At 33.9% G+C, this 72,089-nt stretch overlaps 5 protein-coding genes and 1 pseudogene across 15 annotated transcripts in view; 4 read left to right on the plus strand and 2 right to left on the minus strand.

Moving 5' to 3' along the window:
• LOC142624470 (putative serine/threonine-protein phosphatase 2A regulatory subunit B'' subunit TON2) overlaps nucleotides 1-1,450 on the minus strand; it is a 9,382-nt gene extending 7,932 nt beyond the window's left edge. Inside the window, exon 1 of one of the 2 annotated variants that reach the window (XM_075798041.1) lies at nucleotides 993-1,450. In XM_075798041.1, coding sequence (XP_075654156.1) covers nucleotides 993-1,131 — 139 coding nt within the window. In that variant the 5' untranslated portion in view covers nucleotides 1,132-1,450. The remainder of the gene's footprint in view (nucleotides 1-992) is intronic. The other variant, XM_075798040.1, reaches the window with a different exon arrangement.
• Nucleotides 1,451-4,567: 3,117 nt separating this feature from the next.
• Nucleotides 4,568-10,440, plus strand: LOC142623872 (proline-rich receptor-like protein kinase PERK3). Of its 4 annotated transcripts, none has more exons than XM_075797354.1 (8): nucleotides 4,568-4,741; nucleotides 7,645-7,857; nucleotides 7,960-8,186; nucleotides 9,067-9,193; nucleotides 9,273-9,344; nucleotides 9,435-9,618; nucleotides 9,735-9,867; nucleotides 9,996-10,440. In XM_075797354.1, the coding sequence occupies exons 2-8, from the start codon at nucleotides 7,704-7,706 to the stop codon at nucleotides 10,242-10,244; spliced, it is 1,146 nt and encodes a 381-aa protein (XP_075653469.1). In that variant the 5' UTR covers nucleotides 4,568-4,741; nucleotides 7,645-7,703; the 3' UTR covers nucleotides 10,245-10,440. The 4 variants fall into 4 exon arrangements, with proteins under 4 accessions (XP_075653469.1, XP_075653468.1, XP_075653467.1 ...); XM_075797353.1 differs by lacking the exon at nucleotides 4,568-4,741 and adding an exon at nucleotides 6,904-7,495; XM_075797352.1 differs by lacking the exon at nucleotides 4,568-4,741 and adding an exon at nucleotides 6,904-7,473 and having other exon boundaries at nucleotides 7,623-7,857.
• Nucleotides 10,441-24,088: 13,648 nt separating this feature from the next.
• LOC142625785 (GTP-binding protein OBGC, chloroplastic) lies at nucleotides 24,089-32,555 on the plus strand. Of its 6 annotated transcripts, none has more exons than XM_075799499.1 (7): nucleotides 24,090-25,259; nucleotides 26,955-27,228; nucleotides 27,746-28,037; nucleotides 28,187-28,346; nucleotides 30,944-31,052; nucleotides 31,688-31,840; nucleotides 32,075-32,555. In XM_075799499.1, exons 1-6 carry the CDS (start codon nucleotides 24,130-24,132, stop codon nucleotides 31,781-31,783), a joined length of 2,061 nt encoding a protein of 686 aa, XP_075655614.1. In that variant the 5' UTR covers nucleotides 24,090-24,129; the 3' UTR covers nucleotides 31,784-31,840; nucleotides 32,075-32,555. The 6 variants fall into 6 exon arrangements, with proteins under 6 accessions (XP_075655617.1, XP_075655619.1, XP_075655618.1 ...); XM_075799500.1 differs by having other exon boundaries at nucleotides 32,100-32,555; XM_075799501.1 differs by having other exon boundaries at nucleotides 32,111-32,247.
• A 16,562-nt stretch (nucleotides 32,556-49,117) lies between these two features.
• LOC142623175 (ethylene-responsive transcription factor ERF086) lies at nucleotides 49,118-50,405 on the plus strand. The gene has a single exon (XM_075796574.1). It carries the CDS (start codon nucleotides 49,233-49,235, stop codon nucleotides 50,310-50,312), a length of 1,080 nt encoding a protein of 359 aa, XP_075652689.1. The 5' UTR covers nucleotides 49,118-49,232; the 3' UTR covers nucleotides 50,313-50,405.
• A 2,273-nt stretch (nucleotides 50,406-52,678) lies between these two features.
• Nucleotides 52,679-59,888, minus strand: LOC142625594 (zinc finger CCCH domain-containing protein 34). Of its 2 annotated transcripts, XM_075799239.1 has the most exons (7): nucleotides 59,540-59,888; nucleotides 59,231-59,385; nucleotides 58,872-58,937; nucleotides 58,566-58,685; nucleotides 58,146-58,448; nucleotides 57,759-58,073; nucleotides 52,679-53,796 (listed from the first exon to the last, which is right to left on the minus strand). In XM_075799239.1, the coding sequence occupies exons 1-7, from the start codon at nucleotides 59,625-59,627 to the stop codon at nucleotides 53,401-53,403; spliced, it is 1,443 nt and encodes a 480-aa protein (XP_075655354.1). In that variant the 5' UTR covers nucleotides 59,628-59,888; the 3' UTR covers nucleotides 52,679-53,400. The 2 variants fall into 2 exon arrangements, with proteins under 2 accessions (XP_075655354.1, XP_075655355.1); XM_075799240.1 differs by lacking the exon at nucleotides 57,759-58,073 and having other exon boundaries at nucleotides 59,540-59,770.
• A 10,489-nt stretch (nucleotides 59,889-70,377) lies between these two features.
• On the plus strand, nucleotides 70,378-71,758 carry LOC142624205 (uncharacterized; annotated as a pseudogene).
• The last annotated feature ends 331 nt before the right edge of the window (nucleotides 71,759-72,089 follow it).

Genomic DNA, 72,089 nt, shown 5'->3' on the forward strand with positions numbered 1-72,089 from the left:
CGTGGACGCTGCATCCAAACGTCCTCACAGTATTATGTATATTGACATTAGGAAGGAAGAAGTGATAAGGAATGTAGAAGATATTGATAAAAAAGCACTTTGTGTTCACAATGATGAACACACTGTACTTGAAGCAATTACAAGAAAATCAATAAGAAACTCTTAACAGATATTGTTCAAATTTAAAAGAAAAGTGTAATAGACTCATTAAAACTAGTATTTTCTCCCTTCAAATTCCCCCAATTTGAAGGAACTAAAAGGCGGGGCTCTGAAACTGTATGCTAACCCTCTAAATCCCAATCCTCTCACCCCCCAAAAAAAAAAAAAATCCAATGTACAAGTGAATTCTAGGAAGGGATTCACTGAGCCGAGTAAATGAAAATTCATCCCTGCAACACTTCATTACACTAGTTAATTTTCTGACTTCGTCCACCACTATCAATCCAAAAGCGTTAAGTAAAAACTAAATTTCCGACCTTAAAACCCCTTTCTCTTCTCTTATCATTCTGCATTTTAATTTTTTAAGTCAAAAAAAATTCCCAACTTATCCAAGCGAAAAGGTTGTCTTAGAGTTTAGACTCACTCGAGTGTCGGTATCCATTTCCTAAAAATCTTAACAATTCCTCTCCTCCTCCTCCTCCATTTTCTCACCAACCAAACAGTGCCCCAACTTAACTTAAGATCCCCTAAACAATTGATAATCACCCCAAACCTAATCAAACTGCTAATTAATCACATTCTTTTAACTTCAAAACTAAAACAATCAAACAAACTGCGTGTATGTGTGTATACAAATGCAGATCAAAGTACTAAACACAATTTATAGCAATTCAAACACGCTCACATAAATAAACACTTTAACACTCGTAAAAGCTAAACCTAATAACAGAAAATATAAAAATAAAAAATAAAAAAAAAGGAATTTTCAACAAAAATTTTAACTAAGAAATGAAAATGTGTGTGAGAGAGAGAGAGAGAGAGAGAGTGCGGACCCATTAGGGCTTCGGATCCGAGTCCGGCACCGGATCCGATGAACCGGCGGAGATTTCGGACCCAAAGCATGGACGAAGCCGGCGGGATCTTGCGCTGCGAAGCCTCGTGGCTTTCGCCATCACTGGACCCACTGTACATTCTCTGAGTCACAACCCGAGTCGACTCGGTCGAGCTCAGCGTTCGCTCTGAGAAAAATGAACTACCAGTAATAAAACCCTAGAACCAGGGGCATTACTGGGAAGAAGAGTCCAAAAAACGAAAACGGTAAGATCCCCTCCGATCTGTGATCTCATTTACAGATTAACAAATAGAGTAGTATTACAAATCAGAGGTTTGCGTAAATTACATGGAGCTCCTTTTATTTTTGTTTAATATCAAAACTACCCCCTTGAGAGATTTGGAATTACAATTTTGGCCCCGGTATTGCGAAGATTGGCTTTGAGAATCTGTCTCTTTCATTGGAGTTCTTTTTTCTTTTTCTTTTTTTTTATATAAGATTGGAGTTCCTTCTTTCATAAGGAACAAAAATAATTAGACAGTTCACCAAAAAAAAAAATTATTAGACAAGCCACATGTACATTTTCTCTTTTTCCTTTCGGAGAAAAATATATACAGAATATATTTTATACCCGACTAGGTGTTTGGATGGACCGAAAAGCACAGTCAAATTGAAATCAAATTTCAGTTAACAATAAAATAGAGTTGGTTTTTGGTGTAAAATGAATTACACTTTGATTTTCCTACATTTCATTTTTAGCCCAAGTTCACACCCACATTTTTTGCTCACCTGAGAGAGAGAGAGAGAGAGAGAGAGAGAGAGAGAGAGAGAGAGAGAGAGAGAGAGAGAGAGAGAGAGAGAGAGAGAGAGAGAGAGAGAGAGAGAGCTAAAATCTAGGTCAAATCATTGTCGTTGTCCTCTAGATCATCTCCTTTACTTCTCAATCTAGTCTCTGTCGCCTCTAGATTGAACCACCTATGAACAATCTTGTCGTCTTTGCTTAAAGATCATCATTAGCGCCTTTAGATCTCATCTCCACCACCTCAAGATCGAACCACCAACCCACCCATGACCGATCTCTCTCTTTTTCTCAATCAACCTCTCTCTTTCCCTCAATCGCTCACTCTCTCTTCCTCCCTCTCTTAGTTTGACCAAGTTTGAGAGTTTAATAAACGGTTTTGTTTTGATGTTTGTTTCTTTATGTTTATATATTGATATTTTCTCTTATACAATTTGTTTGGAAGCTAAAAAAATGCTAGAAACTAGTAGAAAAAGAGCATGTTTTAGGAACGCAATCAAATACTTGAAAAATATTATCTAAAGAGATTTTCAGAATGCAACAAAACACCCTAGAATACTTTTCCTTTCACAAAAATATTTTCACCTTAAAATATTTTATGTCGAGTCAAACCCAACCTTAGGTTATGTTTGGTTTGACGAATAATGATTTTCGAAAACATTTTTCCCATTTATGAATATTTAACAAAAAATTAGTTTCCAATTGACCATAAAATAAAGGCACTTATGGTGAAAATTGGTTTACGCTTTCATTTTCTATAATCATTTTTCACCTTATCCAAAATTTATCAATCAAACTTCCACCCCACCTCCACTATTCGCCACCCAACCACCACACTCACTAATGTTCTCGGTCTCTGATGGCTGCCGACTATCGCACCACCAATTCTAGATCATGAATTTTTTTATCTAAAATTTTCATTCTTTTTAATTATATACATGCTTAGGAGATAAGAAATGTGAAAATGTAGTAGAAAATATGTTTTCATAGCATTTTTAGGAACACAATCAAGTACTAGAAAGATATTTTCCAAAGTATCTTCAAGAATGCAATCAAATACTTGAAAATAATTTCTTTTTCTAGATAAAAATATTTTACGCTCAGAAAATATTTTTTGTCGAACCAAACATATTCACATGAAATTTCTTTTTTGAGAAACCACATGAAATTATTAATATTCTGAAGTATGGTGATGTGGGGCCCTTTTTTCTTGCTTTCATGGTTTATTCCACTATTAAATTCAATCTGAGGAGATGAAGCTCCACATCATGTACCTAATAAGTTTCCCTTATCCACTTTCAACCCAAATAACTAATCCAACTCATGATATTAATAATTTAAAAATATATCTATTATTAAATTTGTTATTTCGATTTATTTTAGATTTTACCATTCGGTTTAAATATGTTAGTTTAAAATATTTTAGATTTTGAGATTTAATTTTGATGATATTGAAATATCAAAGCCAATTGTATAAATTGTAATCATTTGTCAAATGATGAACCTAAATATTTGAACACAAATCATTTATTTCAAGTAAGACCGACAAATAGCTCCAACACAATGACCCAATCCAATCTTCAAATGGATCCCTACCATCTCAAACCAATAAAAGATCGGGTTAAGTTTTTATATATATAATTCAATAGTTGGGGGTGCGGGGATTTGTAAGATCAAATTATGTTGGAAAATAGATTTATATAAACACAGCACAACTATAATCCAGCTACTCTCCTAGTTTGAGATCAAAATAAAGTATCTTTATTTTTTTTTAGGGTAAACTACGTATTTGGTCTCTATCCTATACACCATATTTCAATTTGATCCCTAACATTTTAATTGTGTCAATTTGGTCCCTAACCTTTCTTTACCGTGTCAATTTAATCCTTACAGTTATCTTTTGGATGAAAATTAATGACATGTCTAATGGCCAAAATAAAAAATTAGCTTCTGTTGATATGATAATAAACTAAAATTTTATTTTGGCTATTTGCTATATAAACAATTTTCATCTAATATATAATGGCAAAGACTAAATTGACACAACATTAAAAGGTTAAGGACCAATTTAACACAATTGAAAGGTTAAGGACCAAATTGAAATATAGTGTAAAGGCTAAGGACTAAATATGTAGTTTACCCTTTTTTGTATAAGAAAAATAAAGTATCTTTAATCTTACATAAGCCCTTTAGCATTTTCCTTTTACTCTTTAAACTTGATAAAAAGAAAATGAGATGGGCAAATTAAATGCTACTCTTTCTTCTTCTTCTTCTTTTTTTTGAGTAATTAAATGCTGCTAAATGTTAGAGTAAGGTCTAATCGTACATTATTATCAAAAGGTCATTAAAGAGACTTTTTCAAGATGGCCATGTTGTTGTTCACACTTGACAACCTTTATTTCTTTGTTACACAATGTGTGCATCTGGCCCCTCCAAATGGAATGTCTGCTCAAATAACTAGAAAACCTCTCCCAAGACCCACATACTAGGTAATCAAAAAGTCTTTTCTAATACATGGTTATCTTTCTTTCTTTCCTTTTTTGATTTTTTTCCCCTTCTTATTGATACTGTATGAATAGCAGTTAAAGCCTAGTAATGATGTGATAGAAATATAGGAAGTAGCAATCAAATATATGTACTAGATAAAGATAAAGATGCACATCAAACCAAGAGCCAATCTGGATTATACTAATGTGCAATTAAGTACAGGCCAGCATATGGTATTTAAGATGTTATTGCAGGTTTAATTGTCATTATATACTCACAAGTGTGCTACATAAGCTGGAATGCTGTACAGACCAAAAGAAAGAATATATACAAAGAGGAAGGAAAAAATGAAGAATGTTGCAGATCAGTCTGAGAGTTCTGGGGAGAAGGGAAAGCAGTAAAAACTTTTCTGATTCTGTCACTAAGCAGTGGGACTCTTCAGTAATAACACAGTATATATAAAGGTAAGTGCTACTCTTTTTTTTTTCTTTTTCTTTTTTTTTTTCTTTTTTTTGTGGAAGACAAACAAAAATTTATTGAAGGAAAGGGAAAGATTTAAGGTTTCAAACTGGAAAGTTAATAGCCTACTTGTATATATATTTGTAGCGGATTATGATTGGATTGGATCATTGGATTGATAATTTACAAGACCAGTGAATAGTGCCTGTAGTGTAGTGGAATGCTAAAAGATATTCCATATTGTCATATTCTAGCATTCTAATAGAAAAAGAAGGGTTCCTCAAAAAAAAATAGAAAAAGAAGGAGAAATAACAACAATAATATCTGTCAAAAAAAAACAACAATAATAGAGTTGTGTAGCCTAGAGATTTGCGGCAGGATTGCAGAAAAACAAAATTCTTCTTCCTGTCTTGATGCAATATTCTATCTCATGTATCATCCCTCTCACAACATGTAAACCCCCAAGAGTGCGGAGTGAAACCCACAAGCTGTGAGCGGAAATATGCATATATCATTACTTTGGATACCTTCATAGTGTATTGGCGTGTACAAACCCTTTTTGACATTTTCTTTTGTTAAACCCCATGAAACGGCACATTTTTCTTGTTCTTCTTTTTCTATGGTCCGAAAAGGACTTATAATTCATGTGAAGGAAAGTTATTTACAATGACTTGTTGACAAATTTTGGAAGCAAATAATTTCAATAGCTGGTTTTATATATGCCATAAGAAGCGGGATTCATCATGCAGATTTTCAACACAATTTCGTTATCAAGACTTTTACATAGCAATTATCGTAAGCTAATGTAGCCTCACGCTAGGCTGATGTAACAGGAAACTATTTAGGAGTAAGAAGACTAAGAATGAAGTCCAAAAATCTTATGCTGAAGAACATGGTTTTGGTCTGAATACAAAGGTCAAAAGTAAGTTGGAAATCTACCCCAACTTAACTCTGTCCCAAAAAAAAAAAAAAAAAAACACTTTAATGGTCCCCCCATACACAGAATCTAATTATTATGCCATGCATACATACATACATATATACTAGATGGATGCCACTGTTCTGATTGAGACGTTTTAACTTTTTAACTCTTCATATAAACCAATGTACCTAGCAAGTAGCAATACTTGAGGTGTGGGAAACCATAAATTTGTTAGTTTTTGTAGCTGTTGCACAGTAAGTTCCTCCAGTGAAGAAAACCAAAAAGCTCATACCATGAAAGAGAACAATGGAGTTCAGAAAGCAATCTCTCTGTTTAGTCATGCCAAGCACAAGCAATCCCACTTGTTGCCACAGTCTCAGACAACAGATCCAAACAACAATCCTGTTTGAGAAATCTACCTTTCCCTACAGAATCTCTCTCTCTATCTCTATCTCCTTCCCACTTGAGAAATGAGAATCTCATTTTCCACCAATCCTCTTCTTCTTTAAAGTCCAAACCAAAACATGTACAACAAACTCAAGTAAACAAACAAAATAAAATAAATGAGAAAGACAGAGAAAGAGTGCCTTTTACAGCTCAAAAACCATCCCCACCTCTTTTTTCACAGCTCAACTAGTTTCATAAAATGCAAATATATACAAAACCAGGAAAAAAAGAGAGAAAATATCAGATTCCCATTCTACCAAAAGAGATTACATTCGTTTATAAGCAATAAAAACCAAGAACATGTAGCCATGGAAACTAAGCACCAGTTGAACTTGTGTTAATGTGTTGTTGGCTCAGCTCAGCTGTCAATGACCCCATCTGACGCAGAGTCCCATCTCTCTATACTATATAATATGAGCCTCTTCCCTTCTTTCCAGATCAGATGACAAAAAAGAGGCAAAAAGGAAGATAGAGTGAATACAGGGAAGAGACTTGAAATTGATAGGCTGATAACAACCTTTTCTTTTGATCCCCATCAATAATTATGTCTTCCAGTGCCTGTCCAATCAAAGTCGCCTTTATCCCTGTCCACACTCACATAGTAAAAACAAAATAAAAATTACAGTTGGTGACAACAGCTCACATGGGCATTGGTTTTTTTTTTTTTTTTCAGTGTAGAGATACCACATGGGCATTGATTCGAGTCTAGGAATCAACTTAAAATAATAATAATAAAAAAATAAACATTAGTAGGTAAGTCTAGCTACCAATTAACTTTTCAAGTAGAAAGTGAGTTTTGTGTACTGGTACGGTCTTTTTTTAGCGTAGAAATGCTGGACAGCTTAAGAATCTCTTTGAATGTCTTAGAGAGAGATACATTAATGTAAGCAGAGGGACAGAAGTTCTTGCTGTGCATCAAATGCTCTCTGTATGTACGAAATTTTGAAAGTGAATCATTAAGAAGTTTTTCTATCAGGAAGCAATGCCATAAATAAACCAGCATGAAGTGTATCAGAAGCGAAGGATAGGATAATAACTTCTATTTTGATGTTTTCTACTAGTTCCAAAAACCACTCAAATCCATCCCCCCAAAAGCAAATAGAAGGAAGGGCCTGTTTTGCAAGGACAGCATGGGTTTCTCAAGTGTCATTTTTTATGAGATGCTGAATAATGGACAGCGAAGTGGGGTACTATGAGCAGCAAATGAGTTGTCTTCTGATCCCTACCTTATATTTTAGCAGCATTGATCCTTACCAATTAACTATTTCCCAGGTCGACACTTAAGATCGGCCAGTTAGCATATATGAGCATTTGTCGGTACTAAAAGACACCTGAAAGTGCTCAAATGCCATTGTAAACAAGAGGAAGGTATCTGGAATTTCCATTACTGGTATCAAAGCTCTAATCTTAGATTCTTTCTATAGAGTTGCCACATATATGGGTTTCAAATCAAGCTTTGGTCTTTCTTTCCTTCTTTCTTTTTTTGTTGGACGAGTATAATAATTAATAAATTTCAGCTTGTTCACATATTGATTACAGCCCTGCATCACAGTTTCAATGTTCAAGTTTTTTTGTGAGAGACACAAAGGCCTTTCGACATGTCAAAGTCAAATGCAGCTATAGTTGGAGGTGCTGTAGGGATGCTTGCATTTTCGGCAATAGTCATTGTGCTTGTATGGTTCTGCAAGACACACTGTAAAAACCTTTCAAACAAGAATTCAGAAACAGGTTCTTCGGATCCATCTGCACTAGGTAAGATTTCATAGGCACTAACAATGGTGAGTTTCAAATAGCTATTTTCATGGCACATTGTATTGTGTTGGTTGCATCCACTGATGCCCTCTCAAATCACAGTGGAGTGGAATAGGGAAGGGGGATCAAGTTCAGCAGCAGCTCCATCTGGACCACACGGAGGCAAGTTCACAATGATGGAATTAGAGCTAGCCACCAAGCAATTCAGTGAGAGCAATCTCATCGGTTTTGGAAGTTTTGGTCCTGTTTATAAAGGTTTGCTCCGTGATGGGACTCTTGTAGCTATCAAAAGGCGTCCAGGTTCTCCTCAACAAGATTTTGTTGCAGAGGTATTACTAAGTTCCAATCTTTCATTGATGTCCGTGTTGCATTCTGCAGTATAATGTATAAGTTCTTCTGTCTCCCCAGCCCCCTTTGTTCCAAAATCCACTTTAGAACTATTAAAGTACCGATTGTTCCAAAAGTTTAAACTATTAAGAAATAGTGAATTTAATAGCTTAACCATAATTCTAACACTCCCCTCACATATGGACCTAAACTTCCTCTTAATAAGTGTGGGCCCAACATGAGAATTTTTAACATTTTAAATAGGAGGAAGAGCAAAGACAGTGAAACAATCGATAATTTAATCAAAGCAGGGGATTCTAAGTTTGATCCATATCTCCTCCACTTTATCTTCCATTTAAAATCTCACACACTGGGTCTCACCTATTATAAGGGAGTTTGAGCCCACATATGACGAGTGTTAGAATAATTGTGGTTAAATGATTAAGGGGTCGTTTGGTAATGTTGTTCTAGTAATGTTATTTGTATTTTTTTAAAATACGTGTGAGTGAAAAAGTGTATGAAAATATGTGTAATGTTGTTTAAAAACTGAAAAACATGTTGTTAAACTATTATACCAAACAAGACCTAAATTCACCATCTCCTAATAATTTAAGCTTTTCGGAAAATCAGTAATTTAACAAGAACCCGTTAAACCAACAATATTAACTGAATGTACAATCTGTTACATACTTACATGTAGATATTTTGTCAAGCGGATGAACTTTCAAGACTTTTCTTTGCTCACTTTAACAAAAAGGAATATTGTATGACTATAATGAAGATGATTAGGACAATTATAGCTTGTCTTGTATATGTCAAAATGGCATTGAATAACATCTCTATCAAATTTGAATATAAAGTAACAGTTTATGTGGCAAGCAGGTCAGTTATTTGTCAGAGATTCGGCATCGCAATTTAGTTACTCTTCTTGGTTACTGCCTGGAAAGTGGATCTCAAATGCTAGTTTTTGAATATGTAACAAATGGAAGCATGTGCAATCACTTATATGGTATGACTTATTTAGTGTAACTGATTTGGAATGATCATGCATGGGATACATATCTTATATTATATTGATCATCTGGCAGATACTGGAATAGATTCATCAACTAAAATAGAGTTCAAGCAAAGGATATCCATAGCTTTAGGGGCTGCTAAAGGTAGTTCTAATGGTATTTAATGAAGGTGTTCCAGACCTAATCAGAATTGACAGATAGTTGAATTAAGAACTGGTTTTTTAACTAATGCAGGTTTGTGCCACTTACATGGCCTAAGACCTCCCTTGGTGCACAATAACTTCAAAACAGCAAATGTCTTGGTTGATTCGAACTACATTGCTAAGGTTTCAGATGCAGGGGTGTCAAAACTACTTGAAATGATTGAAGAAGCAGGTCCATCTCACATGTCCAGTGCCAATGTTTTCCGAGATCCAGAGTAAATCAATTTCTTTTGATTGCATTTCATTTTGGTGTTGATTTATTTATTTTTTGATGAAATGGAGTTGAATTAATGTATATAGTATAGTATTCATCACGTGTGCCAATATTTAGGGTAGGAGTATCAAGGACCATCTCTGAAATGAGTGACGTGTACAGCTTTGGGGTATTTCTTTTGGAGCTTGTGACTGGACAAGAGGCTTTGCATGTTGACTCCTTGGGATCTAATGAAAGTTTTTTCCAATGGGTATGTAACATTACTCTCTTGAAAGTTCATCCTGTTAGAACTATCCAAAAAGTTACGATTTGAGTTAGATTTGAACCATTAGTACATGGATTTTATTGCATTTTTTATTTTCATTTTAACTTGTGAAGGTGGAATCACGATTGAGTTTAAATGATTTTGTGGACCGTCGACTAGCTGGAGGCTTCACCACTGAGGGAATGAGAGATTTGATCAGGCTGACACTAAATTGCATGAGTTTTCCAGGAAAAAGGAGACCAAAAATGGAAATGATTGTGCACGAGCTGGAAAGGATACAAGAGAAAGAAATGGCAATGACCACAGTCATGGGTGAGGGTACTTCAACAATTACTTTAGGGAGTGATCTATTTACATCATAATGATGAGAGGAAAAAAGTTTGTTGGTGTTTCTTATGTTTGAGCTAAGCTTAAGCTAATAATACCACAAACAAACAACAAGCTGTTTATAAATTATTCTGGGAGGCACAAAGTTAGTTTAAACTGCTGCAATTAAAATGATAAGTGTAAGTATGATTTATGAAGTTAATTGAATGCAAAATATTAGTCTTTCATTTAGAAGGTTATCTTTGATTATGTTATAATTCTCAGACCTGCTTTACCAATGATATAATACGCATTGCATTTCTGTGCAATTTCTCTATAAAAAAATGAAGCATATATTAAAGAGGCAAAAATGTCACCAATTCACAAGAGCACCTTTTCTATTGAAAGATCATCATTGATTATCAATACAAAAAGAATTATATAAGAAGATTGTTTCACCATTTTAGGACCCAAAAGAGATCAAGCAGACAATCCAAGACACCCAAAATGCCTAAATATCACATATAGCAATGAGAAAAGCTTGCATAATCTACAGAAAACTGTCATATCCAGAAACTCAGGAAAGGAAGGAAAAACCATATTTACTCCATATGTGTATCAAATTCAAAAGTATTCATGAGATATCTTCCAGTTTCTAGCTTAACATTCTTTGCTAAGTCTTAATTGGTCTGTGATGTGTCAATCATGACCTTGCCTTAAGAATTTCTTGAAAAGCATGTGTGTTCTATGGTTCCATAAGGTCCTGGCAGCTATACATCTAGTACAGTCTCGGATAAGTGCTCTAGCTGCCTCCAGAAAAAAGCAACAAGCCAACAGAGATACGATACATAGACTAAAAGACAACAATGTGCAGTCAATTAAGAAAGAAACTAATTAACATACAAGCACACACAGGAAAAAAAGATTGAAAGCCAGCTTCACTATTTAAAATAATAAAATTGCAGTTTTTTGTGGTATCTAAAAGTACCATATGTATATATGTCCTATTTCAGTTGAATCACAAATTACATGAGTGCGACTCTTTATCGGATTCAACAGAGCACATGCTTATTGTAGATGGGTAATTCGCCATAATTTTTTACATAATTAAAATTATCTCATACCCTATAACTCAGGACATCCCCACCTCAAGCTCATTGTGCGAAAACATAGGATGACCCCAAAAAGGATGGTAATTTCCTTCAGTGTCAAAGGTAAGCCAAACTACCTACAACATTACAGAGTTTGAGAATACAATAGATGATGCATACTATACATAGCCATTCCTCTCTCATTATCCCGAAAATAATGACATTGAAGTACATGAATAGAAACAGAAACTGTAAAGAAGGTGATTGTGACAAACGTCTTAACCCCAGCATTCTGGGACAAGCTCAGGAAACATGTATGCAAATCTACTATTGATGATGGTGTTGGAATGACACAACGTGTGACAATTATGAACTTGATGGGCTACTTAATTATCAGATACCACTTGTGCAGAAAAGCTTACAAGAAATGTACGTTTTAAGAAAAACTAAGAAGGGGGTCATTGTGATAAGACAAAATTATTCTCGAAAGGGTTGCAGCAAATCATTGTTTAAAAAGAAAAAGGGGAGGAGTGTAGAAATTAATGACTTGGTTTCTAAACATTGTACTGCAGCCACCATGTCTCATGCTTAATTATGAGAAACCCAATTGTGGGTAATCATCATGATATGAAGTGAACATCATTGTATCAACCATCGTCAATGCTAGACTTTTACTCCCCCCCCCCCCCAAAACAAAAAATAAAAATCATCTGTTCCACTGAGACTTCTATTTTATACTTCACCAACTACAACAAGTCATGTGTATCGTTTTTTTTACCCCCTTTTATACTTTGGTTACTTTATAAGGGAAAAAATGAGACATGTGATAGGTTGCGATTGATGGAGCATAGAGTGAAAAACCCACATTGGGACAGAAAATTTTTATTCCCCCATTTTGATTGATAAGTTTCACATGCACCCAATGGTCCACCAATTATGCTAAATTTCCAGTCTTTCCCTTCCTCATTTCAATGTCTCCAACAACTAACTGTGATATTTCTGCCAACTTTAATGCCTTTGCCACAAAATCAATAGTACTTCTCTATGTGTATCTTAGTAAGTGAACTCATGTCATATGACAGAATTAAATTATGACTGTTCCAAAATGATATCATATGGGACCAAATATAAGACGTGCTACCCAGCTGCTTTTAACCACAAGATTCCCTAGGGGTCCCTCTTTTTCCAACTAAGATCCAAAATGATACGGGTTAAAGGTCCACTAAGATTTTAGATTACCCTACAAAAATATGTTTTCTTCAAAAATCATTTCAAACAATGGTAATTTATAATTGAGCAGCTTTGGGATCACAAACTACCCCATAACTTTTTGCCACGACTCTGATGTTGTAAATTGTGAATGATTTGCCTATCACTAACACATTAATTCAGCATTTTTTCTTCACAACTCATTATTTGCCGCAGCACAGTTGTGGCAAAGAATTGCGTAATAGCTTGTGTTACTAGTTTTTTCTTTTCTTTATAATTTCTAAACAATCCATTTCCACAAAGACCATAGAGATGTTAACAAGAGAGAAAAATAGTAGTGCAACAGAGATCAACAGATAGTTATGCATATGCTTTCTAATTCATAACAAGAAAGAATATTAAAGTTACATTTGGTATTGGCTTAAAAAGCCAGTTTTTTTATTATTTAGCTTATATTTGCTCCTATTTTTTAGTCTCATTGCACTTTTTAGTGCTATTCATTAGTCTTACTGGATTATTTCAGTTGTTTTTTAGTTTTATCTACAGTACTTTCAGCAAAAAATTTTCAGTTTCAACTAAATAAGTTGTTTCTAAACGTGTACTTTTTAGTACTATTCAATTATTCATGAATTCACTATTTCAACTACTTCTTAGTTTTTTCTGCCGTAATTTCAGCTCATTTGCTTTTACATTTACACGTGCTGGGCTAAACAGTGAAAGCATCTTCTTAAAATAAATAAATAAATAACAAGAATGAAGCTATCAACTATTAAATTCACCATGTGAGTATTTCAGCAACTTCTTATATTTATGAATTCATTATTTCAACTACTTTTTAGTTTTTTCTGCCGTAATTTTAGCTCATTTGCTTTTACATTTATACTTGCTGAGCTAAACAGTGAAAGCATCTTCTTAAAATAAATAAATAAATAACAGGAATGAAGCTATCACCTATTAAATTCACCATGTCAGGAACAAAAAAAAGACATAAAAAGGAGTTCAACTTAAGTGCAGCTTGTTAAGGTTTTGAGTGTTATACCTGAAGAAACATTTACAGTGCGTGAAAGAGATGCAAAGCCTAGTACAGCAGTGTCGCACATTTGCACATGGGCACCTTATTATAACGGAAGATCTCAAAAGACAAAACATAGTACTGAGGAAAGAAAATCCCACCGAAGATTTCACTTGTACGACCTGTCGGTTTGTTTCCTACGTTTTGTTTCTGTGCTGGCACCACGTATCGTGGTTTCCCATTTATAAACTTTATCCTTCCCAATTATTATTTTATTTTTAATTTCCTATAATAAAAAAATTAATGGAAAAAATGCCTATACAGTGTTAAAAAAAAAAAAAGTTAGAGCAGTCATCATTGTATATTAGCAAAACAGCTATTTTACCATCAAATAATCAAAATCATGCGTAATTAGAAAGTTAAAATTAAATTTTTTTGCAACTTAGCTACTATCGTAGGTTGTTAAAAAATATATACAATATTTTATTAACATTCTCATTCTTCCTTCAATTAAAATATCCAAATTCTCTCGCTTTTTTTTATGATTTTAGTGAGTTATTTATATTATTTTAAATGAAGTGATAAAAAAATAAAACTTTTGATATTAAGGTTTTTTTTTTTTTTTTTGAGAAGGACCTTTTGATGTTAAGTTTATTATAAAGTGAAGTAATCAAATAGATAAAGAAATTTTTAAGGTGCTAAAAAATTAAATATTTAATCACTACTACTAATGCTCTTAAATATATAATTCTTTGACCTTTATTTTAAATTTGCACCTTATAATATTTTTAAAAAGTCTATATTCTTCCTATAAAAAAAGAGTATATATTCTCATATATATATATATATATATATATATATATATATAATAGGTGAAGTTGAGAGAAACTCAAATTATAATTTCAAATTAGAGTTCCAAATTTGCATGTTCTCTAAATTATTTATTTTTAAAGAGTTTTATTTCTTAATGTTAGAATCAAATGTGGGACCACATCATAAATATTCATCCAAATAAATTATTAAGTGCAAAAATCAAAGAGTCTAAAATAAATTAACCATAAAAAAAGTGCTTCATAATAATAAATGAATAAATAAACATGAAAAATTTACATTTTATACCTAATAATATCCTTACAAAATTTTTTAAAGAGTTAACAAAATATAAAAATGAATATCAATAGTATTTAAATTATATATATATATATATGAATTATATTATGCATCTTATTGTATATTTTTAAGTGTATCTATGCATATGCATAGAGTTACAAGTTAGTCTATATATATATATATATAATAATAAGTATAGCTGAGAGAAAATCCAATTTGATTTCAAATTGGAATTAAATTAGAGTCTAATTTTACGTTATGTGTCCCATCTAATCTAAGTTTTTAAATTTTTGTGCCAAGTGAGTTAATTCAATATAAAAATGAGATTTCAATTAGAGTTTAATTTTGTGACTTGTGTCCCATCTAAACTAAGTTTTTTTAATTTTTATGTCAAAGGAGTTAATTTAATGTAAAAAATAGAAATCCAATATAAGTAAACCATAAAAAAAAAAAAATTTTGAATGATTTTATATTTATGAGCCATTTTTTTGTATAACTAAAAATAATTCAAGTTTATAAGTCATATATATATAGCCAAAGCTAAGAGAAAATCCAATTAAATTCTAAACTAGAGTCTAATTTTGCGCCACGTGCCTCATCTAATTTTTAAATTTGTGTTTCAAGTGAATTATTAGGTGCAAAAATTAAAGAGTTTAAATTCAATTAGATTCTAAATTGAATTTTAATTGGAGTTCAATTTTGTGCATGTGTTCCATCTAATTTTTTAATTTTTGTGGCAAGTAAATTATTGAATGCAAAAATAGAAGAGTCTAGATCTAATTAGATTCTAAATTATATACATGTAATTGTGATTATTTTTAAATGTATCCGTACATATGCACGGGGTTACACACTATTATATAATAATAGGTAAAACTAAAAGAAACTCAAATTAAAATTCCAAATTAGAGTTCCAATTTTACGCCATGTGTCCTAAATTATCTATTCTTAAAGAGTTTCATTTTTTAATTTTAGAATCAAATGTGAGATCACGTTATAAATATTCATCCAAATGAGTTATTAAGTATAAAAATCAAAGAGTCTAGAATAAATGAATCGTAAAAAAAAATGCTTCACAATAATAAATAAATAAACATGGACAATTTACATTTTATACCTAATAATATCATTACAAAATTTTATAAAGAGTTAACAAAATATAAAAATGACTATGAATAGTATTTAAATTATATACATGAATTATACTATATATCTTATTGTATATCTTTAGGTGTATTAATGCATATGCATGGGGTTACAAGCCAGTTTAATAAATTGAAAATCCTGACATAATAAATTAAATTAAATAAATTTATTGAAATGGAAATTAGTTTAATAACACGGTATGAACTCTATATGTCATGTTACTATTTTTAATCCATCACATGACTAGCACTAACTATAAGGATCTTTTTGAAATATGTATGAATTAAAATGAAACATTTTAAATAAAAATAATGAAGGTTTTGAAAAAAAAAAACTGCCAATTAAATATAGTATAATTAAACCAAAGAATTAAATTCAAATCACTTTCTTTTTCTTTTCTTTTTTTTGGCATGAAATGCAAGTTCTATTCAATCAAACAAGGTTTATGAGCTAAATTTTTTTTTTTTTGGTTGGGGTGGGGTCCAAAATAATGGTATTGTAAATCCAAACTTCCAAAAAAACTACCTACCTCGCTGGATAAATAAATGCTAGCCACTTGTACAATCAGGGAAAATGGCTAAATAGCCTTAATTTTTAAACTATGTAGCTAAACAACCCTTTCTTCAAATTATTTAGTAAAATGGCAAGATTTAGGAACAGTACTTAGGTATTATTCTTTAGATTTTTATTTTAAAATTTTATCATGTGGGTTTTTTCTCATGAGACAGAAGTATATTTTTTAATTAAGTAGCCACATAATCAAATCTTAAAAAATGAACCTAAAGAACAGTACTTAAAATACTATACCTAAGTTTTGTCCTTAACAAAATACCACTATTTTAAACAATGATAAGTTTTATGCATATTTTTAAGTGGAACTCAACATTTCTACGCAATTAAAAAAAAAATTAAGTGGCAAAATGTGCATAAGACTTGAGTTCTGCTTGGAACTCGACATCAGAAATGTCAAGTTCCAAAATAGTAGTATTTTACTACATAGTTTGAAAAAAAGGTTGTTTGACAAAATAGTTTAAAAATTAAGGCTGTTTAACCTTTTTGCTTACAATCATAGCTATGGAAAATTGGAAATTAAGCAGAGAATACTCGATCGAAGTTGCACTAGTGTGATATCAGCCAAAAGGCCCAAAAACTTCTCTATGCTTTATTCATAACTCACATACTCATAATATCAAATCAAATGTATAACAAGTGTTTTAGGGGTTTTCTCTCATACAGAACTCTGATTTGGTCATTAGTTCCACAATTTGCTCTATTTTCCATCGATGGTGTGGAGTGTGCAATGATTTCATTCATGGGCGTATGAGGTTTTTGTCTCTCTTGTGGAAGAAAATTATTTGACGTGTGAGGAAAATTAGACAGACGTAGATAGATGACCATTATCCATCACTGTGTTTCAATATTGTCAACTTTCATATTCAATAGGTATGATTTCATTTTTGAAAGGTTTCGATTATGTTGCCCAAAAATAAAGAGGAGTTTATGAAAATTTTCCAGCATATAGTGGTTTTCGTTATTGTTGGAAACTTGGAATATTAGACTCATTTGGGTCCAATTCCAATTCTTTGTTATAAGTGTTTTGTACTTTCCAAATAATCAATACATTCTTCTCGACTTTGTAACAAGGTAACAAATCTAAGGTTTTAGAAATAGGAATCCTTCTTTCTCTAATCTTCTTTCTTTTCCTAGGGTTGGTTTAGTTGGAGTGAAAAAGTGGGAAGATAAAAAATGAGAAAGAGATAGAAAAGTGTACAGATAGAGGAAATTTTAGTTTCTCTCATTTGTGTTTGGTTAGGGGTGGAAAAGTGAAAAGATGAAAAAAATGATGTCCAATTAAAACAAAAAAAATGAAAAAGTGTTATAAAAAGAAAAGACAATCACCCAAATTTATTAAAAAAATAAAAATCATGCCAAAAAAAAAAGTTTTGAAAAAATTCACATATAGTTAAACCCAAAAAATAGAAAAATAAAGAAAAGAAAATAAGAAGAATAAAACATGTATCATACCTAGGAAAGCTATTAAAAAAAATAAAAAAAAAGGTCAAAAAGCAACACGTAGGTCCCTCTTGAGAAAAAAAAAAACGGAATAAGCAAGTAGCAAATTCATGTAAGAGGAGGGAATAGTTCAGTTATTGACTGCAACTATTCCTCTCCCCTCTATTTTCTTTCCAAATTAGGAAGATAGAATTTTGGTGGACCAATGGAGAAAATACTTGAACCCCACCAATTTTCTATCATCCCCTTCTCTCCAACCAAATACCAATAAAATCAGTTTTTTTTTCTACTTTTCTCTCTCTTATTTTCTATTATTCCTATTTCACCCCAATGAAAGAATAATGAAAATATGTTAGGAAGAAATTCAAGAAAACCCAAGGCCAATTTTTTTCCCCTTACCGTAAAACATGGGCAAGAATAATGGAGATGGGAATGACACTAGGACAATATCAAAAAGGGACCCAAGTAGCTAAAGAATGGGTTGAAGTATTTGCCTATCGAATTACCCAAGTTCAATTCCATCTTTCTCAAACCTTGATGGCTTGATACAAGCAGTTCCCTTCGTTCATTGTGTCGCAACATAGTTGACAATCTGACGCTCCTCTTTGGTGAAATGATGAAATAGTGAGAAGATAAAAAATTAAAATTAAAAAATAAAGTTGTCAACAAAATGAAAAGTTGAATATTATAAAAAAAAAAAAAATTTCCTCATATATATTTGGTAGAGGTGGTAGAAATTTTAAATTAAATATAACTTTTTGTTTGGATTAGAAAAAAAAAAAAAAAAAAGAGGATAAAAAATGTCATTTGTGTAAATTTAATGTTATATTCTTATTTAATACCTAGTTATGTTCGACTTGTTTAAAACCCTACAAATGACTTGATTTTTTAGAATGAATGGGAATATTGGGGTGAAATAGTTTTTGTATATGGTGGCATGTAGAATGTAAAGGAAATTATTATAGCTCTGATTATATTCAAATCGAAAGATAGCAAGAAAATAATAGTAAAAAATAGTTCCACAACTTCGGAAGAAGAAATATATTTTGATGGAATAGCCTTTTCAAGACTAGGAATGGTAATAGGCCAGGTTTGGGCTAGGTTTTTTCATACCCGGACCCGCCTTGAGGGCCAAGACCCTTTACATGGACCCAGCCTATTTAATTAACAGGTTTTTTTATACCCGCCCAGACCTGCTTGTCGGGCCCCGTGGGCCCCATTTAGCCCTGTCAGATTTGGGCCCAATCCGCAGCCCAACCAAAAAAAATTGAATTGAAAGCCTAAAATAGCATAAACAAATATGTATGAAGAAGAAAGATAAAAGAGTAATGGAGGACATCATCACATCAACAATTAGGGGTGTCAATGTTTGACCCAACCCGCGAACACGACATGTACCCAACACTGGTTTTTGCGGGTTAGGGATGTGCCTTAATAGGTTTGGGTCATAAACATGTCGACCCAAAAGTGACACGATAAGAAACGTGTCATAAGCGGGTCAACTTGCATAATCCGCAATAGATACATTTGATACGCCAATTTATTTGTGTCAACCCAAAATGACTCGCTTAACACAACATGTTTAACTCGTATAACAAATAAATATTCATTTTATTTTAGATTTGTCAAATACATTTTATATCCAATATATATTTTAAATCTAAAAAGAAAAGTGAGTAATTATAAAAACTTACAAATGATATAATTGGAAATTGAAACTTTACAAACCTTAGATCTCTAAACCCTAAAAACCCTAAATCTCTAAACCTTCTTATAAATATCTTTTTTTTTTTTTTTAGCCGTACTACTCACTCTACTATCTTATAGTCTCATGCCTAATTCTTAAACTCAAAGTCTCAAACCGGTTATTGCTATCTCTCTTTCTCTCTCTCTATGGATGATAATTGTAATCATAGTCAGGATTAGTCTACTATTTGCTCCAATTCTTTCAATATTAATACTTAGCATTTGGCAAGTTCCAAGAATATTATATTTTTGTTGAACTATATTATTTTTGTTAACCTATGTTGTTTTGAATTTGGGTTGAAGTGTATGCACTTTTTTTAGAGTGTGAAGAACTTGTTTCTAGATGAATGTTATATTTTTGTTGAATTATATTATTTTGAATGTGGGTTAACGAGTTGAAGTGTATGCACTACTTTTGGGATGTAAAAAAAATTATTTCTAGATGGATGTTATATTAAATATTATGCAGGTTAAAATGGGTTGTGTTACATTTGTGTTAACCCAACACGACTCGTTTATTATGTGTGTCAAATGAGTTAGGTTAGGTCAACCCACCTTATTAACAGGTCGGGTTAGGGTTGAAGGATCATAACACGATTATTAAATGGTCGGGTTAGGGTTGAGTAATTTAGTCGAATACCCCTACCTTGACACGACACGAACCCGACACGCTAACCCGAATTGACACCCCTATCAACAATATACTGAAAAGACCCCTCACAACATAAGGGGTCTTTTGAGCCAACACCGAAGCACTCCCCTCGCTATTATAATTTAGATCCATGAAACTAAGAATAGTAGATCAATGATATATATATTTCATGCATTGTGAAGTCTATCCATAAAATCATTCTATAATTTTTGGTTCGAACGAGTCCTTACATTTGGTATAAAATGTATTAGATGAAGTTTTATGTATCTATTGCAAATTTAGATCATAAAATACATTACTGGAGAAGGTACACAACTGGGCATTGGTTTATTTTGTTCTATGGGCTTGACCACGGGTTTGCAAGTTGTAACAGTACTTGCTAATATTCTCATATGAAACAAACAATTGAAACAAAATCTTAGGCTGAATACAATAAAATAAAATAAAAAGATTTTGAAGAGAATAGAACAAAACAGACATGCGATGACAGAGCTTGGGCTGGCGGGTGACGTCCAGCGGTGAGAGTTTGGGCCGGCATTGAGATTGAGAGTAAGTGAGAGTGGGAGAGGAGAGCTAGGTGAATGAGGCTGCTATGAGTGTGAGTTGAAATGAGAGGATTAGAGTTTAGGGTTTATAACTATATATAAGGGGTCTTTAGTAATTTAACATTTAACCGGGTTGGGTCTGGGTTTGGGCCAGCTTTTATCAAAACCTGGATTCGACCCGGACTTGCTTTGGGTTTTTCTTTTTTTAAAACCCAAACCCGACCTTATTCTTTATCAAGCTGGGTACTCATAGGTCAAGTAGAAATTGTCATCCATATTCAAGACACTCGAGGGTAATTACTAACATGAACATAAGGAATGAAACACAAAACAAGATACAACAAGTCAAGGGATATTATTAGATTCAACGACTTTTTTACATTAGACATAAAAGAAACTGAAAGCCATCTTACAAGGGCTTCCTTCCCTCTATATCCGTTCCAAAGGTACAAGAGGCCTATTTATAGGTAATAGGTTACAAAAATATTTTACATTTAGAGGATAAGAAGTCTCTACAACAGATGGTAGGGGCTGGTTCATCCTTGACAAATGTCTAGGAGAGTAGGGGTCCTGAATATGGATTGAAAAATGTCATCTTGAATCAGCGGGCTAAGTTCAGTAGTGATCTTCCTCCATATATGCTGCTGACAAAGAGATAAATGTCTTCTGAGAGGAGAAGAAAAAAACAGCAAGAACTTCCTGCATGGTTGACAACTGTCATAGTAAAGCAATAGGGACATGGTCTCAACAAACATCTGTCAAGGATAGTAGGGGCTGGTGAAAGAAAAGTCTTGTACATTTCTAACACTTAAAAAAAAAAAAGTGTTCAAAAATATCTTTGAGCACGTGATCTTATTTGTCAGAAGACTTCATTACCGTTGGCGGATTCCACAAGACTTTTCTTTCACCAGCCCCTACTATCCTTGGCAGATGTTTGTTGAGACCATGCCCCTATTGCTTTACTATGACAGTTGCCAACCATGCAGGAAGTTCTTGCCGTTCTTATCTTCTCCTCTTAGAAGACATTTATCACTTTGTCAGCAACATACATGGAGGAAGATCACTACTAAACTTGGCCCCCTGATTCAAGATGACATTTGTCAATCCATTTTCAGGACCTCTACTCTCCCGGGCATTTGTCAAGGATGAACTAGCCCCTACCATTTGCTGTAGAGACTTTTTATCCTTTTAATGTAAAATATTTCTGTAACTTATTACCTATAAATAGGCCTCTTGTATCTTTGGAACGGATATAGAGGGAAGAAAGCCCTTGTAAGATGTCTTTCAGTTTCTCTTATGTCCGATGTAAAAAAGCTGTTGAATCTAATAATATCCATTGGCTCGTTGTATCTTGTTCTGTGTTCCATTCCCTATGTTCATGTTATCTTTTATACGTTCTTAACAATATATGTTATTAACCAGTTTCCATAATCTTCTTACACCCTATAAATTAATAAATATATAGATGGCTCGACAATGAAACAAAAAAAAGGTCATTGCGACCTTGACCATTTAAGATCTACATATGTTTGCACTAGAATCAGGCGTAACTTGACCTTTATGAGTAGTGCAACTTTGTATTTGTAAATCCCCATTTTTTTTTCCTAGAGGTCTATTAGTTTCTTGCAATTTTTTTCCCACATGACCTAAGTCCATATAATTTTTAATAGAGAAATTTATAGGAGTGTGGTATGGATGGCAAAGAGTAAGTGCCCGTTTGGATTCACGTTTTGGTTGTCACGTTTGCGTTTTTCTTTTTTTTTTTTCAACGCTTATGAATAGTAATCGGTATTGTTTATGCACGTGATTACACTGTGCTGGAGACAAAGTTACTGTTCAGCACTATTCATAGGACCCACAAGCACTTTATTCAGAAAAAAGGGTCCAACATTATTCACACATTTAAAAATTATTTTGCTACAGTGTTTTCAGTTTTCAGCAATAAGTTCTATCCAAATGGACCCTAAGCCTATTTTTAAGCTTACCCACGGGTCCAAGAGATGGATTTTGTCAAATGGGCTTGAAAGAATCCATGAGCATGTGCATGCCAAAAACATTAAAAAAAAAAAAAGGCACTTAACTAATCTGTAGTATTATCAGCACAATTATCTCAAACCATGAAAAGCATCTTGACCAACTAACGAGGTTCTTCAAATTTAGCAAATTCGTAAGAGGTAATTTCCCCCAAAAGGACATTGTATGCTAGTTTGGCTAACCAGATTATCCAAAATTGGTTGTGAATTATATTGTAATATCCAAAAAAGCTCACAACTCAATGTTGCCATTATCCCAAATATCCATCAACCAAAAGTTTCGATTCTTATTCAAGATGGGTATCAGACATACGAATGGCCTGTTATAAAGCAATGTCCTAGAGCTATGCATTAATCAGACCTCATCTACCTCACCGACCATATTCATACCTTTATTTTAAGCCCAAGCTTTTGATTATATGAAGCAACTTACTTCAAAAGGTGCTTACTTGTGTGTATGGTAGTACAAATAGTGCTATCTCTTTCAAAGTCATCGTCTCCTTCTTTTTTCTCAATTGTATTGTGATTATAATTACAATGGAGTAGGGATTATTTTAAATTGATGTCTCCCTTTTGCGAGTAATTATCTTTAAGCGTTTATTCACAATGCACCCCTATTTTTTTGTATTAGAGTAAGTAATGGGGGGACTGCCTTATAGTTTTGATGAAAGGAAAATTAGTTAGCCATTCGTCCATTCTTGAGTGTTAGAAGATCTAAAAATGAAAGTCACACTAACAAAGAGTACCATTGTGGTGCTGGCCTAAGTTTCTCTGACTCAAAAAAGTAGGAAACGCAATAATTTTAAAGGTTTTATTAGTCATTCATGAGTATGATCTAAAGCTTATATAAGAGTTATATTTGACTATCTTCCCTTGATTTCCTACATTTCTCATAACTAAAATGTGATGGAAGACCTGAGATTAATACGATGAGGCATGAACCACAGAGCTTCTGCCTATGATTTGAGATGTTTGGTAATGGGGTGAAGATCTTATGCCGAAGAACCAGAGTTTCATTAATTGCAACTTCATTATTACTCCATCATTCAAACATTCGAACGATTTAAGCCGTTTGAGTATTTTGGTGTTTGGATAATTGATATCCATCAATTATTATATTATATTATAGAGAGACTTTTCTATTTTTGGTTTAAATTTCTTTTTTCTTTTCTTTTTTGGTTTTCATAGGTTTGAATTTTAGACCTGAATCATTTCCCAGAAAAAAAAAAAAAAAAAAAAAATTTAGACACATGAACAAAACGACGCCGCATAGTCGTCAACGCCCACGCTTGACACCGACAGGTGGCGCCTTATCCATCTCTCTCACTCCCAACACTTTTCTTTGCCGCTTCTTTCATTTCATTTGAGCTAAAACCAAAAAAAAATGGCTGCTGTTGCTGCTTCCATTTCTTCAACGAGCTTATTCTCTACCTACGCTCTCGCTCGCCCAAAAACTCACAACCCTCAGCCTCACAAGCCCTCCAATTCCAATTCCAATTCCAAGAGAAAGCAACAGCTACGAAACCCTAACAAGTTCAAGACCCAATCCAATCGCTTCAAGTCCCCGCCGGAGCCGATTGTTCTCTCCCCCGGCGGCGAAGCCACCACCTACACTCGCCTCCCTCCCAAGGAAGATTTCTCAGTCCCTTCTCTCAATCTCTCCTCCGTAGTCAAGCTCTCCGACTCCGCCTTGCCGAAAATCCAGAATGAGATTCCCGATTTGATTAGCGAAGACGAAGAAGAAGTCGAAGAGGAAGGCGTGAATGGTAATTTGAATCTTAATTATGGTGAACTTGAATTGTTTGAGGATGATTCCGATGAGGAAGAATACGAATCGGAAGTGGAAGAAGAGAGTGAGGTAGTAGGGTTTAAGAGAGGCAAAGGCGTAAATGTTAAAGATCGCGATGGTGTTTATAAAGGAATAGTCAAGGAGGATGGAGTTTCGGCGAAACTCTACGTATTCGACGACGACGACGAAGACGATGGCAAATCCGTGAATATTTATGACACCGATGGCGAATTCGAAGAAGGAGAAGTGAAGGAGAAAGGAGTACCGGCGGTGATGCGGTGTTTCGACCGCGCGAAAATCTACGTCAAGGCAGGCGACGGCGGAAACGGCGTCGTCGCGTTCCGTCGCGAGAAGTACGTGCCGTTGGGAGGTCCGTCCGGCGGCAACGGAGGCAGAGGCGGAAACGTGTACGTGGAAGTCGACGGTTCGATGAACTCGCTGCTGCCGTTTCGAAACAGCTTGCATTTCCGAGCGTTGAAGGGGAGCCACGGGCAGGGGAGTTCGATGGACGGTGCGAAAGGCGAGGATGCGGTGGTGAAAGTGCCGCCCGGAACGGTGATTAGGGAGGCTGGTAAAGAGGAGGCTTTGCTTTTGGAATTGTTGCATCCAGGGCAACGGGCATTGTTGTTGCCCGGCGGGAGAGGCGGCCGAGGGAACGCCTCGTTTAGGTCCGGGACTAATAAGGTGCCAAGGATTGCTGAGAATGGCGAAGCCGGCCCGGAAATGTGAGTGCTCTTTTGTTGGATTAAGATGCTGCATTGTTTTTAAATGTTGATTATTTTGTAATGGATAGATAGGTTTTTAGGAACTGCAATCATGAGTTAGGATTGTAATCCTCAGTTCACATTTGTGCATATTTGACACATTTTAAACTGAACATATGGCTGATCACAACTTTGGTGATGTAATGGTGACTGATCTTTTAAGTGGGGGATAGGGATTGGATAGTTGGAATTTAGTTTCTGTTCTTGTGTGCTTGAATTTTGTTTTTGGTTTGATGGTGAAAGTAATTGTAAATTATTTGATATACTAGTTACTTTAGCTCTTAGTTTGTGGCATATTTAAATATAAAAAAAAAATTGACAGAGTTTTCCTTCAAATTGTTTTGGATGAATTTCCTCCAACCTATTAGGTGGCGATTCATAAAACCATCCATGTGCATTAAATCACATGACGTATTAAATTATTAAAATAAGTTATATGACTTATTGAATAGGTCATGTGACTAAAAGTACATGTGGGTATTCCTTTGAAATGCCACCTAATAGGTTGAAGGAAGTTTTCTCCAAACTGGTTTGGAAATAAACTGTCCTTTGAAAAAATGCACCTAAGGTCTATTTAGGGTCTAAGGGCAGCCCTAGCGTTAAATCTTGAGAAGACTGCTTGACAAACATTAGCATAATTGACCTTGGACTTTGTTTGTGTGTGTGTGTGTGTGAACAGTGATGTGAATAATGACAAAATGTCAAAATGAAGAGAAAGGGGATAGAGAATGAGAGAAAAAAAAAAAAAAAAAAAAAAAAAAGAAAAAGAAAAAAAGAAGTAAATTTGCCCCAATAATCAAACTTTCAATTGTTCTATTAATCATCTGCAACTTCTTTTGAGTACTAGTATTATTAGGACTTCTAACTAGACTATTAAACTAAAAACCCATTAAGTTAATAAAAGACCAACTTGGACTCAGGAATAAATCTAGGCTACTTAGAATCTCTTAAATAATTATAGACTCAATAAAATGATCAAAATATCCTTTAACTCACAGGATTTGCAGAAATTAGAACCCAAATTAAAAATTGTCTGACCCCTAGAATACTTATAAAAAAAAATCCAAATTGAAAACTATTTTAACCCCTAGGTACGTATAACCAGAAGTTATGACTGTACAATTATTGCTTAAATTGGACTTCACACATTGACCCAATAAAATAAATCTTGAATTGATGAATTTGTGAAGTATAACAAATTAATCTTCCATGGCTACATCAATAGTGGAGTCTTGAATTTAACCTGCTGTATTTTTAGACTTCCAGGAACACTTTGGGTTCTTGATGGTGTGATGCAAAAATGAGCTCAACAAGTTTGTGAAGGCATATGTTTGAGAATTATACATGAAAGCATAAGGGTGAATTGCATGTTAAAATAAAAGTGGGTCTTCTGTGTAGTCTTTACCTTAATTTACTTGTGAATTTTGAGTTTGAATAATTGGTAGTTGTTACTTGATCCCAGATAGTTTAAATGAGACTTAGTTGCATCAATCTTTGTACTTCGTAGAGCTTGAAGGAGTTCTTGCAGTTCTTGACTTACCTATACACATAAGCCCCAAGCTAGGGGTAGTTAATATCTCTATGTGATGGTCACTCTCTCCCTCTCCCCCCACCCCTCACAATATACTCAGTAGGAATAATGGTGTTCTTGATCAGGTGGTTGGAGTTGGAGCTAAAGCTGGTTGCAGATGTTGGAATAGTGGGTGCTCCAAATGCAGGAAAAAGCACACTTTTGAGTGTGATAAGTGCAGCACAGCCAACAATAGCAAATTATCCCTTTACAACTTTACTTCCTAATCTGGGTGTAGTTTCATTTGACTATGATTCTACAATGGTTGTGGCGGATCTGCCTGGTTTACTTGAAGGAGCACACCGGGGTTTTGGTTTAGGTCATGAATTTCTACGACATACTGAAAGGTGTTCTGCTCTGGTACAGGCTTTCTATCATGAATCGCCACTTTTTCAATTACAAAGTAATCAAATATTTAAGAGCATCATTACAGAACATGCATAATATGAAAACTGGTTTGTTGTACTTTAATCTTTTTATTAATTATCATCATCATCTCATCTCATGTTGTGGGCCAATGGATAGACATTTGTATGCTCCTGATCTAGGTTCTTAAATTACCTTCTCTGGATTTATTATTGTTATGATTACCCTTCCATCTCTAGCTTTAAAGCATCATTGAAATCATTAGATTGCTGTTTGTACTTAGTTCCACTAACGAAGTAAGAGCGCTCAATTCCTTCACTGTATTTCACTCATATTGGCATCTCATCACCATCAGCCCCTTTTCCAATATAGAAAATAAAAGGCCCTGATCTATGTTTCAGTCTTGTAGTTAGTTTGCTCCACACCGGTGGACATGAATTAAAGAGAGAGAGAGAGGGGTTAGGTGTTATGAAATCTTTTGTAGACTAATAGAACTTTTGTTACTTTTTAGGTACATGTTGTCGATGGCTCAGGACTGCAGCCAGAACTTGAGTTTGATGCGCTTCGACTTGAGCTGGAACTCTTTAATCCTGAACTTTCTGAAAAGCCTTATGTGGTTGCCTACAACAAAATGGACCTTCCAGAAGCATATGAAAAGTGGCCATCATTCAAGGAAACGCTAGAAAATCGTGGGATCAAACCTTTTTGCATGAGTGCAGTGAAAAGAGAGGGCACTCATGAAGTGATCTGCGCTGCTTATGAGCTTTTACGGAAGAGTAAAGGGGAAAAAGAGGAGTTTGAAGGTTAAACTTTTATCTTTGTTTCATTCATTAAATTTATTACCATATTTCCTCAACCATGTCTTAATACTTAAATGCTATCTACATGTAACAATTTGTATTCCTTATGTGATACATAGGTTGTTTTCACAAGTTCATTGCACATGTTTCAGGTCCAAAAGATCTGGTAAATTTGAACCGTATAGCTGAGATGGTAAATAAAAAGCGAAGTGCCTCTATTAATGACTTTGAGATCCTTCACGACAGCAGTTCTAATACTTGGCATGTAGTTGGATCTGGATTACAGCGTTTTGTTCAGATGACAAACTGGCGGTAGGTTAACGATTACAACTTTTCTTATATTCCTTTTTGTAAATTTCTTCCAGTCCTTGTCTTAGGCTGACCATTGAGTCTGTCTTGCCTTATTTTATCACATTTTCATCATTTTGTGGAGTTTAAATTTTAAATTATAGAGCACGTAATGTCATAACATAATACTGAAGAATGAAAATGCAGTATGCTGCATATATTTCCTATAGTCATAGCTTCAAACTAAAATCGACTTCTAGTTTTCATGCAAGGTAGTGACGTTCAGGCCAGACAAAGTAATGGCATAAACCCTTAGTGGTCAGTTTTGGACATCATTTCTCTGTCTCCAGTGGAGATTCAAACAGTAATGCCTGAGCTCTAACCTGCAATATTAGGCATGGTTGGCCATTTTGATTAGAAAATAAAATGGATAAATTATAATTCACTTCCATGTGGTTTGGCCTTATCACAATTTAGTGCAAAACTTTCAATTGATTCATTTAACCACTAAATTTTGATACGGACCATACGGTCAAACAACATGGGGTATAAATTGTAAGAAAGTTAGCAGGGTGGAAGAAGTTGTATTTGTCAAAAGGTGGCAGATTGACATTGCTTAAAAGCATGCTATCTAGCCTCCCTACTTATTTCTTATCTCTCTTCACCATTCCTACACATGTGACGAACAAAATTGAGAAGCTGCAAAGGGACTTCTTATGGGGTGACACTAGGACACATTTGTTGGGTCGGGATAAGATGTGTATGCTTATTGCTAATGGCGGTTTGGGTGTTAGGAAGTTGACCACCTTCAATAAAGCCTTACTTGGAAAGTGGCTTTGGCGTTTTGGGATCGAGGAGAATATGTTTTGGAGGAGGGTGGTAGCCTTGAAATTTGGGGAAGAATGGCGGGATGGACCTCTAAGTTGGGAAGGGGTGTTCATGGGTGTGGTTTGTGGAGAAGTATTCGGATGGGATGGGAAGTGTTTTGCAAAAATGTCCACTTTAAGGTTGGGGTGGGGAATAGAGTGAAATTATGGACAGATAAGTGGTGTGGAGATCTTCCTCTCCATTTGGCTTTTCCAATATTGTACACCTTTGTTGCAAACAAAGAAGCTTCTGTAGAATCATCTTTGTTGTGCCAAGGAGTGGGGAATAGGAGAACTTGAGATGTTCATTTCATCTGGGGTCCTAATGATTGGGCGGCAGATGTGGTGGATAATTTCTTCCGATTCTTGGCCTCCAACTTACCTCTTGTGACCAATGGGGATCAGATGAGATGGAAGTTGACAAAGAACGGAGATTTTACTATCCGCTCATATTATCACAAGTTACATGGTTCTTTTTCCATTGTGTTTCCATGGAAAGGTATTTGGAAGGTTAAGGCACCCCGGCGTGTCTCTTTCTTTGTTTGGATAGTGACATGGGATAGGATTCTCACAGGAGATAACTTGAGGTTTAAGGGCTTTAACTTCGTTGATTGGTGTATTATGTGTCGTTGTGGGGAGACAGTGGATCACTTGTTGTTACATTGTGGAAAGGCGTATCGGCTGTGGTGCTTTGTCTATAGAACCTTTGGGATTTCATGGGTCCCCTCTGGTACGGTGTCAAATCTTCTTTTTGGCTGGTGGAATTGGTTGGGGAAGGTTTCATCGCACATTTGGAATTTAGTTCCATTGTGTTTAATGTAGTGTATTTGGAAGGAACGCTACCTGCGGACATTTGAGGATTTGGATAGATTCGATGCCAAATGCTCGCTATCTTTTCTGGTTCCCTGTATGATTGGGCTAGGACTTGGGAACTCACATCTAGTGATTCTCTTCCTTTATTCCTTAGTTCTCTCCTTCTTTGTTCTTAGTGTTTCTTTTCTTTTTTGTTTGTGCTTTTCTTTCTCTTATGTACGCTTGATATGCTAGTGCTTCTTTGCATTTAGCAGTTTTTGGAATATACATATTTCTTAACTATCCAAAAAAAAAAAAATTGTAATTTTCCCAAATGAAATTAATGGTTTTTTTAATTATATTTTTTGTTCAGTACCTACCAGGGACTGGATCTTTCACAGATATACACCACCTCATCCATCTTTTTTCCGGATGGGATATTTTTGGGTGCTTTTTCTTTTTCTTTTTTTTGGGGGGGGGGGGGGGGGTGTGTTGTGTTAGAAAGTATGTTTAAATTGGTTGCATTAACTGAAGAAGTTACTAAGGCCTGAGTATTGAAACATAGGTTCGCAATGAGAATGATATTCCTATTTTAGTTGCTCTTTGAGTTGTTTCCATGTATCGGAATGTTGTGCATGCAGATTAAATTTAAATGTTGTTTCTTTGTTTGAACCTCATTAATTGCTTTGTATGCTCTGCTCCAAGGATTTGGACAAATTTGACATCAATGAAAAAAGAGATTTGCCAACATTGGTCTGCACAAGTAGACTCAATGCCTTTTATCACCACTTCTAATTGCAATTCTTTATTTGATTTGACATCTTTCATTTTTTTTCCCACATAAAAATGTTTATATCGCAGTATGCTTGACCTACTGTATCAATATTGTCCATTAAAGGGTCAGATGCTGTCTCTGCCATGTTTCGGATGCATCATGTGAAAATATGTTTACATTTGGGTCAGGTACATGGACTCTGAGATAAGATTTCAACATGTTCTTGAGGCTTGTGGTGTGAATAAGTCTCTCATCAAACTTGGTGTCAAGGAAGGTGACACAGTGATTATTGGAGAGGTCTGTTTGTACTGCCTTTTGTATTTTTGTTAACAGCAAATGTTCCTAGTCATTGTGATGCCTCACCCTAGCACAAAGAGCAATGCTAGAGACAAAATTTTCACTATATTGTTCACAACTTGCTAAGCTGGCCTTTTGGGATTAGAATAACCACACATGGGTCCACCATCTATACCATTTTGATAATGCACCAATCACAATAGGCCACATCAGCAGTTGTGAAAAAAGTTGTCACTAGACTTATTGCAGCACAAAATGATGTACTTAAACATCCAACCACACACACAATTGTACAAATGACAATGCCAACATGGCAAGCTTCTGTCATGATTTGTTGCTGCTGACACCTTAGGGCCATGTGTTTCTAGTAAGACACAGTCAACTACTTTTAATTATTTCTTGGGAGTATAAGTGGCCTGTTATTTATACAAACAGCTTTGTCATGATGATAGGTGACAGCATTTTCATTTTTAAAGTGAAAACAAACAATACGAACATTAATATAATTTCTTAGCTAGAGTAAATCTTATTCATATTATTTTATTCAAGGCCAAACTCCATGATCAAATTGAAGCTCTTTTTTCAAATTTGCATTATTGGTAAAACTTAAATGGCCATATGTTCTTTGCTGCCAGATGGAGATGGTGTGGCACCATTCTGCCAACATTTCTGGTCTATCAAATGTGAAGAAAGATTCAGTTGATTCAATCAAATGGCCTCAATGGAAGTAACTCACACGTGTTCCATTACTGCTAATTGAATGTTGGTAATGGCAGGGCATAGCCCAGGTAACTTCTTTGTTTCAAGAGTAATTGTTTTCCAATAAGTGACAAGAATTAAATCAACAATATGTTTATTTCCTGGCCATTACTTGTTACAATTTAGGAATTATGAAAATGATGGCTCTATGTTAGCTAACCATGGCCGAGGCAAAGAACCTTTGCCTTTATCCTTCCATTGCTGGCTACAAATTGTGAAATAAAAATAAAAATTACCAGTTTGGCATTTTCAATCTGTGGTAGTTGTGAAACTGATGTGCTGTGCTAGACAAGGGGCAGATGATGCTGAATGCTACCAATTTTACCGACACAAAGGATGAGGCGGTTGAAAGCATACTAGAGTAGCTAGAAGAACAGAAGTTTGATGCAGATTAGTCACCAGTTAGCATTTCAGCATGACATGATACTGCATTTTGTAGTGCTTAATCATTAAGCAAGATTCCTGAAGCTAATGATCATTTTGTAAGTTCTATGCAACGCAGTAGCTGAAGCACACGTAGACACTGGATGAACAACCAAGCAACTTTATATAATGAAGTTGCTCGAACGCACTTACAACTGCAATCCAATTGGCGTCCTTTCAAAGGTTTGTATTGAATCTGTAAGATCATTTCGTAAAATAAACGAAAAAATCTGAAAGCTTAACGTGTGTAATAACAAATTAATGATATTATGTCTGTGAATTACATACATCCAATAGAGTGGTTCAAATTATTTTCTTTTATTTAGGGTGTAAAAAAATGGTTTAAATCTTTCAATAGTATTAATAAATCAATGAATCGTATGGGCTTCAACAACTGCCATGACATTTGGTTTTGGCATGAACCCTTCAAAGATTACCGCTAAGCTTCCACTCGAAAATCAGCTTGGGCTGATTTTGAATCGGTAGTTCTGCACTCTTGATAGGTAGGTCTCTTCTCGGGGTCTGTTAGTCTATGTCAATCATCTATGATCCAATTATATCAGAGGCGCCATTGAAGTCCAAATTCGAGCGAAAAACATGCACACATTTAGATGTTATGTATGACATTCCTGGTTATGGAGTTCGTTTTTGTTGAAAAGACGTTCATGGAGTTGAAGCAGAGTTGTTAGAAAGTAAAAACATAAATTCAGTTGGATATATATTGAACCCGTTATTATTGTGGCATGCTTTCTAGGGGAGTTCTTATTCTTATATAATTATCGATGGGAAATAAAGGTACATACCGCAACTATAAGAATCGCAAGTAAACATTACATTTAAAATTTTTATAAAAAAAATTATATTCTAATTCTCTAATCTTATAAGGGCCTAGTGTATAAAGCCAACACAAATGAAATTTTTTTTTTTTATTATGTATGAAAAGATATATTTTATTCTTAAAAAAAGAAGAAAATACATTTGTGAATGTTTTTGCAGCTGGAGGAAAGATATCACAAATCACAGAGACATGTAGGCATCATGGGACAAGTGAATATAAAATTCAAAATATTACAAAGAGTGACCTATAATATAGTGGTGACATCGAATATTTTCAATTGGAGGGGGTCAATTTTTAAAACTTTTTTTAAAATTACTTGTTAAGACGTTATTTTATTAGTCATGCTAATAATAAAAGAAGATCTTCTTCTCACTCCAATCTTGAGCAAAGAATATCATATTGAAGATGAAGAAATCTCATAACCAAATGAAGTGTCCATTTGGGATAAGCTGAAAATTTCAGTTAATTTGTAATTTCAGTTTATTTTTGTTATTATTCATAGATCCCACTTAGGGGTGTTCACCAAACCGCAAAAGCTGTACCCAAACCGCCCGCAAAATAGCATAACCGCACTGCAAGTAATAGTGCACTGCACCACACCTTCTCTATATATTAATATATTTATTCATTTTTAATATTAAATATATTATTAATAGTTTAATAACCTTAGTTTTCAAAAAAATAAAAAAGTTTGATAACCCTAGCAAATGTTGACTAGAAAAGTTAGCCCAAAATAAAGAGAAATTAGCTCAATAGTTTAAAACTTGGCCAAAAACAAAGGGAAAAGTTAGTTTTGGGCTGGATAAGAAAAACCCAAAATTTGAAAAAAATACCGACTTCAAGCCGTTCAAACCACATCTTATCTATTGCACCGCACATGTGATCGCAAAAGTGAAGTCTGCATTGGACATGTGACCGCAAAAATAAGGTGCGATGTAGTTATAGTTTTAGTTAAATTGCACTGCAAAGTGTTGTGCTAAAAATGGCCCAAAATCATACCACATTGCACCATGAACATCCCTAATCTCACTGCACTTTTTGGTACTATTCATAGGTCCCACTATACTATTCAGCTAATTTTTATCTTTATCCACAATATTTTCAGCAATAAATAAATAAGTTGTTTTCAAATAAACCTGAAGTCAAAGTATCTTCATTTTTTTCTCCTTGTGTGTGTGTGTGTGTGTTTGTTTTTCAAAAAAAAAAAAAAAAGTGGGTAATTATCGCATATTGCTTAAGAGAGTGTGCTGTGTGTAGAGTATAGTATAACTTGTTTTACCATCTCTTAAAAATTATGATAAATTTTAAGTAGATTTTGTAATGTGTCTTTGTGTTAGTATTGCATTAACTACCTCTTCTTTGTTATTAAATCGATAAAATTTACCTACAGTTGTCTAAGAGAATATTTTTACAATTTTTGTCTTGAAATATTTCTATAATATTATTAGGATTATAGAAGTTAAAAAACCTTAAGATGATTAAAACTTGGCGGAAGTATATACCCTGCGTTTCACAAATTTGAAGGTTTCGCATGAGGGGCATATGTGCATTTAAATATATCCATGATAATCTAAAGAGGTTATACACCTTTTTAAATTTTTATTTAATCTAAAATATAAAATTGATCAATCTCAAATTGATAGGCACTTCTAAGTCCATCCCAGATGTGTCTCATGCATGTTAAAGCCAATTCCACTACATTATGGATTAAATTTGGGTTCAATCCAACTGGGTACAGTTGAAACTGAGTTTGTGTTAAATGAGTTATTATTTCTAGGGGTTGGCATGTTTTTTTGACCTCTTGGTCAATGCACGGGTCCTCTCTCTTTTATCTTAAAAAATTAAAATAGATTAATCTAATAATTATTTTTATAAAAATCAAATATCCTAATTTTCACGTGGTTTATCATAAGATTAATAATAACATCAACCAATTACAACCACAATGAAAAAAGAATCCTTTAAATCACAAAAACATTAAAAGACAAATTAAATCATATGGTGAATACATGTATATATATATATATATATATATATATATATATATATATATATATATATATATATATATTTGTTGTGTTTGTTTATTATATTGTGTGTTGTATAATAAACGAACACTTTATAATAAAGTCTATACTTTTATAAAGTTAAAATATATTAATTAATTAATCATTTATCTTATCATTATTTATGTAATACAATTCAACAAATCTAACAAAAAAAATTATCAATTAGAAATGTGTTTATGATATTTAAAATCAAATTGTTGGTAGTTGTTGAGGTTCAAAATGTTACAGGTATCAAGATTTAAAGCAAATGAGCCCTAAAAAAAATAAATAAGAAAAAGCCAATTTGTGAGCCAAAGCCCATTAAGAATGGGCAAGAGGAAGCCCAAGCCCATGAATAGGTAAGTTTTGGGCCTTAGAGAGGAAAGAAAAAGGTAAGGGAAGTTTGGCTTAGCCCTATGTAAAAGGGGGTTATAGGGAGCCCAGGCAGAAGAAATGGATTGAACTAAGATACCTTGGAACTACCAGAGCTAGGGGGATCCTCAGGAAGAGCTGAAGGAGACCAACCAGGATGTGGACGGCACAAGGAGGCATGCCCCATCAACCACCCACAGCCCAAAAGAAGGCTATGCAGCAGATGGTGGCCAAGGACCAATACTTGATAAGAAGAACCAGAACCTCGGGCAGAGTAAAAAAGGGTGAACTATGAAAAAAGGTGGCTGAGGATTTTTCAACATGATAGGGAGGAATCTACCTATTTGAAGAAAAATGACAAAAGGTGAGGTAGTAAAAAAGGGGCTCTGAAAAGTCTCTTTAGAAGTTTTGAGAAAATGAATAAAAGCCAGCCCTATTAGGACCCCCCAAAAGAGGAAGGTTAGCTAAAAACTTTTAGAAGGGAAACCTTAAAAGAAGAATGCAATGAGAAAATAAGGAAAGTACCAGCCACTAATATTGCTGACACAACATTAGTTCTGATACCCAAGATAGCAAAAGAAGGGAATCAATAGCACACCAAAAAACCCTAGAAAAGTACTATAAAAGAATGATTAAGTCATCAGCAAAAGTCATTCAACAACTATTAATCAGAGCATAAAGAGCATCAGAGAGACTCACTAAACTTCAGAAAAATAGAGAAATAAGAAAGGCTTTGTGAAGGATCCTGTAACAAGTGTTTAAGGATACACTTGGATTCAAGGGGATATAAACCTCACAAGGGGATGCAAACCTCACAAGTCTTGGAAGCCTGAAGCCTAGAAAGAGCTATCCAAGTTTGTGATTTTTGAACTTATTTGAACATCGTGACATATCCTAGTGAGAAATAAGGTCCAATGTACCTAAAAAACTTAATATAATGACTTATCGCTCTATTTTCCGAGGATCCTTGACGTTCTTACTTGCATTTTCTTCATAATTCTTTTACTATTCCTCGGACACTTATTTTACAATATATATATATATATATATATATATATATATATTTACATATATATATATATATATATATATATGTGTGTGTGTGTGTGTTTTAGGGCCCATATTTATATATAAAACATGATGTATATGTGTTTTAGGGCTCATATTTTGTGCACAAATTGGTTTGTAATCAACCCAATATAGATGCGGCGAACCAAACCCAATCCACCATCCAACAAACATTATTATTTTGGGAGGCTCATGATTCTTATTATTATTTGGGCTTGGTACTATCCAAAATAGGAACCCATAGATAGTAAAAGTTATGTTTCGATTGCATAGTTCTTATCCGTATCATGTATTGCACAATGCTAATGATTATGCACAAAAGAAAAACCCTAATCATTAAGTTGCTTAGTGGTTTAGACAAAATATTGGGTTTATTCTATTATTCAAAGATTAATGTGAATACTCTAACAAGTTTAAAACTTTAAATCCAATCATGTCAAGTTCACTCTCTTTTTTTTTTTTTTTTTTTTGAGAAAAATGCCAAGTTCACTTATATATCAACTCTTAGCCAACTTTTTTTCTTTTAAATACATTACTCTTTGCCAGCTTGTTTGAATTTATTTGGGCATTTAGTTTGTTGCACGAAGTATTGAGTGCTTGCTAGTGAATGAAGCTAGTGTCAGTAAGCTAATAGGCTGAGAGCGTAGCTGTCCAGTACGTGAGAGCGACAGGTAAGTTGATGAGTGATATTGTGTACACTATAAAAGCCTACTGTGTTTCAGTGAGCGAGCAAGGGCAAGGCATTGCCATGTCTAGCTACTTCTGGTGAAAGTACTACCCGTACTTGTGTAAAAACAGTACCCTTGTCATTTCACTTTTCATAATAAGTACGTACGTTTTATTCACTATGTATTCTGAGTAATGTTTAGAAATGCAAAAAATTTCACTATCAACATGATGGTAAGTTATGATTGAATTACAGAATTAGTACTACGCATTATCCATGAATGATAATACCATTATATTGCTTAATAATTGGGTTTTACTTATGTATGTCGGCAAATATTAATAAAAAAATTTAATTTTTTTTATAGAAAAATTAAAAATTGACTAATTTTTTTTAACAATTTTTTCAAATTAGATATTTTAACAATTTTTTCCCCCTTAAAAGAATTGGATAGCATTTCTCAAATACACTCTACCCATATATATATTTTCCCTCTTTGAAATGATTAAATCTTGTTACACATTTACAATCGCACCCACTCCCTTCAAATTATATTTTCAGTTAACTAAATCTTGTTCCACATTTATTGTTGCACACACTCCCTTAAAATCGTATTTTCAGTTAACGTGTCATTCTATATCCCGTACACAAGTTGTATAACACTGTAACTATCACCCCTGCCACTTGCGCATAGAAGCGATTATTACAAAGGGCATGTAGATGTAGTGTGGGATTCATTCATTCTTTTCTTACCGAACACAATATAATCCTTCTTGCTGCTGCATATAGTTGAAACTTTGTACGTGGATTGGTAACTAGTAAAAATCTCGTGGTTTGTGCCCTAAAAGGAGGACCAAACGTACGAGAGGGTCACTCACTCTTCTTCTCAACTCTCTCAACCATCCAATCTTAATCAAAAAACCCATCCGTGATGAATCTTTGACTACTCTTTCTTCCTAGATTCGCTTTCACTGTTTCTTAACAATACATAGATTTATTAGTTATTACATTATTCAAATTCTCACCCTCCATCCAACCAGAAATTACGCAGTGAATCACGTTATTTGTCCATTATTTTACTAAAAGACTTTTATCGATTTAAAATTATTGAGTTTATTTATTTTTTTATTTTTTTATCATAAACCGACTCAGTAATTTTAAACCGAACAAAGTTTGGAGAAAAACCTTTTAAATTCTTTATATATCTTTATATTAAGTGTAAATTTTAAAAATCTAACGGTTGAATTGCATATTTTTATTATATCCTCCATATTTACAAAATTTCAAAAAAATCAAAATCAATTGTTATGTTATTAAAAAAAGTTAAAATTTCAAGTTTTGTAGTATAAAATTATGTATAAAAAATAAGTTTACGAATAAAATAACAAATAACATCTGAATTGAACGAAATTTGATATACATATTAAGAAAATAAAGAACATAAAATTCAATGATTAAATTTTTAAAATTTATAAAAATAAAAAAATATACATAATAAATTTTAAAAGTTTATCTATGAACTAATTCGAAGAAAATCATTATTATTTTAAACACATGAATTGTTTTTAGTGAAAGGATGAACAAGGGATTAGCCGACAACTTTATAACTTCTCCCATCGAACCTCGTATCCATAATTATACGGTGCTCCGCGATTCACGTTCAGATCTTTGACAAGTACTCAGTACATTAAAAAACGGTAACTACCATGAAAGTTTTAATATTAAAAAAGAAAAAGAAAAAAAAAAAGAAGAAAAAAAGAAGGAATACTTATTATTATACGTTCAATCTGGGTGTACAAAAAACTCAGTAGTAGGACAACTGAGGTCAGCAGGGATTGTGTAGAAACAATAGTGATAGTCTAATTGATCGACACGATCAAACATGGGGTCCCTGTGGATTGTTAGTTTTGATTGTGTGGCAACAGTATCCACGTGTCTCGTCTGTCTACTATTACTATGTCTATTCTCATGGTAGGCAAAATACTAGGTTTTTGTGGGACCTTTCCCATGTTACCTGTCAGTGTCTTATTGGTTGACTCTAAAATTGTCGGCCTGTTACCCGGATTCTGTTTATGTGTGTAATAAGCGTCTCTAAACAATTTCATTCATAGTGTTCATTGATCAATATGACCGAAAATTTGATCCAAAAAAGTTCAATATTTAAGAAATTGGGATAATTACACTTTGCCCATTTGTAATTTGTCTCTAATTCGATATGTCTATCCGTGGTTTAAAGTTTGACACTTTACCCACCTGTAGTTCCCACCGTTGCTCTGTTGTAACTCACCTCTCTCAGCCGTTACTTTAACACTAAATATGTAAAAAATCAAATCCCAAACAAATCAAAACACACTCAATTAAGTCTTTATGATAATGACAATTTCTCAATTGACTATGCCTTCTTTGATGGAGTAAGCCAGCTGCCAGCCCATCGTTGAATGAAGAACAAAGTGCTCAAATATTCTCTTTTCCAACATTTCTCATACACACAAATTAAACTAAATACAAAAAATTTCATCCCAAACATCTCCAAATCCAGTAAATCAAAACCTAACCAAATCAATAATAAAACATAAAAATCATCCAAAATAACCAACAAAGTTATAAACTTCACAGGTTGAACACTGATTACACCACCACTACCGCCACCACCGGCCGAAAACCCAGATCTTTAAGGCTCTCTCAGTTCAAGCTCTTGATGTCTGGTCCTCTCTCCTCTCTCTCTCTCTCTAACACATCATCTTTATCTCTCTCTTTAAACCCATGGTTGAAAACCCAGATCGGTAGTGATTATGTGGGAACGAAGTGAGTGGAGCGCAGAACTTGGAGGTCTTGTTGTTGTTCAGCACGCAAAGCGGATCGATCGAGTGGTCGCGGAGGTCCCAGAGGCGGATGAACTCAGATGAAGTCGCGGAGGTCCCAATTGAGTTTGGCCTTACGGGTCTTCTTTATTTGGATAAATTTCTTGTCTATTGATATGAATTCCCCAGATCCTTGTGGGTCTTCTACATGACTTGTTGATATAAATTTCTTGTTTGGATAAAGGGTCTTCTACATGACTTGTTGATATAAATTTCTTGTTTGGATAAACCCAGATCCTTGTGGGTCTTTTACATGACTTGTGCTGTCAGATTGAGAGATGAGGGGAAGCAAACAGATGAAAATTGATATTCACCCAAAAAAGGAGAGAGGGATTAAGAAGATAAATTTAAGATTTAAAGCAATTACAAAGTAACTTTATTCATGTTGTACGTCTCACTCATGAGCTGAGTGTTAACAGTGAAAGGTGCAATATTCTTAGAAACTAGACAATTTGAGTCATTAAGTCAGTGATCTTGTATAGGTTGATCTGGGTTTTTTTTTTGGTATGTTCTTCGTGTTCAAGATTTGTGTGAATAGAGAGAGAGAGAGAAATATCACTTTTTGATCTCTTTCTCTTGCATTTTTGTGCTATTTTTTGTTTTGAGAGGAGAGAGACATAAAACTTGAGCAAAAATACCTATTTACCCTTAATTTTAACAGAGGTGGGTTACGGCAGAGCAACGGTGGGAACCACAGGTGGGCAAAGTGTCAAACTTTAAACCACGGGTAGGCACATCGAATTAGAGGCAAACCACAGGTGAGCAAAGTGTAATTATCCCTTAAAAAATTATATATATAGACACGTTATAATAATTTGATAGATATAATGTGACATCGGATTAGAGGCAAACCACAGGTGAGCAAAGTGTAATTATCCCTTAAGAAATTATATATATAGACACGTTATAATAATTCGATAGATATAATGTGACATCGGAGTCTCTCAAGATCCAGCAAACCCAACTTGATGTCCGTCCAGACCCAAAAACTTTTTCCATTTATTATGAGAGAATTTGAACATTTGACGTTTTTATTGAAAACATCAAGAGATATATATTATTATGGAAAAATTACATTTTATTATCATAAACTATACCTCTAATTATACTCTGCATTCTTAACTTTCCGAAGCACGATTATTACCATAAACTATAACTCATGTATATACTTTACACCCCGATGTCAATTCTATCGTTATTTAGGATGACATCACGTAAAAAGACTCAATTTCCCCTATTCTCAATTCCTTAAAAACAAAGGAGAAACTATACTTTACCACTGTAAACTATACTCTCAATTACACTTTGTACCTTAAAATTTAATTTTCTATTTAAAATAACAGCAGAATTAACAGCGAGGTGCAAAGTGAACACATATTATAGTTTAAGGTGCTAACTGTGCATTTTAAAAGTTTGTAGTGCAATGTGTAATTTGGAGTATAGTATAGTGGTAAAATGTAATTACCCCTAAACTACTAGACTCTTGACAATAATATTTTATTTGTATACACAAAAAAAAAATATATATATATATATATATATATATATATATTTGATATGATAATGAATATAATTAATGTCCACATTAATAAGAGAATAAATAAATTTCTTGATTATTTTTTTTATTTAAAAGCTAAATATTAATATATAAAATGAATATATTAGTCAAGAGTTTTGTAACTCAATAGTATTGTTTGGTCTCCTTTATGAAAAGACTTAGGGTTCGAATCCCTCATTACCACTTATTGTAACAATTGAATAAAAAAGGTTTTTAATAATCTTAAACTTGTGACTAGGGATATGTAGTCAACTCGCCCAAATCAACCCAATCTAAGGAGTTAGTGGGTTGAGTTAGATTGTGAGATTTTTTTTTTATTTTTTTACAATGGGTCAAGTTGGGTTCGAGATATAAGATTCACAAATTTGCCTAACCCGACTCAATCCGCCTGTATTTAATATATATTTAAATTTTAAAAAATATATATATATTTATAAATATATTATACAAATTTTTATTTACTTTTTTACCCCTCTTCTTAAATAAAACCAAAACCCTAAATTTTCCTTGTATAGTCTGTGTTGATTTGGTGTTACACTCAAAATTATTTGGTTATAAATTTACTTTTATTTGTGGTGAGGTTGTTTTAATACTCAATTTAATAATAATAATAGTAATTAAAAAATTTTCTAACCAATGGGTCCAACTCAATCTAACCCGATCCACATGTGTTGGGTTAAACCCGTGTGATGCATTAGGTTGGGTGAGATTTTGTTAACCCACCATAGTGGGCTGTGTTGAAATAACCCCCTTAACCTGACCCATGCACAACCCTATTTGTAACAATATTCCAACGCTAGGTTGACAAATATGGGTTAGTTTTCTTGATATTTTCATATATATATATATATATATATATATATATATATATTGTAATTTCAATGGAATAGTTACTTGTATTATTTGAAAATAGTTTTTAGGATTTTAATATCATTAGAGCACTCACAGTATAGGTCTAGAAATTGTTAAAAATCTATTTTAACACCTCAAATCATAAAAACATACCCACAGTAAAGTTACTATAACCCAAATATTTTACCTTTTAGCTACAGTGAGCTGTTATCTATAACAACTCATTGTAGCATGAAGTCAAACATAAAAAAACTCATTTTTTATTCACCAATGATCACTTTTTTCCTCAAGTCTCTTCTCTCTCTCTTCTCTTTCTCCCGTGCCTTTGTATGTTCTTGGTGGTTTGCGAGGGTCTTGTCTAATTTGGTGGGTGAGATCATGAGGCACGGTGGTGATGTGTGTTTGATTTGGTGGGTTTAATGGGTTTGATTTGGTGGGTCTCGGTGGCTTGATTGTGGCGCCTCGATGGCTTGATTTGGTGGGTCTCACCAATGAAGGGTTTGGAGACGAGGCGGAGCACGACGAGGCCATAATTAGGAGTGTCAGTGGCTTTGGAGAGTGAGGACTTGGCGAGGCAGCGGGGCGCAAGGTTCCACTCCTTAATCGAATGTGATTTTTAGATTTGAGATTTGCGTTTTTTTGGTATTGATATTTGGGTTTTTGGTATTTTGTAGAGAATATTTTTTATGGGTATTGATAATTGAATGTGATATTAGGTTTTTTTTTATATATGTTTTTGATGGGCTGTAGTTGGTACTGATGATAATCAAATGTGATTTTTGTTGTGGCTAGCTATGGTGGGTTGTTGATGAAGGTGGTTGTTGTTGTGGTTGTGGGGATTTTGTTTTGGGTTTTTTGTTTTAGTGGTGGATTGTGGCTGCCACGGTGGCGGTGGTGGGTAGCGATTGTGCTAACTCACTTTAGTGGGTAATGGTGCAGTGGATTGTGGGTCACGGTGATTGTGTGGTTGAGATTTGGTGGTGGATTGGATTGGTTATGGCTGAGGTATGGTGATGATGATGGAAGAGGAAGGTGGAATGGTTTTTATGATTTGGAAGAGGAGGCGAAAAGTGGAGGCTGGGTTCGTGGTTTTGTTTTTTTTGGTCTTGTGGTGGGTTGTGGTTGTCACAGTGGTGGTTATGGTTGGTGGAGCAATGATGGGAGTTTTGATTTGCAGAGGTTATAGGCGCCGGTGATGGCTGTTTTGGGTGGATTGTGCTGGTTGTTTACTGAATTGAATATATTATTTATTTTGTTATTTTTATTATTTTAATGTGTTGAATACAAAAATAAAACATTTAATGTTGAGTGTATATAATGATTTCTATCACTGTCCTTGTCCCCGTCTCTTTATTATTATTATTTTCCTGTTTTGAGCATAACTCCTGTCTCTTCTAAGTTCTAACTAAAAGAAAAGAAATAATATATTATCATTGTTTAGAAATGAGTATATGATAGTGCGTTTTTCAAATTATATTTAAACAGTATAAGAGAGTGCTTTTTATATTTATTTAAAGAGACTACTTAATATTATAATATGAAATGTCATTATCATTAGTTACTTGTACATTGTAATTTAAAAAACGTATTACAGAAGAAACAATATATAAATCCATACCCCCAACATTGTATCACTCTCTCGATGGAAAGTTTGAACTAATAAGAACATTGTCCAAAGATTTCAGTGACATGTATGATGTATGAACTATGAAGGTGTATATATGTATAGTCAATTCAATTCCTCTTGCATTGTTCCAAAGGCCAAGGAAAAGCACACTTCTAAGCACTCTCAAGGCCAATTTTGAATTTAACCCCCACACCAAGAAATAGCTAAATAATAAACCAGACTAGGCTCATTTGTCTGCCACATTACTTTTACATGAAAAAAACCCTAACATGATGCACTCACACTGAGGAACATAATGGTCCTTAATCTGGAAAAAATTGAACCATATATAAACACTAAAAAAAAAACTTGGGGAATAAAGAAAATTTATAATTAAAACCCAGATTATATGGTGCATTATGATTGCTCGTATGGGAGGAGACACGAGTGTGTTGTTAGACACTTTTGACTAGAAAGTTGTAGTAGCTAAACCACAAAAGGCTCAAAAACTAAAACTAACATGGGTCAATTTCAAATCGCATCAAAGTGTGCAATTTTTATAGTTCTTTTTTGTTTACATTAATAATAAAACCCCACTGATCTCAAAGTGTGTCTCTCTCTCTCGTCAAAGTCCAAAGTCCTAAGAAAGACATGCTAATCTTTTTTCCATAAAACCCGGGTGACCCTTTAACGCTAGTAGAAGAAAAAAGTGTGTGCCTGCTGTTTTGGAGAATGTGCAAAATTCCCGTCTGACCAAACGCGTCAAAGAAATCACTCTCTGAGGTAAGAGAGGGAGGCCCCTATCTCCTCGCTAATATCTTTCGGCTAAAATTTTGTTTGAGATTTACAAATTCGCTAATTATTGTTGTACACGTCAAGTTATATATCAACATAATAACTAGTTTAGCGGTTAGATCTTGGATCAGTAAGGTTTTATGGCCTGTTTGGGAGTTTAGAGAGGGAGGAGAGTAGAGGAGAGTAGAGGGGAGGGGAGTAGTGGGAGGAGAGTAGAGGAGAATGATTACCCTCCACCTTGTTTGGATGTTTTTATAATTAGTAAGGGGGAAGGGAGTAATTAGCCCTTCCTCTTGTTTTTAATATTGTAATTTTATAAATATAATAAGAGTAAATTAGGTAATTTACTTTATCAATAATTTTATGTGCTCTACTCTCCCTCCAAATCTCTCCAATTTGGGGGAATTAAAAATGAGGGGGTTGGAGGTAGTTGAAACCTCTTCAAACCCCTCCCCCTCCTTCCTTAAAAAACTCTCAAACAAGGTAATTGAATTACTCCCATTCCCTCTACTCTACTCTCCCTCCTTTTTTAAATATCCAAACAGGCCATTAGTCTTAAGTTTGAGTCCCTTGATCTTATTAGTGAACGCATTGGTGTCCATCTTTCTTGTCATTCTCTCTTCCTATACTTTTTTTTTATTATAAAAAAATTACATTTAATGTCTATTTGACATGATTAATTTTGCCAACTTATTTTACTATTCAGCTTATTTGTGCTACTATTCATGAGTTCCACTACACTTTTTGGTACTATTCATGGGTCTCACTGTACTATTTTAGCTAACTTTTACTTTTATCTATAGTATTTTCAGTAAAAAGTTTTCAGTTTCAGCAAAATAAGCGAATCCTAAACAGACCCTCAGCTATACATTGTACCCACTCCAACTAAAATCTATTTTGAAAACACAATTTCAATTATAATAGTAAAATTTTTTTTTGAAAGCATAATTTTACAAATAAAACTGAAATTGTGTCATTGTGATTTGAAAACACAATTTTAATTGTAAACAAAATATGTAACTATTCCGGCTCCTTCGTTCATTATGATATTGATATTACATAAATTGTAATCATTGTCACTTCAATTTATAAATTTTTGTATTGTAGTAAAATTGATGATAATTTTAATATCTTACACATTTTGAATAATGATATTAATGAACAAAAATTTTCGTTTTTTTCAATAGTTATTACGATCATAAGTTATGATAGGTACAACATTAATTTTATATGGATGTACCGCAAATATATTTTTATAATGCGCCACTCAAAACTCAAATTCTCCGTTGTGATGAAAAAAATTTGTTTGAAAAATTTTGTGCCACTTCATTGAATACTTTTGGCCACTCTAAAAACAAAACCTCCATGGTGAGGAAATCTAAATGAGAGCTGTACTCCATTGGAACTAGCTAACTCCTTTTTACATGAGACTTGACCAACCTTTTCTTTCTTCATATGGTAGTGCAAAACAAAAACCTTCCACACAAAGGAAGGCATATATCATACTACAGTAATTCATTGCCCTGTTAGTGTCAAAGTGGACAATCTTTTTCCGGGTCTTCTGTGAGCTTTGTATAACCATTTAAGCTCCTTTCGGTGTAACGAAAAAAAATTGAAAAGCATAGTTTTTTCTGATGGTTTTATGAAGTACAATGTGGGGTTGTTTTTCTTTTTCCTATTGTTTTCTACATGTTTTCATTACACATGGAACCATTATGATACAAACAAACAGTACCAAACAGAGCGGATCCTTTTTAATCTTATCTATGATATTTAGTGGAGTAGTCAAGGGTCATAGATTCTAAAAGTCTAACACATTCTTAAAAGAAATGTAAATTTAAACTAACATTTTATAATCCTTGTCATTTCTCTCTCTCTCATTTTTGGTTTTATAGTTTGATTATAAATTTCCTCATGTTTTTACTTTCATGAGGTCCATTGCATAATTAGAAAAGACCATAATAATAAGCAGTGCCTAAGAATTGAAGATTTGGGAGATGCTAAAAACAAGAAAAAGAGGTTCAACTGTTAGATTATGATTAGATTAAATGCTATTCCCAATGCCATTTGGGCATGTGCAGGTCAATCAAAGGGAATGAAATCATACTTTTCTTGTTGGAACTGCTAATAAATTGGATCAGTGTCCCACTTATATCTTTTGTTTGGGCAGTTTAATCCACCTTGCTTTACAAGTGTTCTTTAAGCTTTTGATTGCCCTTTTGACTATAGCCTTTTGTGATTACTTTTGGGGATAAGAGACAGTGACCCTTTTCTCTCTATAATCAAATTTGGTGAATTTAATTGAGCTTTTTAGAAAAGAGATTTTGTTCAGAGCCGTTTGCAAGTATAAAATGTCAGGACAATTGGTCCTTTTTTCTCTTTGCAACAATTAGTCATTTTCTCCAAATTTACCCGCCAGGTCTTATTTTTCACATAAAGTACAATGTCACACTTTTATCCCTTCAGTTGAAAACCTAATAATAATCTGTAAATTTCAGATTGAAATGCCTACTTATAAAAACTTTAGATATTAAGTAATACTATTAACATGACAAGTTATGATTGAAATAATGTCATTTTCATGTACAACTTTTATCAATTTTAATCACAAATGTCAACTCAGTTGTTGTGAAAATTTTTGTATCTCTAACTTATGTTATAAATTATATTGATAGCATACAGAAGGTACAACAATCATAGTACTTACTTTTAACCTCTTGCTGAATTGGCTTGAACATCAATATAATAACAAAGTTTGAGCTCACATGGAGAAGGTAAAACTGAATATTCCACAATAAGAACAGTAATGCTAAAAATCCATATGTGAATGTGAGGCAACAATGAAGTGACAAACAACAAAGCTGGACTTTGACTTATGGAGGGCCCTTTGTGAAGGAACTTTTTTTGTTTTTTGTACTCTGAAGTGGGGTTGTTGCCATTATGCAGGACAGGGGAGCCTATATCTATTACTAATTTCTGTTTGGTTATTAGAGAGAAAAATATATAATCTTAACTGCTCCTTTGAAAAATTATAAAGCAGACAAAGAACATCCAAGGAATTTGATTCATTTATTTTGCATAAAATGCGGATTCACATGTGCTTATTAGAGATTTAGAGGTATTATTATAGATGACCTGTCATTCTTAATATTTCTGTAGCTTCAAAATTCAAATATTTTGAGACTTTCTAGGAGTATGTTGACAAAAAAGTGAAAAAACCATGCCGCGGTTTTCCATTTCTGGTTCTAATCTATAGGATTAAGTTCGGATATTATTTGTACCAACCATTCAATTATGGTTCTAATTATCATGGGAGAGTTGTCAATTAAGGTCAGTCTACATGGGACTTTTTGATATAGGGATTTCTTGCTAGTGACATTACATTCTCTTTAAAAAGAAAAAGAAAAAAAAAACATTATAGTGTAAATTAATTTTATCTTTACTTGGTAAAATTCTAGGTAGGTACTAATACAAGTTGCTGGTTTTGCATGTGACTTGACTACATTAGGATTCAATTTTTCCGGTTCTTGACAAAACTTGAATTGACATGATCTATATTTAGCTCGACAATAATAACAACGAACTAACATCACGTGAAATTTGGTTGGGTCTGATTGCTACAAGCATGATATCGTAGATCATGTGGATTGAATTGGATAAGTGTATTGTATGAACATATTAAATCTCACATTAAGCGTTGACTAGGTTGAATGAGCATTAAGCTATATAAATGATTAGATGAATCCTAATTGAATACTTGAATACTCTTTTTGGATATTAATGCAAATGTAGCTAGCACTCTCCTAGGTTACTTATTCAAAATTAGTAGAATTTTCAGCTTGTGGTTATGCATAAATAAAAGGCAAAAAAATATAGGTTAGGCTCTTATTTAAACTTGGAAGAAAGCGACTGTTACAAAACAAAAAAAAAAACAAAAATTAGAATCAGAAGAACTGTTTAGTAGACCTGAATTCAAAGTTTTGGACAACTGAAGGAATCTTTATTATCACTCATTAGCTTATTTAAAAATGAGATGAAGAATTTATAATGGGCTTCAATGAATAAGAAAAGAAAAAAAGAATTTATTAAAAAAATAAGTACGTGGAAAAAGAAGAATGGTCTTCCATAGAATGACATGCCTCGTTGTCCTTTTTTCCTTCTCTCCATGGTCGAGACCAGTCTTTAAAAGACCTCTCCATAAGACTCAGTCACAGACACACTTACATTCAGAAACACAACCTTCACTCCTATCATTTGCACTCTCATTCATTCATCCTACCTATAACTCTTCCTTTCTTTCAACATTCATTTTTTTTTCACTTTCATTCTAGCTATGTCCACCTCCAAAACCTTGGATAAACCCTTCCAAGGATACGAGGCAGCTAGTAGCCAAGTTCAGAATGGTTTTGCTCTAATCCAACGTAATACATCACCATCTCAACCTGGTGAAAGAAGAGGCAGAAGGAAGCAAGCTGAGCCAGGAAGGTTTCTTGGAGTTAGGAGGAGGCCATGGGGTAGATATGCTGCTGAAATTAGAGACCCAACAACTAAAGAAAGACACTGGCTTGGCACATTTGACACTGCTCAAGAAGCAGCTCTTGCTTATGACAGAGCTGCCTTATCCATGAAAGGCACACAAGCAAGAACCAACTTCATATACTCTGACAACACTACCTTCCACTCTCTTCTGGCTTCATTTGATGTTCAAGCAGTCGTACCAACCTCTTCACAGTTCCTCACTACTACTACTACTACTACTACTCACACCAAACAACCCACCAATATTCATCAGAGTAGTACTCCACAGAAGCTTAACAATTGTACTCGTAGCGAGAGTGAGACCTCTACCCAATTGAAAAACAACACGTGTGCAGAAATAGAAACTTCATATGGGGTAGGGGTAGCAGATGATAATAGCTTCTTCTTTCCTAATGAGTCTAACTCAGGCTACTTGGGATGCATAGTTCCTGACAATTGCTTGAGACCTTCTTCAAATCCCACCTCTACAAACTCCAAATATAGCAACTTCACTACTTCAAATGACTCGGCCAACACAAATTCCATTGAAATTCAGTCGCATTGTGACAGTCATACACTTCCGTTTGACTTAGTGAATGTGCCAACTGCTGCTGCAACAGCCTCAAATTACCCAGGAGATTTTTCTTGCCTTGATGAACTCAATCATGGTTTTTGGGATATTCAGCAGTCATGGGAGTCAAATTCCAGTGAACTTTCAGCCATGATCAACAACCCATTGATGGTGGAAGATGGGTGCATGGGAGCTTTGTATCCAATCATTGACAATCCAAGTTATGGGCTAATAATGCCTCAGGCTGTAGCTTCTTCAACCACTCTCTCTCCATCAGTTTCTCCTTACAGTGATGTAGTTGACTTGGGCTATTCACTCTTCTGAGTCCTGGTTCGTTATATTAGTCATTCTACTTAAAGTGCACCTTTTTTCTTTTTTTGGTTTTTCTCGCAACTCTCTCTTCCGCTGTAATTACACTAAAAACTTCCATACTTGAGCAAGAAAGAGAGATCTGGTGAATTAATGTCCATTTTGGTTCTACAAGGATTGAATGAAAGTTCTTTGGAAATATTTGTTTGGCTTCTTTTCAGACACCAATCATGATATGATATCTATTTTAATATAGTCTATGAGTCTATCTTGCTCCTTATAACATACATAAACTTTAACTGCATGATGTTTTTTACTCTTTCTGGCTAATGTTAGCCCTACAACCCTAACTTCTCCTAAAAATGCATGCAATGCAAGCACACTGGACGAAGATGAGTGATACATAAATCAATAACAAGCTAAAATCTAACAAGTTCATTGCAGTGCTTGAACAGTTCACAGTTTCCTTGATAATGACTTGTGGGTTGGTGGAAGGTTTATGTGTTCCAATAGTTGCTGACCTATTGAGACCAAAAGTTCAACTGTCAAGATTGCTTGATGAATATGTTAAAGTTAATGGGTGTGCGAAATTGGGGTTGCCTAGGATCCACGCAGAAAAATATTTGAGGTGAGGGTTGCATTAGGTTTTGATTTCAACTCACCAATTTCAAGATAAGGAAGAGATCACACCCTATCTATACTTTAGGACCAAAAAGGTTACAAGGGCACAAAACACTATTACTGGTTGTTTACGTACAGAGAAGTCGGTGCCAAAATTTATCATGACAGGATCATACTCAATTATTTACTCGAGACCAGTTAGACCCATTTACCAATTTAATTGACTGATATGATTAAATCTGAATATTGAAAATTAAGCATCAGTTTCCAAAGTATTGGCCTAGAAGTCAAACATGCACTATCTTCTCATTTATTCTAAGAAAGTCTATAAACATAGAAAAATTGACAAAAAACTACCTATCTTATTAATGTGACAAATTGTTAATGGTAGATTAAAAAATGATATTAGTAATGGGTCTATATAAAAATTAGTAAAAACTTACCAACTCAATTATTGTAAAAAATATATAATATTTTTTGTGTTTGTAGCATTGTTTGTTTATTTTTATTAGTATGAATACACATAATGATAGGTTTGGGTCCTTTGGGATACATATAATTTATTGCTGATTTGCCATGGTCTTTGTGGTCTGCAGGCATGATTACAAATGATGGTCTACAGAAGTTGTGATAGCTAAAGCTAATAACCAACGTTCTAGCAGGAGGGCGAGTAAAACAGATTAAAAGAATATATATATATATATATATATATATATATATATATATATATATTAGTTAGGTTCAAGTTATACTTGGTGTAACTCTAAGCAATGTTACACTATCCAATAACTTGTTATTAAATTCATATATTAAGAATCCCACCGTTGAATTACATATTCTATATGTGCTTAACATGCATGTCAATTTTCATGCCAATCGAATGTTATTTACCATGTAATCCATAAACTCATCTTATGAATTATGTTAAATTACAAAAACTTGAATTTAAACAATTGATTAATAATATGACTATTAATCTTTGATCGCCGTGAAATTTTGCAAGTATGGAGAGTATATAAATATAATGTAATTCAACGGTAAATTTGTCAAAATTCACATCTAATAATATTTTATTTAAGTGGTGTAATATCGCCTAGAGTTACACTAGGTGTAACTTGAATCCAACTTTTATATATATATATATATATATATATATATATATATATATAATGGAAATTAAAAGAAGCACTTAAAAGAAAATGGAAAAGAAACTAATAAAGGGAAAACTGAAGCATGAGAACTAGCTCCAAGCATATAGCAATTATGCATCCAACCATTTCACCCCAGAGGCCCAGACCATAAAACCGACAATATCTGACACTCCAAAATAACCAAAATCATCATGTGTGAGAAATCAATCTATATATATATACCAAGAAGAGCATGACCTAATTGCCATCATCATTAACTTTATTTTTCTTCTTGATGTAATAGACGAGATTTGTGAACATTCATTCAAGTCAATCTTCAGGCTGGGATTTATCTGATTTTTTTTGTGCTTGCCACAACTGAATCAGAAGGTAGAAATGATATTTTTTATACCATTATCTTTTCTTCAATAATGTGTGCACATCGAGAGCAATGTAGCTCATCTGGCACTTTCTAATGTTTCCAATGGATTCAGATACACTCTTCTTCATATATCATATTATTAAAAAAAATATAAATAAATAAATAGATAAAAAGTGTGTGTGTGTGAGAGAGAGCGAGGGCACTTTCCCAGTTTACCTTAGGTTCAGCATTCATAAGCAAAGCTGATAGGAAGCAATAAGGATAATCTCATTTATAAATGGAGGAATATGAGGGAACAATTATTACACATTCGAGAATATTTCTTCATATATTTGTATTTCACAATAAACTTATCAAGAACCAAGTCAAGCATTTTAATTGTCACAACATGATTTTGTATCTGATTCCATATAAGGTAGCAGTCTGGTGCTTCCTTGGGTGTCTCTTGACTACTTCTCTTTTTCATGATAAACCCTAGACAAAAAGTGGGGGAACAATACCTTCAAATTCCTTTCTAAGTGGAATTGGAAGCTTGTTCCCAACATTAAAGTACAAAAAAAGAGAGACATGGACACACTGTGGGACACACCTTTTTCATTTCGAAAAAGATTGGATAAAATAAAACACAACAAACTCCAAAAAAATTGGAGCAATGGACACATATTTGCCTAATGGAATTGAGGATTCTTTCATGGTTATTTGAAAGCAAGGTGGAATGCTATATGGGGTATGCTAAACTTTTGAAGGTTGGCCATGGTTTATTCAAGATGTAGGAAATGGCCATATAAAGACTATATGAACATGGAGAGAATTAAAGCTGATGTGTGCTAGATCTGAACCGTGGAACATTGGTAACTGAGAAATGGACCTCTTTTTGAGGACTTCCACCAAAAAAAATTGATGTTTTGGCTCATGAAATTTGATAAAAAGGAGTGGGGACAAAAAAAGAAAAGAAATAACTTGATGCTGCTTAGTTTGAAGTACGGGGCTCTGTGCTGCCATTGCTGCTACCAGATGAAGGGCCAGAACCCGGAGCCGACTGTTGTACAGTTGAATGAGGAGTAGGTCCACCCTGTGAAAAGGTTGAACCAATTGATCCACTCGATGTGCTCATTGAGGAGGACATTCTAGATGAAACAGAGTCCTTGCTGGATCCTGAAATGAGTTCTGGCCGCAACTCTGAAGATGAAGATGATGGGGCAAGTGTACCAATTGAAGATCCCACAGGGTAAGGTGCGACTGGCACATCAGTAAGGGAAGATGCAGATGGACTGTAGCTTAATGTCCCCACTGGGTGATCAAACTTGCATGCAGACCCAAACTTGCAAACTCCACGTTGTGCATAATGAGTGCAAGGTGGTGCACCCTGATTTTTAAATAACAATATCAGAACAATAACCAGTTAGCCACTCAAGATGCAAAGAAGCACATAACATATAACACTGCACAGGAAATTATTGGTTGATAAATGCCTATTAAATTCTTGATAGCCAACATATGAAGGGCAGAGATACAAAGAGATGGCTGAAGACGAGACATTTGACAGCTGCTATCAATACAGAGGTATGAAGAAAGAATCTAAAGCATGGGAAAAACTTACAAAGAAACAACAAATGACAGCATAAATAATAAATTAAACCATAGAAGGCAAATGCAATAATTTTTTTGTGATAAAAATAGTCTCTCTCAAAAATACACATATTTGGAAGTTTCAAATGATTCAACTAGCAAAAATCTTTTGGCGTCATACTCGAGACCAAAGATCAAATCCCTCCTAGGGATGGAATGAAGGAATGAGAAGGGCCCATCTCCCACTACATAACCCACCCATAGGTTAAACAACCCCCCCCCCCCCACCTTTTCAAATCCCTCCCTTAAAACACATACAAACTGGACTGTGTGCTGACACACAATTAGACAAACACATTGCGTAGGAGTCCATGGTACTAGTTTAATGGATAGCACTAGTGTAACTGACAAAGAGTGCAACTTCATAACCATTATTAATCGGTAATTTAAACGCTATAGACCCTCAGCCACAATGTATTTTCATGGGGATTGATAGAAACTTTGTTTCACATCTTACAAATCTCAATAGACTGATAACATGATGTGCATGACCTGCCATTTGAAAATGAACAAACTTGATATATTAACAAAAACATAGATATATCTGATTAGCCAAAAGAGTCTATAATCAGAATTCATAAATCCACAGAATGCTCCTTTCCAATAAAACCTCTCATAAGAAATAGTACACCTCCTATCTCCCCAACGTCAGTGCTACAAGACAATCCAGACCAACCATTGATATTTTCCAACCATATAGATCACGTGTAACAAAAAATCATCTAGATTTAATGATTTCAAATGTTAAAACCCTGATCGTGTTTTGAAAGATATGCAAGTTCAACACATTTAATCAGGCCGAATTTTATATGGTTGACATTAATTAATAGTCCAATAATATTTAATTGATATTGATGTGTCAAGATGAGAGTGAGTACTGAGGCTTTCTTGAAGTGTTAACTATAGAGGTGACAAGTCTATGACCCTGAACAAAAAGGACTGAAAACATGACATGGACCAACCCAATGCGTTTTAGGCTTTGGCAGGAGAGAATAAGATGATGAAACAAATGTCAATATTATATCTAAAATTGTTTCATGATCAAATGCTATTATTTTTTAAGTTCTTACTCATCAAAAATTTCCAGAGTATGAAGTAAACTTTCACCCAATATACTACCTCATTCATTTCAGAAGTTGCTGAGGTTTTCTTGTCCCATACAACTCATTTGATGTGATTGAGTACTAGAAAGACAGTAGGCCTAAGTTTTTCAGTTGGACAAATCGATATCCATAACCATAGAATCCTTTTTCCTTTTTTTTTTTTTAAGTATAGCCTTAGAATCCTTACATCACAGAGATTCTTAACACTCATCAATCTCCAGTAACCAAAAAAATATGATATCAGTTTATCATGACATAAACTAAAGTGCTAGGTTCAATTCTCGATATCTGAAATTTGCACTATCAAAAACTACAGTAGCAACCTAATAGTATGCTTATTTGTCAATTTCTCTACACATTAGAAGTATATATCTCTGTGTGTGTGTGGGTAAAAACCACAAATTATTTTAAACATCCTGGCTTCATAGATTATCCAAAAATGAAGTGAAATTACTAATTTATGATGGACACAACAAGGAATCCTGAGAGCAAAATCTCAATATATTAATAGTATGGTAATTTAGTAAAAAAAAATAGAACATTCTTCAACCACATAATGGCAACAAGCCCAATACAAGTAAACAGGTCAATTTTTGGGTCAAACAAATAAATCACATTCCAACTCAAATAATGTTCGACACACCATTCATTATAGAGAAAAAGGGAAAAACATCTAACTTGGATTTAACAAGATAGCCTTTACAATCATAATGTTATTGACTCTGACGTAGTAAAATAAAAATGGATTGAATTCACATAAACCATCCTCCCTAGCTATCAATGGTATCCATGAAATACCCCAAAAAAGAAGAAGAAGAAGAAGAGGGGTGGGGGGGTTTAGCCATGATGTTATCCCTAGCTTCCCCACAAATTCATACTACTGGGATGATGACACAAAAAGTGGGCAAAGGACATTAGATGTCAAGGGGAAAGGGAAGGGCATGAGCCCCAGTCATTAGGTTGATATGAGAGGAACGCAAAGAATGGATGAAAGAACCACTCTAAGCATCCTTAAACTTATGCATAATCACTTATGCCACACACCTCATGAAAACATATAGAACACAGTTGCTCCAACCTCAATCCATAATAGTGATCTACTTTCTCAGAGAATTTTATCAATTAATATTCTCATGTAGTTTAATATAGTGAAAGCAAAAGAATTCTCATGAAAAGAAAGGGGGGGGGGGGGTTAATAAAAGCCTAAAACTTGTTATACCAGAAAGATAACCTTCTATCCTATATATTGTACAATAATGTGAAGCAAAAGATAACCTTCTATCCTATATATTGCACAATAATGTGAAGCAACTATCTCCCTCATTAGTAGATGTTACATCCTTAATTCCTTAGCATGTAGCGGTGACAGCAAAAAACAGAAGGATTTAGATACGCAAAAAATAGGAATGAACTGTAAATATTTGGCATCCACATCATCCCTTTGTGCCTCAGTAAAATTTTACAACAGAGAAAAATCTAGATCGGATTGATCATAATTTGATTTAAAGAAAGGATATCCATATGATACTTTAAGTTGGTGCGTCTACAAGATAGCCTATGCTTGAAATGCATAATATTTCCTGAAGGAATCGGCAATAGGCCAGGTTCTAGATGAACTACAAATTTCTCAAGGAAGAGAAACAAAAGGCCATAGGTTTAAAGGTTTAAATAAACAAAGATGGAACTGGAAAAAATTTCAAGAATGTTAAGGAAACAAAAGCAATCAAATGAAACCATCATACTGTTATCAGAACAGCCATGATGATTTATGCATAAATGCAAGGTAGATATGATGCTTTAATTCTACCATTAGCTCTAAATGATCAAGCACTAGCATTAGGAGCTAATGGCATGGAAGACCTATATCTCAATGAATACCGTGTATTAACAGTTAAAGAAGAGTGAATACCAAAATTATTACTGAAAATCTAGACTCAAAATAGGTGATGGCAACAGGAAGCGAATCACAAGGGACCAAATGACCCAGCCCACACTATGGCCAGTCATATAGGCACATGAGGATGACATGGACCTGAGTGCTCAGGGCTGACAAAATTTTGGGCTGGATAATAATCAGTGCTCAGATGAGAGAACTCACATTACAGCCAATCATATAGGTACATAGTTATGACCAGGGCTTGAATGTTTAGAGCTGCATAGGGCACATGTTACATACGCTCGATGATGAGCACACACACCCAAAGCATATGCATGACATTTATGGGCCATCATTCAAACTGTTCTATATTTGAAAGAGCAACACAATGCGCTATGATTGTCAAGTCACAAGAATACAATAACTAAAAACAAGAAGAGGTTTCAAATTGTCAGGAAAATAAGATGGGCAGAAATGTATTGCTACACTAACAAACATAGGATTGGCTTGAGGCATTCAGTAGAAGTTAAAAAATTAACTTCAATACCTCATATGAACTCTAACTAATGCTAATATATTATGGAATTAGTCTCTTTTTTTTTTTTTTTAAGTGCCTGATTCATAAGAAAAAATTTTATTTTACAGTTTTAAGTAAAACAAACCACCATATGCCCTAATTAAAAAGCAGAACAATGCAAAGGGGTTGTAAAAGATGCTTACAGGACGCAGAGGAAGACCCAAGGGGCTAAGAGCGACATTTGTTTTTGGTGCAATAAATTCTGTTGGATGATGATATCTACATGAGGAGCCAAATTTACAATCCCCCGTTCTCATGTAATACGGACAATCTTGTTGGCCAGGTCTTTCTGGAAATGGGTGTTCCTTTTGGCTACTGCTTGAAGGACCAACAGAAGATGGTAGAGGTAGATAAGTATAGGCAGTTGCTGTTGGTGACAGCTGTGTTATCCCATAGAACTGCCCTGAACCAACAGCGGACTGAGTACTAGGGGAGGGTACTGGACTCATGGGGGGTGGCTGCACCAGGTGATTAACAGCTTCAATAAAATGCACATAGTTTGACAACTTAGTTAAAGAAGCTTTACCTACCGGATAATGACTCCAACCCGTAAAGGGAACCATGCCTGGTGAAACAATCATGGGAGGATAAGGATTTTGAACATATGAGCCCGATAGCAGAGGAGGCCTTGCAAGGACTACTCCATACTGTTGCGATGAAGACTGACCAGATTGATACAATGTTGGAGCATGAACTGGTGTAGGCACAGCTGCAACCTGGGGTGCTAATGATGAAACTGCTTGTAAGCCAGCAGGTTGTGGATGATGGAATTTACAAGTTGCACCAAACTTACACTGCCCGGTTTTTACATAATAGGAACACTCTTTTTCACCCTGTGTTTTGTTAAGTTCATGTTCAGTTCAAACTTAAGTGCACATCAAGAAAATGTATTCCAATATGACCCCAAAAAGAAAATGACAAACTAAACATAAATGTGAAGAAATACACACCGGACGTAAAGGATATCCAAAATAATTTAGTGACACAGGGGTGACAGATTCTCCTCCCTGCCGAGGATGGTGGTATTTACAGGAAGCACCAAATTTACATGTCCCCGTCCTCATATAATACTGCAAATCAAGTAAAACCAGCAGAGTCAATTCAATGTGTACTCACTGACTATCAAACCAAACACAGCACACCAAAACTGTAACAGTCCATCACATCAACTCAGTGAATGTACATTGTCCAATATCAACCATTCATGTCACACCCAATTCTCGAAATCAATCAAACAACCAAATTACAACAAGTACCTGGCACACTGGCTGCCCCACTCGCTCTGGGTACTCCCCTCCACCGGCTCTGGCAGCTCCTATAACCTGACCCCATTACACACACACCCCACATCAATCAAATTCAAACAAAACCCACATTAGATCTTACATAACCAACTTCAACCACTCAAAAATTCAATCACTTTCACACTAATTACACTAACCCAAGTGATCAAATCCAAACATAAACTGACCCGAATGATCACATTAAGAAAAAACCAAACCAAACCAACCAAAAAAACACTTCCCAAATTAAGCCCTAACTTCCCACACAAACAAACAAATGAGGAATCCATAAAATTTTAAAAAAAATTCATTCATTCATTTAATGAAATTACCGCGGCACGGTCACGGGGATGATTGAAACGACACCGTGCGCCGTAGCCACAAAACCCGGTTCTCAAATAGTAGATACAATCCGCCTCGTCGGGTCGCTCCGGATACGATTCGGTTCCACCACCACCACCTCCCAATCCCAATTGCCACATAGGCTCTACATACATACATACATTCATTCACTCACCACAACACACCAAATATAAACGATCAAAAAAACCACAAAAACTTGAAACGCAGAGGGGTTTCGAATAAAACGACAAGTCTAGAAAATTTTTTCTTTTTGAAAAATGCAAGTGGTTCTGGCTTACCTTCGAGCCCGGTTTCGGTTCCCGGAGCTGTCCATTCCTGTGACGGATCGGGCTGTGGGCCATCACTGTGCCGACCGTACCGCTCCATTGTACGGTCTCCGATGTTGTACTGATTGTAAAGGATTTTGTTTAAGAATGTTCTGTCTGTACAAGCAAACAACCCAATGAGTTCTTCTGGGTTTTCGCTCTCCGATCAAATGGAGATATCAGAGAGAGATAGAGGTAGAGACAGTGTTTGGATTTCTGGGTTTCTTTTTTTTTTCTTTTCTTTTTTTTTGCTCTCTATGTTTTTCTCTCTCACTATAACTCACTGTTCACAAACACACACACACACACACACACTCACTGTGTCTTTCTTTGTTTCGGTTTTGGTTTTTTTGGGTTTGGGTATGTTTGGGTCTCTCTCTCTCTCCCTCTCTCTCTCTCTACTTTCTCTCTCTTTCTCTTTCTCTTTCTCTCACTCACTCTCTTTCAGTTTTCAAAGTGTTTGTTTTTTGATCTTTCTATGAAGAGAGAGAGAGAAAGAAGTTCTTTTTTTTTATTTATTTTTTTTAATGGGTCTGGTGGTTTATGTACGCGCCAAACATTATAGAGATTTTACTCTTTCTTTTTTTTTTCTTTGTCTCTTTTTTCCTAAATTATTTCCTATTTTTAAGGTTTAGGAAGATTAATTAAATATTACTACGACTACATTAGTTTAGTTCATGTAGGAGTTTTTGTTTGGATTAATAAATTAAATGTCTGAGCAACTAACTGTTTTAACTTTGGAATGACGAGAATGCCCCTTGAGTTTTAACAGATTTGAGTGGAACTGAAGGACAAGGTGGTAGTGATCGTAGAATGTGGGATATGACTAAGGTTGTCCTTTTTGGTCAGAGTCATTACCTGAAAGTTAATGATGTGATTAATCCAGTTAAAAAACTAAATTCATCTGTGGCTGACCATAGAGGTACCCAGTTAAAAGTGCTGAATTGGATTGTTAGTGCTTTTACTTGCGTAAGTTTTAGGATGAGATACTGACACGTAGCTGTATTAGGACACCTGGTTGTATTATGACACGTATTATACTTATATTATGTCACTAAATACAAGTCAAATCGTTTATATATATATATATATAGGAGTATTTTTTTTATACGTGGCATGCAAAATGATTTTTCTTCTTAAACTCTGATAAACAATTTTAGTTTTTCATTTTGAAAAAATATGATGTTACTACAGAAGATTAGAGCATGTTTGGTAATGTTATTTTAGTAATATTGTTTGTATCTTTTAGAAATATGTATAGGTAAAAAAGTGTGTGAAAATACATGTAATATTTTTTAAATATTGAAAACTATTGTTCAAAACATCCTACCAAATAGTCCCCTAATTTTTTAAATATCCATATGTTATGTTATATGAAATAGCATTAATTGCAGGCGTTAACATGTTAATTTGTAAAGCAACAAAATACAGAATCGACATGTGGTTATTGTAAGTGCACAATTGCACCTGGCCCCAAGAACAGTTACGGGCTCAGGCCCAATGAGCCTTAAACAATATGATTTGTAGAGCGTGGGCTTGAAACCCAGGTTAGAAGTGTTTGAGGATTAAATGACAAGCCAAAAATGGTAAACACTTGAAAACAACAATGAATACTGTAAATCAACCTGCTCGGACGTAAGCCGAGAACTGTTCTTATATTATTTCTCTCTCTTTTTTCTCTTTCTTTTAGGTTACAAAGAAGGGATCCCCATTTCTGTTCTAAGTTGCTCCTTAAATACTCCTCTTTTTGATACTTTGTACACATGTTGCCCCAACTCCCCCTTAGCCTAGATATTTCTTTTCTCAGTGCCTTTGAATAGTAACCAGAAGTTTCCCTTCCACTGTTCAGGTGTCACTTCCCCATTAACGCGGCCAGGGTGGTAGGTGCAGGGTCTTTAATGTGGAGGTGACAGCCTTTATCCTTGGTGTTTCTCTAACATCGGTGCTTCTAGGACATTCAAGGGTTTACCCCTTTTATCCATTGGTTTTGACCATGTCATTGCCTAACGTTTATCATGAAGTCCCGGGTTCTCCGGTGTCCGTCCGAAGAGAAATTCACCCTCGGCTGGATCCTCGGATCCTCGGCGTATGGGCCGACCCGTAGTACTAACAAGTTCTAAACTCAAGAGCAGGTCGGCCTTCCTTAGCACGGTCCAAAGACCCATATCTCCATCAGGGTCTTTTTACTCCCCACTGTTATTTTAAGAAATGTATTGTTCTTGTGTTGCATCATTAGACACAATTCAAATCGCTTCTATATTTTTACATGGGGCAGGTAAAATGGATTTTTCTTAAATTTTGGTTAACTGATTTAGTTTTTCATTTTGAAAAATGTTAATGTAATTACAAATATTAATTAAAATATTCATATATTTATGCCATTGAAATGACATTAATTACGTTCATTAAACGTGTTAGTTTGTAAGGCAACATAATACATAATTTACACGTGGTTATTTTAGAACATATATTATGCATGTGTTACCACACTTGACACAAGTTGAATCGCTTTTATTTTTCTATTGCATCATGGTCCATTCCGGTGACAGATAAAGCCATCCATTAGGACATGCAACATTTATTTTTCTTAAAATTTGGTAAACTATTTTAGTTTTTCGTTTTGAAAAGTATTAACATTATTATGAATTTTAATATAAAAGCTTTATAAACTAACATGTTAATAAACATGATTGATGTCATTCTAACGACATAATAAATTGATTTTTTTTAAATTACTTAATTAGTGACAATGTGACATATCATTTTGTAAATTTTATGTAGTGAAAATTATAATATCTTTACTATCACTCTTTAAACATAAGATTACAATAATTGGGATTTTATCTATTGATGGTTTTGCATTAAACTATGATCCTAATCAATCACATTATCTTATCTTACTTTAACTAATGTCTACTGGTTTTATCATAAATTTCTTTGGATTTGGAATATAAATGATGTTCATTTATGGTAAAAAAGAAGAAGGTAAATACTATATTTTTATTTCCTTTTTTTTTCCTAGTAGGGTTTTTCTTTTTTAATGAAAGCTGGCACAAACTATATTAAGCTGGCATAAATTTCTTTGGATTTGGAATATAAATCATGTTCATTTATGGTAAAAAAGAAGAAGAAGGTAAATACTAGTAGGGTTTTTCTTTTTTAATGAAAGCTGGCACAAACTATATTAAGTTGGAATCTAGCATTCAAAAAAATAAAAAGATATATGAGATTATATTCCAGTACACTTTCAAAAAAAAAAAAATTCCAGTACCTATAAAGTAGAAGACAAAACTAAAGTAGTCATAAAGATGTGAGGTTAAGAGAAAGAAAATCTATACTTAAATCAATTAAGACTTAAAAGAGCTTTGTGATATATTTTCAGGCAAATGAATCTATACTTGTCAAGCTTTTTCTTAGATCATTTATCTCTATTAAGAAAAAAGTTCAAAACAAACACGTGACTGTGTTTAACTTTTCCTCAACCATGTATTTCATACTGCAAACCTTGTATCGCTAGCTACTATTACAGTCAATAAATTAACTTTAGTAAAATAGACGTATTTTAAAAGTAGCTAGTGTTATTAATTTTCACAATGTTTATATATTGTATTTACTAGATAACATTGTGAACAAAACTTAAGTACATTACTTTAGATGCTGTTTCTTAAATTCTTCTCTTAAGATTCAGCCATGTGGCTATTTAACTAAAAAATACACTTCTATCTTATAAGAAAAAATCCACATAGTTGAATCTTAAAAGGAGAACCTAAAGAACAACACCTAAGTATTGTACCTAAGTCTTGCTCTAACATTATTGCCTTTCCTATGAAGTATATATCATGTCCTAATTGTTAATTATTTCTACTTAGTTGCAGACTCTTTAGTCTAGAGAGCAATGCTTTATTTTCTTTTATTAATATGAATGGAGTTTGTTTCTCTTGACATCAATTGTATTTTTATTTTTGATTTATTAGCTATGAAATAAAAACCAAGCGGTGTTGTTTCTCAAAAGAAAAAAAAAATATTTTACTAAAATTATACTTATGAACAAATGGAAATAGCTTTATTCGTATAAATATTTAAATTATTGATTTTATTTATCAATAGTACGTATCACCTAGGGAAAAATAATAAAACGTTATATTGGAGGGGGGGCTAATACTAATACCATCCTCTTCTAAGACCCTAGGAAAAAATCAATGATAGAAGAGATGAGGATCTTTCTTGCACAAATACACAGAATAGCTCATTTAGTTATATTTTAGGCAACAAAATTTTCTTTCCTAAATGCATGAGCTAATCATTAAAGGATTTAGACATAGTCTTAGCAATAATAATAGACCAATGAGAAGAAGTCACAAAGTTTTGAAGTTGTTGGACCACGTTTAGGGGGCGTCTTCTTCACAAATTACATGTGTGATAACCAATTCTGTTGTCTTCTCTGCTACTCATGATTTCTTTAAAAAAAATTGATTTATAGTGTAAATTATCAAAATGTTACATTACCTATTAATATAAATAGAGCAAGACTTAGATACAGTACTTAGGTGCTGTTCTTTAAGTTCTCCTCTTAAGATTTTGTCTTGTAAATTTTTTTTCATAAATAGAAGTGTATTTTTTGGTTGAGTAGCCACATAGCAGAATCTTAAAAGGAGAACCTAAGGAACAACACCTAAAGTACTGTACCTAAGTTTTGTTCATATAAATATATACGATAATTATTCAATTTGCACTAACAATGACAAACACCAGAAAAACTGATTTTATAGTTTATAGAATGAAGTTGGTTCAAAAAAAAATTTGAAATGTTAAAAATTATTAACATTTATGAAATAAATTATCTTTCCCATTATATGGCTTGATATTTCTTGAAAAATATTCTAAACATCCCTATAATTAAAAAAAAAAAAAAAACCTAAGTAATAAAGAAAGTTGAGGACCTACTATATACTATTTTATTGAAAGTATTGGAATATTTAAATCCAATGACACTCTCATCATGTGCATGTCATGAGCTTTCGTTGTAACTCTTGAATATGATATATTTGATATTTCTAAACAAAAGTACTAAATCTATTTTAAAAAAACAACATATACAAACTTATTTTTCAAAAGCAATATAGAAATAGGTATAGTCATAAATTGTATGATATTTCAATAAATTTGGTCATTCTAACACATACAATGCTTTTTTTTTCTTTTTTCTTTTTAGTTCATAGAGCTATAGCATCATAGTAATTTAGAATTTAGAATCTTTCAAAATAAGACTATTGATTTGTTTGGATATCCGACAAAAATGAAAAAAAAAAAAAAACAATTTTCAAATTTTGTATTTTTTTGGTTTTTTAGTATGCAACATTACAACTTTTGAACGTAGTTGTGCTTGCAACCCAAGAGTTTATTTGTTTTCACATGATTAGGTTGAGCAACTTTACTTGTTTGATTTTGACCAACGACTAAGATGGTAGCCAACCATTATAGAATTTAATAGACATAAAAATTTGAATGACAAGTGACCGAGACTAAAAAAACTTAACAGTCGCAATATTACCTTCACCATTGTATTAGAAAAAGTAAGTGAAACAACTGTAGTTTAGTAATTGAAGTCACTCTAATTTAAGATTGGTTTGGTAAACATGTTCATGAGTATGATATATCAATGCACTTTTTTTTTTCTTTTTTAAATACTAAATATATATATATATATATATATATATATATATATATATATATAAAATAGAGGGTTCAATAAAAAAATATAACAATAAAGAGAAATATATTCTTAGCCTTTACTTTGTTAAATCAAGATTTTGTCAACATCTTAGACATGCACCAACTATGAACTAGCAAAGCATGGAGAGCAATAGTCTTTTCTCCCTTAGAGACTTTGGACCCCACTTTTTTTGGGTGAGCCAACCAGAAACTGACACGTAAGCATCAAGCCTCTGGTTGCTCTCTTTTATTTTCTATATTTTTTTTTATCTCTAAGCAAATCATATAGCGCGTGACCACGTGCCAATAAATGAATCATAACTATATTCCCAACCGTATTGGAAAGAATGTGATTCCCACTCTCCGTAACGGCGCGTGAGAACACCATCTAGAAAGTCTAGGAAAAGAATCAACGGCTATTAGATAATTACATACGAAATGGACGGCTGAAATTCGTCACATGTCAGCATTGGATGTACAGAACCGAAGTAGGAAGAAAAAAAAGGGACTAGGTGTGGAGTAGGTGAGGAGTCCGGGAATTCATAATTGTGGTAAAACGAGTGACCGGGTGTAGCCGGTTGGTGGAGGGTGTGAATGGAGAGGGAGAGAACCGGTTGAAGAGGTCATCAGGTGGAAAGTGAATTTGTTTGACTTGGACAAGTTTTGGCCACAACCACAAGTGGCACTTTTTAAGATTTGCTACAATTGGTCTGTTTTTGGACTCAAGTTTCGACCCAAATGTCGGCCGAGTTTTTTTTTGTGGATTTCGTTTCGTTTGCGTTTTTTTTTTCTTCTCCCATTTTTTTTCAGGTTCAAAGAATTACCAAATAAAGCCACACGAGAAATTATTAAGTTCACTGAAGGAAGATTGAAGTAATCCTTTTTGGTCCTCCCAATTAAAAGGATTAATCTTAGTATCATATAAAATGTCACAATTTTCGTCACAACTGTTTTATGGGTCAAACTGTGATTGACTATTAGTTACTTTCACACGAATTTGTCACTTTATCTCTACTATTTGTAGTCTACCGCGTGAACAGTTATGACACAAATTGTGGCATTTTTTGTAATCTTATATTTTTTAAACTAAAAAAAGTTTTCACTTATGCAAATGTGATATCGTCTATTAATTTTTTATTTTTTATTTTTTATTTCTTATGTTGATTAAGAAGTTGATTCACACATTTATATAGGTGACATTTCATTAGTTGGGATGATTACTTCAACAATCCTTCCAATAGACCTACTAATTTCTCATAAATTAGGATAAGTCATATATGCTGCATCCAATATGGCAATATGTGCAGCATGTCTCTTATAGCATGTGGGTTCTATTGGTGTGTGGTACTCACATGTAATAAGAGACATGTAGCATACAACTGATGCCGTCTATTATTTTTTGTAAATTAGACCACTTATTTATCAATAAATGCATTTTCTTTGTAATAAAATATTACTTATTTATCAATTAACATGAATAAAGTAAAATTTTATAAAAATTAAAACATTATACCTATTATATTATTTTTTTTATCTTTATTATTATATTTATTATATTTTTTTAATAAAACAGTAGGAAAAAATAGCACAAAGATAGCACAAAGAAAAAATACACAAGAAAGCGATATTAGAAAAAGAAAAGAAGAGAGATAACATGAAAAGAACAAGAACAAAAGAACAAAAGGACAAAAACAAGAGAAAAAAATGAAAGAGAGAGATGACGTTGTCTAACATTAGAAAAAAAATGGGCAAATATGTAACTCAATCAACTACAGCTTTGTCATCTGTGTTTTCTCTCCAAATTGCAAATAAAAAATTTTGATGAGCTTGGGAGAAAATACTTGGATCCCACCATAATCCGTCTAACTTTCCACTCCAATCAAACAAACCCATAATCCATTCTCTCTCCCCTATTTTCTATCATCACGGTTTCACCCCAACCAAATGGACATATAGGAGGGATAAGGAGGATGATAGAAAATGGGGAGATGATGAAAAAGTTACGGAATATAAAACATTTTATTTTTTCCTTGTGGTGTTTGGTTGGGGTTGTGGAAAATTGGAGAAATGAAAAACCATTTTGTTTAAATTAAGTAGAAAAATGAGAGGATGAAAACATAGTTTGTATAAATTTACTTTCTTATCCCTATTCGATAAAAAAAATAAAAAATAAATGAATGAATGAAAAAAAAAAAAAACCATAACAAATGGAGGAAAAAAAAAACCAAACATATGAGTAACGTGAACGACAAAAACTAAATAAGAAAGCAAACCAATGAAAGAAGAAGATAGGAAAATGACAAAAAAAGAATTGAACCAACTTAAACATTGGAGGGGGGAATTTTGGTCCAACACAACGTGTTTTTGGGTTCAATTTTTCTTTCTAGCCTTCTTCTCGATTTAGGGAGAAAACATTTTGGTAGGCTTGGTGAGAAAACACCCAGCCCTCACCAATTTTCCATTCTCCCATTCTCTCCAACCAAACATTTATAAAATAAAATTTTTCTCTATTCTAAAATCTCTACAACCAAATGGATCCTTAAAATTGTCACATAAACTTTGAAAGGCTTATATTTTTTTTTCACATCATCATAAGTCGCCAACTACCAAGTACCAACGGCCTCAAAATCTAATTGTGAAGGCGAGCCATGAGCTCTAATGAAACCAATTCCATTTTGACAAGGTTGACACCATCTACTGAAGACGCACTTGGTGGCATTGTTTGTTTGGAGAGTGTGGTTGTTTGGTAGGCCTTCCTAGATTTATGGTTCGGAGGTGAAAACCATGTAATCAAATGTTGGAATCCTTTAAGAGTGACCCTAAATTGCTAGCTAGAGATTTCAAACGTAAGACGTCATGAATTTTATAACGGTTTATGAATCACTTAGTTAATTACTTTGAATTTAGTTTCAGTTAAGTCAACTCAATAAAAAAATCTATTATCGTCAAATAAGAGTTGCGTATTTGAATCCCATCTCCATTAAAAAAATATTGATGTTTTAGATTAATATTTGAAAGCGTAGATATTATAAATTTTCATCATGTATATGTAACTATACCTACATACTCCTTCTAAAATTTACACACTAAGGTCCCATACACACCTACATACTCTTTTTAAAATTTACACACTTAGGTCCCACAGTTTGATCCTGGGCCACAACACATGGACATGGCCCATCCTATCTTTTTACTTATTAAAAAAAAAAAATCTTTTATTAAAATCAAAACTAGATTTCTATCGACTATTATTAATTTATTTAACTGCGATTGATAGCTTTCATTCCGTGAGATTTTGAATATTTATCCCAATTTTTTTTTCTCTTTTTAGTTGAAAAAATATTCATAAAAGAGAGAAACATGTAACCAAAATTCAAAATTGAAGATCTGGACCATAGGTGATAGTTCATTAGCAAAAAGTTTAGTGACACTGGGAAACGACGTCGTCTTCCGCGTCCCTACGGTTGTGCAGCGTCGAAAATCCTTTAAACCCTTTGCAATTTGACGCGAGGTTCTAGTCTTATCAGAAAGAACTTTCTACAGGTGCCTGATGGAGTTCAAGAATTCGCTGTAGCCACAGAAGGGCACAGGTGGTTTCTTTCTTTCTTTCTTTCTTTCTCACTCCTTAAATTTCAATATTCAGAACTCATGTTTTATCATTTTTGCAAAACCATTCTAATTGGTGGAAAACATATTATTATAGCTCAAACACCAATTCACAAACTGGGTTTTCTTCAAAACCCATCTTTATCTTTATCTTTGAAATGCAACTACATTTCGAGCGCTGCAAATCAACCACCATTTTCAGTCTCATACCTCATAAACACACGAGTTCTCACAAGAAGCTGCTCTATCAGCTCCCAGTTATGTTCATTTCGAATTCGAAACCCCAGAGAAAGTAGATTCTGTGGTTAACTTTTTCAAGAACCACGGGTTCTCTCAAACCCAGATCTCAAGCCTCGTCAGAAGACTCCCATAAGTGCCTTTATCTGTTCTTGATAAAACCCTATTGCCCAAAGTTGATTTCTTTTCCTCTAAAGGCATTCCAAGCCCTGACCTTGCAAAACTTTTTTCTGGGTCCCCTTTTCTTTTACAAACGAGCTTAGAGAAACAGATTTACTTTTGTTGGGATAAAATGAATTCACCGCTTGTAAATTAATTAATTATCTATTCTAATTAATTAGATTTAATTACATGTAATAACGTGGTAGGATAAATAAATCACTAATTATACTAAGTGTAGCAAAAAATAAGTTTGACAAAGGTAATTTGTTTACGAATGGAAAAATTCATTAAGACAAAATCTTATCGGGTATTTTTAAGATCATTATTCCCAAGAATTCACTATTATCGATTACAAGCAGTTATAAGTATAAGAAATCTTATCAAACCTTCTGGCCTATCCCGAAATACCAACTTACAATTGAACCTTTACTCCAATATTCAATTGGACTTGTATTATAGCGGCAATCTTTCTGTCCAATGCACGAATTTCAGTACGTGACTAACTAATGATGCACAGATCTCAGTACGTGACTAACTCTTTTACACGAATTTTAGTACGTGACTAACTCCACAGCAACCTTTTTATTGATGTAGTTGATTTACAACAACTTCAAATAGAAACACCAAAAAGATCTTCAATGATGGTGTGAGAGACTTTGCTTGATTATAGAACCCAAAGACATACATGAAACACAACAAGAACTCTTTCTTTTATAAGAGGAGGCTAGGGTTTCAAAAATAAAATCTTATGAAACTCTCTAGGGTTGAGTTTTTCTTTTTCTATTACCTCTAAATAGGAGCTTAAAAGGCTTTCCTATTCTTGGACTTTCCTAGTCTAATAAGGATTATGCAAACTCATAAACAAATAACCTTTGTTGAATAAAATGTTTCTAGCTATATTATGAATCCCGTAGTCTCGACAGATTCGGTATGTGTCGAGCTTCCGTCGAGCTTCCACTTTAAATCTCGATAGAAGTCCTTTTTGTCGACATTGTTGTCGAGCTTTAATGAATAGCTTTTGTCGAGATTGTTGTCGAGCTTTAATGAATAGCTTTTTCTTAACTTGTTTCTTGGTTAGATTTTCATGACTTTAACACTTGTTTTTTAAATTACTAAACCCATCCCAAATCTACCAAATTACAAGAAAAGAGCATTTTTTCAAAGAATTAGCCAATTACATAAAATATGTGCCTAACACCTTTGATTTCTTTAAAAATTTGCTTCAGTCTGAGGCTAAGGCCCTTGAAGCTATAAAACGATCTCCGAGTTTGCTTCAACGTAATATTGAAACTTGCATGGCACCCAATGTTAATATATTTTGAGAGAATAGAGTGCCTGAGCCGAATATTATTACTCTACTTCAAACGTAGCCAAGAGCATCCTTTATCAATCCAGTTCTGTTTAGAGAGTTAGTGGAGGAAATAAAGGAAATGGGATAATCCTTTGACAATGAAGTTTGCCAAGGCATTACATGTGTTGCAGGCTATGAGAAAATAGACATGGGAAAGGAAGGTCAGTGTTTATTAGAAATGGGGTTTGTCTGGGGATGATATATGTTTGGCAGTGTTTGAGGACAAGATTATGAGGGTAATGGATTTTCTTGTCAACAAGATGGGTATGGAGTCTTCCATCATAAACAAATACCCGGTACTTATCTCTCATAGATTGCAAAAGCGATTGATTCCTAGGGGTTTTGTTTTTCAAGTTTTGTTATCTAAAGGTTTGGTGAAGAAGGATGCTAAAATGCATTTATTGTTTGTGTGTCCTGAAAAAACATTTATGCAAAAGTTTGTTATGCCTCATAAGAGGATGCTTCTGAGTTGTTGATGCTATACAAGGAAAAATTGGATTCTTAAAGATTAGAAAAGACTGGACTTGTCAGATTACTTGCTTTAGTTGAGCTCCAAAATTGCAATTAATACACATTTTGTTTTTTGTTTTTTAATTTCTTATGTGAATTCTGTTTTATTTGTTGATCATTGAAGCTTGTGTTCCAGAACGTGATGCATAATCATCCGCTATGCTATTGTAATCTATTCTTGCTTTATATACAGTCATAATTCTGCAACTAGTTCCATTGCCGAACTTTTGTGACTAAAATATGATTTTACCTGTGGAAGTTTTGTCGTTGAGTTTGATTTCTATCATCTTGTCACAGGAAAGGAATTTAGCTCACTTATACAAGCTCTTTTTATGCAGTCGTATTATCTGATGGTGTTGTAGGGTTGGTGCATTCAACTATGAGATTGTGATATTGTTGGTTAAATTTGGTTCTATTAAGTATATATTGAAACTATGGTGAAGTCTCATATATTGTTTGCATTCTAATATACCTATAACTAGCAGCATTTCGTTTAATGTGTTTGTGAACAAATGCCCCCCCCCCGCATCTGCAGATTTGTTATGTTGTTTTGACTTGCAAAACTCTTATATGGTGCCTATCTTGAATGTTTCACTTGTTTAGATGGCTACAAGAAAGAGCAGTACAAAGCGCATGGATTTCTTTTGATATAGAGAAAAAAAAAATTTGCAAAAAGACTATCTTAATGGTTCGAGTCAAAGCCATGAAGTGGACAAATCCCACAATTGGCTTTCTTGGGGGTGAAAGTAAGTTGGTAACTTGGGAGTGGGTTTTGAATTTCTGGTTGCAAGTCACTAAATCTATCATGATGTCCATTGGGCCATCACAATTCACTTTGACTTTTAACTGGACAGTTGTTAATTACACTTCTTGCTAGAAATTGTGCAGTTAGACTTGTTGGCATTTGACACTTTGATTATTTGAACTCCATCTTTTATATACGGA

The sequence above is a fragment of the Castanea sativa genome, chromosome 2, assembly GCF_040712315.1.
Source record: "Castanea sativa cultivar Marrone di Chiusa Pesio chromosome 2, ASM4071231v1".
Lineage (NCBI taxonomy): Eukaryota > Viridiplantae > Streptophyta > Magnoliopsida > Fagales > Fagaceae > Castanea > Castanea sativa.

What these genes read in the sequence shown, in the direction of transcription:
- LOC142623872 (XM_075797354.1), top strand. Translation starts at nt 7,704, where the DNA reads ATGTCAAAGTCAAATGCAGCTATAGTTGGAGGTGCTGTAGGGATGCTT. An exon ending in CATGTGCAATCACTTATATG is followed by an intron (nt 9,194 to 9,272) that starts GTATGACTTATT and finishes ATCATCTGGCAG; the next exon opens with ATACTGGAATAGATTCATCA. An exon ending in AGCTTTAGGGGCTGCTAAAG is followed by an intron (nt 9,345 to 9,434) that starts GTAGTTCTAATG and finishes TAACTAATGCAG; the next exon opens with GTTTGTGCCACTTACATGGC.
- LOC142625785 (XM_075799499.1), top strand. Translation starts at nt 24,130, where the DNA reads ATGGCTGCTGTTGCTGCTTCCATTTCTTCAACGAGCTTATTCTCTACC. An exon ending in GGAAAAAGAGGAGTTTGAAG is followed by an intron (nt 28,038 to 28,186) that starts GTTAAACTTTTA and finishes CACATGTTTCAG; the next exon opens with GTCCAAAAGATCTGGTAAAT. An exon ending in ACACAGTGATTATTGGAGAG is followed by an intron (nt 31,053 to 31,687) that starts GTCTGTTTGTAC and finishes CTTTGCTGCCAG; the next exon opens with ATGGAGATGGTGTGGCACCA.
- LOC142623175 (XM_075796574.1), top strand. Translation starts at nt 49,233, where the DNA reads ATGTCCACCTCCAAAACCTTGGATAAACCCTTCCAAGGATACGAGGCA.
- LOC142625594 (XM_075799239.1), bottom strand. Translation starts at nt 59,627, where the DNA reads ATGGAGCGGTACGGTCGGCACAGTGATGGCCCACAGCCCGATCCGTCA. An exon ending in AACCGAAACCGGGCTCGAAG is followed by an intron (nt 59,386 to 59,539) that starts GTAAGCCAGAAC and finishes GTATGTATGTAG; the next exon opens with AGCCTATGTGGCAATTGGGA. An exon ending in TTGGATATCCTTTACGTCCG is followed by an intron (nt 58,449 to 58,565) that starts GTGTGTATTTCT and finishes AACAAAACACAG; the next exon opens with GGTGAAAAAGAGTGTTCCTA.